Source organism: Excalfactoria chinensis, chromosome 9 (assembly GCF_039878825.1).
Source record: "Excalfactoria chinensis isolate bCotChi1 chromosome 9, bCotChi1.hap2, whole genome shotgun sequence".
NCBI lineage: Eukaryota > Metazoa > Chordata > Aves > Galliformes > Phasianidae > Excalfactoria > Excalfactoria chinensis.
This window is the reverse complement of record NC_092833.1, coordinates 7,855,776-7,927,864: the sequence shown is the minus strand read 5'-3', so window position 1 is coordinate 7,927,864 and position 72,089 is coordinate 7,855,776. Positions and strand designations below refer to the sequence as shown.

At 39.2% G+C, this 72,089-nt stretch overlaps 2 protein-coding genes across 3 annotated transcripts in view; both read left to right on the top strand.

The window, feature by feature from the left end:
• The window catches only part of PLSCR1 (phospholipid scramblase 1), an 11,269-nt gene extending 5,785 nt beyond the window's left edge, over positions 1-5,484 (top strand). For both annotated transcript variants that reach the window (XM_072344843.1, XM_072344844.1), the window contains exons 5-9: positions 1,018-1,060; positions 2,134-2,354; positions 2,808-2,969; positions 4,004-4,165; positions 5,073-5,484. In XM_072344843.1, coding sequence (XP_072200944.1) covers positions 1,018-1,060; positions 2,134-2,354; positions 2,808-2,969; positions 4,004-4,165; positions 5,073-5,132 — 648 coding nt within the window. In that variant the 3' untranslated portion in view covers positions 5,133-5,484. The remainder of the gene's footprint in view (positions 1-1,017; positions 1,061-2,133; positions 2,355-2,807; positions 2,970-4,003; positions 4,166-5,072) is intronic.
• Positions 5,485-22,864: 17,380 nt separating this feature from the next.
• Positions 22,865-70,390, top strand: PLOD2 (procollagen-lysine,2-oxoglutarate 5-dioxygenase 2). Its single transcript, XM_072344839.1, has 19 exons — positions 22,865-23,099; positions 37,474-37,565; positions 39,005-39,141; positions 44,156-44,319; positions 45,609-45,721; positions 47,389-47,452; positions 48,292-48,389; positions 49,827-49,928; positions 53,977-54,102; positions 55,708-55,829; positions 59,903-60,007; positions 61,360-61,485; positions 62,606-62,747; positions 65,332-65,445; positions 65,830-65,895; positions 66,849-66,953; positions 67,831-67,977; positions 68,192-68,317; positions 69,190-70,390. The coding sequence occupies exons 1-19, from the start codon at positions 22,997-22,999 to the stop codon at positions 69,343-69,345; spliced, it is 2,208 nt and encodes a 735-aa protein (XP_072200940.1). The 5' UTR covers positions 22,865-22,996; the 3' UTR covers positions 69,346-70,390.
• Positions 70,391-72,089: the final 1,699 nt, after the last annotated feature.

Genomic DNA, 72,089 nt, shown 5'->3' with positions numbered 1-72,089 from the left:
AGGTGGTCACCTGAGAAGCAGCCTGCATCTGGGAGAAAGCTAGAAAACACACCTGTCTTTATTGCAGCTGCATGAGTTGCTGCTTTTGGGCTGCTTTGTGAGGCCTCTTGTAATGTGAGTGATGCACATTTGAGTGTGGACGTGCCGGTTATGGCCAGAGCACTTTGGGCGATACCCTCTCCTGCCAAGTGTGATGCTAATGGACAGCGGGCACAGAGCAGCTGCATATCTTTCCCATTTCTGAAGCTACTGTTTGTTAGATGTAATGCAGTTTGTCAAGATGCATTACATATTTATGTATGCATGTACCTGTAGCACAGTGTATGGGCTTGCTTCGTTACCTGATGCTTTCTTAGTGCCTCTAGTCAAACTTAATGAACTTAGAAAATGTTCATAACAAAATGAAAATTGCTCCCATGTTGCAGTGTATATTACAGGAAACACCCTTTGTGAAAGTGTAGTGTATCTTATCACTGGGAGCAGATACAAAGGCCATATGCTGACGTTTATAGTTGTGCGTATTTCTCAGAAAATAAACCAATGCCAAACTTGGTGTTTCCTTCATTTCGCTCAGAGCCAAATGGTAGCTGAGCTTCTGCTTTAAAATTTTTGAACTTCCTCCTGGTGGTTCCTGCTCTTCTCTGTGCAGATTCCTGATGCAGGCATCTGGTGTGGGGATTTCAGACTCTGTAGTGTTACTGAGTCACACACACCAAGTCATGAAAGGAGCACAGGCAGGTTAGACCTGCATGCCTGTAACCAGACCAGTCTGGGTACAGCTTCCATTCTCTGCTCTGGTGCTTGTAACGCTGTTCTGCTGAACTGATAGATAGAGGGCAGGACAGGCAGACATGAGTCATGTGTGCAGCTTTGCTGGTAGAGATCAATCTCTAAACAACATATTAATCATTAACACTGCATTCTGAAATGAAAAAAACAATGCTTCTTGAAACTAAGTATCTCTTAGTTGCAACTTGCTAACTATTTATTCTGTTTCATTTTTTCAACCACAAACAGATTGACCAGATATTAATTCATCAGCAAATTGAACTTCTTGAGAGTAAGTGAAATGCTTTTATAGAAGAGAAATGTTTAAATCTAATAGTCCCAAGAACTGTAAAAATTTAGACCTTCTTTGACAAAGCTTCTTTAAAGTCCCTTAATGGATTGTCACTTCAGTGTTTCCTGCTTGTTATCATCTTAATTCCACAGAACTTATGGAGGAGAAAAGGGAACAAAAACAGGAGACTAGCAGAGGATTTTAAACTGCTTCTGTATACTGTAAGATAGACAGCAGTACTATTTATCTCAGTAGTCTTTGTAGCTGATTATAGATGAAGTCACAAATCTCCCATGTTATTCATGTGATTTCAGCTTTCCTCTTTTCCCTATTTAAATATCCTGTGTCTGTTCTCACTATATCTAATTCCTTAGACTAGATTGCTGCTCTGAACTCATTTCCAGGTGATCTTGTTCTTTTAGTGAATTGAAGTGCTTTCCTTCTGCTTCCCTTACTCCATTCACTGTAAGAATATGAAAGTCATGTTTTCAGTGTCTTTTGAACAGAATAAATAAAATGGAATGCCCAGCTTGGCTGATACCAAATGCTGTTACATCTGCTTTCCATAATATTTCAAGGGTATTTTTGTTGAAGAAACTAATCAAAATTACAGCCCTGGCTCTTGCCATCTTCCATTTGTTTAGATATGAATCTCAACCATGAGGCCTTTTTGTGGCTTTCTCATTCCAAACCTAATTGTGCCCTCTGGAGCAATTTTTTGCTTTACAACACCTTCTGCTTTTACCTAAGAAACTTTCTGCTGTGTGGGCTAGGAATGATGGTGCTTGATCTGGCAGCAGGCACCCATGGCTGGAGGGAGCGGAGCTGATGGACATCTCCATGCTCTTTCCATGTTGCCATGTTCACTGTGGCTTGTTCCTTTTGAACTTCTTTTGGGCTGCTCTACTTAAAGGCCCTTCCCTACTGCTCCTCCTGCCGGAGCTGCCTCTGATAGACTCCAGATGAGGCCTTTCCAAGCAGTAGGTTAGGGTTAGCTTGGTGTTTGTATTATCTGTTGTTCATGCAGATGCACCTCAGGAATTAACTGTTCTGTTACTTTTTTTTTTTTCCAGTTTTTATTGGATTGGAATCAAACAACAAATATGAAATCAAGAATTCAATGGGACAAAGGGTGTACTTTGCAGCAGAGGACACTGACTGCTGCACAAGGAACTGCTGTGGGCCAGCACGACCTTTCACCATGAAGATTATGGACAATCTGGGTCATGAGGTGATAAGGCTGGAGAGACCCCTCAGGTGTTCGTCATGTTTTTTCCCCTGCTGCTTACAGGAGGTGAGTCACTTCTCACCACGAGGGATCAGATCTTCTTCAATATTAATGAATCTGGGGTGATGTTTATGGACAGAGTCTCAAATCTGAGCCTTCTCAGAGCTCTTACTGACAGATGTGTAGTAGCTGCACCCTATAATGCCTTGACTTTGAGAATGCTTAGTCTTTCCTTCACTAGGCATTTCTTTCCACTGTAGACACATAGCTTATATATTCTGTAGCCTCAGGAGTATGCCATTGATTTCAATGGAGGTAGAAGTTGTGTATTGGTTTTGGAATGTGTGTGCAGCTTTCTGAAATTGTTTACCGAAAACCTAGTGCAGCTTCATTGGAAAGTTGGGTTGTTTAAGAAGAATAAGCTGTGTTTGGTATGCATGTTAGTGTGGATTTTTGTCTAATGAACACCTTAAAGCATAAGAAACTGCTTCACTTGGGGATTTTCTTTTCTCTATGAAGATAGAAGTTCAAGCACCTCCAGGAACACCAGTAGGTTATGTTGTCCAGAATTGGCATCCCTGCTTGCCTAAGTTTACTATTCAGGATGAAAAAAGAATGGACGTACTGAAAATTAGTGGCCCTTGTGTCGTCTGTAGTTGTTGTGAGGATGTTAATTTTGAGGTATGTAATGCTAAGAATTGTTTGTATATATCTTTTTTTCAAGCAGTATTTTGATAGTAGTCTGTTGGCTTCTCTTATTACAAGACAACTGTACTGTGGTATACACAAAATAATTAAAGCATAATCTTTTAATGCTAATATAGTCAATTAAGTTCTCTAAGTAGGCAGATCCTTCTGGAAAAGCCTGCCAAACTTTCAGAAATCACATCAGTAATCTGATTCCTTGGGATTGCATGCAAATCTCTTAATGGAAATTTGGTAGCAAAGTCTTTATTAATCCATGATGTTAGTCCCTAACAGGGAAAAAAGTTATTATCAGTTGTATTAGCTGTTTTAATAAAATGAGTTTCTACAACCACTTGTCCAGTCATTTAATAGGCATTCACTAAGCAAGTCAGTCATGATTTAGACCTAAAATATGCATTTGAATGACTGAAGAATTACAACTATTATTTAAAAACAATACTAATAAATGCATTAGCATTTTCATACAGATTAACTAATAGACAAACTAATTAAACTTTGTTTAAAATGATATTGTAAATTGCTGAAGCGAGTTTAGTCTGATTTTATTTTGGGGGATTACACTTTCACAGAACTATGAACACTGGGTGTAACTTTAGGAAACAACATTAAGAAAGGGCTAACCTCTCTTTTGGAACAGGAGAATGTAATTTGTTTAATTTTCCCCTGAGCTGTTCCTTATGCGTGGCAGGATACAGTAATTCACTCTGCTGGCTAAAAGACAACACTCCCAACAGTGTGTGTGTACATGCACACGTACATGTTTGCATGCAATAGCTGACTTCCAACACCATAGAAACATTGAATTCCCATCAGATTTAGCATTAAGTTGATGCCTGTGTTACTTCACTCTCACTTTCTGGTGGTCTGGTTTGTCTTTCAGTACTAATAGTCACATTCAGTGACTGCATTAATTTAATAACTGAATTTAAAGCTTTCTGATGGATCTATAATTAAAAGAATTTGTGGATTCTTGAATAATTTCTTTTTTAAATTTTATGTTGAAATAGGTGAAGACTTTGGATGAGGCTTCTAATATTGGGAGGATTTCTAAGCAGTGGTCTGGGTTTCTGAAAGAAGCATTTACAGATACTGATAACTTTGGAGTCTCATTTCCAATGGACCTTGATGTAAAAATGAAAGCTGTCATGCTCGGCGCTTGCTTCCTTATCGTAAGTCTGTAGCTTACTGATATTTGAATATGAACTGACTTCATCTCAGTGTTTCAATTGTGCTGATAAAGGTTTTGATTCTGGGCTCCTCAAAGTGCTTGAGAGCTTTTGGTGGATTTCTTGTTTGTAAAACTAACCCTGGAGGGAATATTTTGGATAATAAGCTTATTCTAGGCTACGTGGAGTGCTGACTACGTTATACACAATCAGATTAACAAGCCCCATAAAAGACAACTTTACAGACTCATAAGGAGAGGCAAGCATGTTTATGTGGATGGTGAGACCAGAGAAGTCAGCATTCTGACTCTGCCATGCTTGTATTTCCAATTACCTGTGCAATTCAGCATCAGGTACTGCTTCAGAAGTGCACTGTATCTGTTTTGGTAGGGCTCCAGAAGGGCAGGAAGGGCTTATTGCAGCATCTGAATTTGGAAAGTTCTCACCAGCTTTTACATCCCTGCATATGGACCAGGTTTTCCTTAGCCGTGTGTGTTCAGGTGCAAGGGTGTAGGTGAACAGTAGGGAGTATGAAGAAGCAAGGACTTCAGGCACAGAATATGGGGCTTCTCTTTGTAAAGATAATGACCTTTATGGTAGACTCCAGTTTGAGGTAGAATTGAGTCAGGTTGAAGGTAGTTAGGATGGAAATCCTAAGCAAAGGAAACATGCCTTCTGCTAATGATAAGGTTGAAGATCTCAGTCTTCTACCACTTTTTTTCTCTTTTTGTGGATGCCTAGTTTTCTCTACAAGCGACTCAGGGATTAGGTTGGAGAGAGGTACTCCCAGCTGCTTCTTGTCATTTAAGGTTTCTGGGGAGGAATTGCTTTGAATACCTGCAAAAGAACCACAAACCAAGATCTAGGTTTTGAAAGGATTGATTTTGTTTGCTTTTTGTTTCCTTCCTAGGACTTCATGTTTTTCGAGAGCATTGGTGACAGCCATCAGCGAACAGGAGTGTGGCAGTGAAATCTAGAACTTTGTATTTAGAAGGAAGAAAATAAACCACCCACTTGCCAGAGGATTACAGAGATCCAGTGAGAATGTGAGAGATGGACCTTTTGCACTTGTAATTATATTTCCTATAAACAAAAAGCTTTATTGTCTAGCTTCCAGTTCTGTAATCTAATGACACTGTTGTATTCAAATAAGCACCTTTTGTCTGTACAGATAAATACTGTAATGTATAGAAATATATAGCAGCCTTTTTTCCAATAGATTTGGAATTGTTGTATTCAAAACTTAATTCTTAAATAAGAGATCTATTTCTTTGTTCAATAATAATATAAGCAGTCAGCCTAATAAAGAGGTTCTGATCATTTCCTATGTATTCTTCTTCGGTAGTTTTTGCTTGGTGTTAGTATTCTGTTGTTTCCAACTTACCAAGTATATGTGTTCAAAACCAAGTAATCTAAACAAACTATCAAAACACACTGTAAAAATTGTATTAATCTAGTTATGAGTCTTCCATCATATGATTCATTTAGTTCCCTAATTTTGGCTCTTTTGAAACTTAAGGTTTTGTTTTTCACCAACAGAAGCTAGAGGAAACTGTTATAAAGAAGCAACCACAAGCATTTGTTCCTAGTACTTGCTGAAAAGCATCTTGTCATCAATTTTTTGTTAAGGGACCAATTTAAGAGTGAATGCAAATATAAGCAAGGTATTAGGAACCTTGGGCTAATGGGACATAACTAGGAGCCTATATTCATTCCTCCAGGTAACTCAAAATCTTGTGTTTCCAGTATTGCTGTGCTTACACATTCAGTGTAAGGTCTGAAAGCACCTTCAGTCCAACCTGCATGCAAAATTAGACAAAAACAATAACATCTGTCTCTTGCATCAAGCCATATAGGGAAAATATTTATTGTAAGAAAGAAGCCCTGGCTAAGCCTCGCAGATTTGCTTGAACTGGTATAATAACAGTAAAGAACTTCTACAATCTTGAGTCATTAAAGCACATGGAAACCACAGGGACTTTCCATCACCTGGCTAACTGGGTAGTTCTACTGCTGGTTCCACATATCTTTTGCCTTGCAAAATGCTTCAGTATAGTGCTCTGTGAGGCTGAAAATATTACTCAAGAAGTCATAGCTAAAGGAATAACTCTTTTGTTCACCAAACAGTATGCTACCACTGTCGTGATCTTTTACTGTTTCCAAATGATATTTAATTGCAGAATGCTTATTCCTTTATTTTTTCAAGAACTCCAGGAGACAGTTATGTTCACTTGTGCATTTCCAAAGTGGGTTGTGCTAAATGCAGAACAGATCATTCTTTAGGCAATCTGCCTTCATTTTGAAGAACCCACAGTAGTGTCCATATTTAATAAATAGGTTCTGGAAATTCCCACTTTCATCTATCAGACCGTAAGCAATACAATGATTCATCCCTTATCCATATTCCAAGCTTTGGAAAACATGAGAAGATTTTCAGCATGCTGTATGTTATTCAATTCCATCTAGGTTAGAGAAAACTGTTACATAAAACCTTTGCAAAGTGAGATTTGCAGATGGATTTCTCTTGTTCTGTTAATGACCTTTCCATCTGGATCATGCCTGTAAGTTTTTCATCTCCGCCTGTACAGGAGTTGGAGTCATTTAATGAAACCCCAGGGTCTATATGTCAGAGAAAAACATAATTCATATGATGTTTCTCAGTAAAATAATGAGTAGATAGTTTGGGTTTCTCAGAAAATGAAATTATGAGAAATAGGGGGAAAAAATCATCTACTTTTTCCAAAGTCTTAAAGCAAAATTGGTGTTTTGCTTCTTGACTGAAGAGAGAGGAGGGCTACTGTTTTAAAGTATAGGATGTTACTGCTTGTCTTCTAAAGATGTTTGAACTCAGGTGAGTTTTATAAAGGTGCTTTTGTAGACCCAAAGCCAATACATGCATGACTTACATACTTTGCCTTGGTTTTACTAGCGAGAAAAACTTTCCTCAATGCTGAAAAACTGAGGACAGGAACAGAGACTGAACAATAAAAGTTATTTAGGAAAGAGGAAATCAGTTGGTTTTCCTGTCGTTTCTGGAGAAACTTAGCTCATTTACTGTAGTGTGAGTATAACTTATTGTGAATGCTGGGGTTCATAAAGTCTTTGTTCAAGGGAATGTATTATTAAATTTCATGGCATAAATGTCTGACTACTAATGGGCATTGTGTGAATAAGAATGCTAATGCTATGTGACAGAAATACATAGGAATTGATAAATGTGAAAGGTGATTGGAAGATGCTGAGGAAGAAGTTGTGGAGCTGGTTGTCTCACAGGTAAGGGGAACTCTTGCAGCTTGGGCAAGGAAACAGAGGCCTACTGCACAGAGGGAAAATTAGACCATAAGAAGCCACTTCAATCAAAAATTAATCATGTAATGAGACCTGATGTTGGAATTAGTGAGACAGGAGGTAAGAAAGATTTAAAAACAAATACACATAAGCAACAAACAAAACAAAATCTGCTGCCCTTCTGGGGTGCAGCAATGAACCTAGCCAGCAGAGAGGTGTGTTGTCTTATATCCAGACTATGTAAGCTCTCTATACGTGCTTTCATGACAACATGCATATATATGCTGTACTGGGTGGGATCACTCTAGGATTTGGATGTGCTATTCCATACTATGCCTTTTTTACAGTCACCCTCCAAAACAGAGCAACAGTATAGAACTTAGCCCTTGGCCACAAAAAGTTGCTTCTGAACCTTCATGCCACTTGCAAATCTTCTGCTGACTGGATGGTCAACTGAATGTTGTTGCATTGTAGAGAAGTTACAAACAAATAGGTTGAGCACCTAAAGCTTCTGTCGGGTCATTTGGTATAAGGCATCTGGATACTTACTTTCCTCAGGATGTTTCCCATCCCTGTTTCTGTGATCATTTTGAAGAATCCTGACTGTCATCTGCAAGTTAAGAAAAGCACCTTACAGATTTTGTCCCAGAGAAACGTTACCCTCTGTTATACAAAGACATTCGACATGCTGCTTGGGGTAGGTTTTCTTCCATTGCTTTCCTGCTAGCACTGATAAAAGCAGACCCGTGTGCAGTAGGTGGCAGTGCCGGCATGGAAATGGCAGCTACAAACCTAAAGCCCGCACTGTTTGCTTCCCTCTGGTTTTCTCTGTGGAAGCATTGCAGATTACATTATCTCTGAAGTATGTATTCTCTGCATGTGTGTGGAAAGCTAGGTATTTCCCACCAAAGCTTCAAAATCTTCAGCTGCAAATGGAATGAGGTGCCACTAGGCAAATAAAAAGTGTATGTGAAAGAATGCGAGAACACACTGCCAAAGACTGTGTAGTGCCCTTAAAGATGCACTAGGCTTATAGTACATGCAAGAATTTGGGTCTGGGCTGTGATTTCTGACATAATTCACAGCTCTGCAAAAGGTTATTAATGTATCACGGCAGTGTGCATCAAAGGAATCAGGCTGGTTTTGTTGCTGGTGTAATGGCATTGACTTACCTTTGAGATGACTTTGGGCCTTATACGCAAGACGTGGCTATGACATGGGCTGAGCAGCCCCAGGGCTGTGAACACTTGAGAAAGTGAATGAGAAAGAGGCAAGCCAGGCAAAGGGCTGTCCCTGGGGCTCTAGTTGTCATTTTCTTTTTTGTTTATTTGTTGGTATTTAAGCTTGTTGCTTGTGTCTCTGCTGGTTTAACCTTTAGCTGACCTAGTTATTGAACCAGAGCAGCTGGAAGCAGATAAGGAAGTCGATATTCCTCCACTGATTGCTGTTTATTGAGAAGCAAACAGGCCCTGCTGAGGTGAGTGGCATGCAGGGGCAGCCCGTGCCTGATGGGAGGTACATGGCTGCAAGCAGCTGTAACATGGGGCTGCGCTGGCTTACAGTGTTATGCTGTGTGTGCCCCAGATGCCAGTCCAATGGTGTTTTATATCTGATACCTTAGTTACATCTTCCTGCTCTAAAGTACAGTCCCCTTTGTGCAACTGTTTAGTTCCATCTAAATGCTGGAACTTTGCGGCACAGCTGGCATTGGCACATCCTGGACTTGCATGAATGTGGCTTTGATAGAATGAGAGGGGATGACCTCAAGTTGCTCCAGGAAAGGTTCAGCTTGGTTATTAGGAAAAACTTCTCCAAAATAGTGGCCAGGCACTGGAGCAAGCTCCCCAAGGAAGATATCTAGTCACCAACCCCAGGAAGTATTCAAGAAGAGGGTAGATGCTCTGAGGGACATGGGTTGGTGGGCAGTATTGGTGATAGACTGACTGTTGAATTAGATGATCTTAGAGGTCTTTTCCAACCTTAATGATTCTATGAGTCAATGCTTTCTGTTTCATTGCAGCCCATCACATACCTGGGCTGTTGTGTGCAATACTGAGCTCAGTTCCACACCCTCTGCATTTTGTTAGTGACCTTTCCCAGACACTTGATCAGCTTGTGTGCTTTCTCCAGGCTTTGCTGAGGCTCTCCAGTCACGTAATATGAGACAGAGCAATGCCTGTCCCAGGGAGCTTGGGCAAAATGAATCCTAATTATACAGGTGCTGTGTATGTGTGCCAGAAACCTAGACCTTACCACCTGAATCCTGTTGTCTTTCATTCCTGCCGGCAGTCTTTCTTTTTAACTGATGCACAACAGTGACTTTAGGTTTTTGTTTGTTTGTTTGTTTCTTTTCTAAATTGCCATTGAGTATGGCTGTACAGTGGAGCAAAGTCTTTATTGTTTCAGCAAATTTCTCATTTTTCAGGGAGCAGAATGTGTGGCTCCTGGAAAATGCAGGCCATTCAATGGACTGAGGCTAAGGTTGCTGGCATTCTGAGTCTATATTCTGCTTTTTGCCAGGCTGGGTAGAAAAGAAATACAAGTAAAGTTGTTCAACACAGACAAGGGCTCACTGTGCCCTGTCCTCTTCTTCCACTGAACAAACTTTGGAAAGGCCATGAGAGGTGGTGAGCTAACATTAACATGCACCAAGCAATAAAGTCAGCCATTGAAATGAACAAGAAGTTACCTGTGTGCTGCAGCACGTATTTTCCTATGGTGGAGGAAAAAAAAAAAAAAAAAAAAAAAAAAAAAAAAAAAAAAAAAAAAAGCAAAGAAGTAAAGAGCAAGTAGCCAATATTTCCATGGTAGAGAACAGAGCAAGAGACAGGAAGGTAAAATCTCTGTTGAATAAATCAACTCGCTTTATGTTCGCTGTCTGTGCTCAATTTATGGCGTCAAGATACAGAAGCAGTTTATGCAAAAGTGCATGTTAAATTTATGAAAAATAAATTATGAAATTCACTGGTGGTTAGGTATGCTTTGAGGGAGATACTACCATGCAGTACGAAGTAAAACATGAACTAATCAGCACCTCTTAAGCTGCAAATATGAAATCTTTATAGCAAATAGTTTTTTTTCCTTGGGGTTAGCACTTCAGTAGTTAAGCAGTGAAATGCAGCAAATGCTTTCACTGTCAGATAAACTCAAACTGAATTTGCAAACAGAAATAAGCACTAGTTGAGTTTTTATCTTTTTAAAGAGGTAATGAGGTGTAAACATTAATGAGATATGTTTGACCTCAAAATCCTACTGAGCTCAGCAAAGTTAATGGCAATTAACTGTCCAGGCCAGAGGACACCTAGCCTCAGCTCAGACCCAGCCACACCAATATTTCTATTAGGCATAGTTGGGGATTTTAAGTTAAATATAAATTGAAGATTCGAATCTGACCCTTTAAAAAGTCAATATACCTGCTGTCCATGGAAAAGAAACAGAAGAATGATGCTAAAAGAAAGAGAGCTTAGAATTACACATTAATCAAACTGCAGCCTGGGACACTTAAGAGAGCGTGACGGGCGCTCTCCTTGGAGACATGCTTTGGTGCTACTTGATGACAGGTATGTAGAGAATTGTCACAGTTCCTGGAACTTCATGCTTTCCTTGAGGCAATTACATTCCTCTCCACCTGAGCTGCCCACGTGCCATTCATACCAATTAAAGTGCTTTCTCTTCAGCCAGGGGGAAGAACACGACATATCCATCCTGGTCAGGCCACAACAACTGATGCTGTGTATCCTTTTTGCTGCTGAGGTAAGACTGTACTGATACGGCATTTGCAGATAGCTTCCCACAAACTCCCTCAAAATGCCACTTAAAGCTGGTGACTGCTGACAGGCTGTCAACATGGCATCAACAGTTTGGTCTACTGAGGACCAAAATGTGTTAATATAGGTCATGTTCTTGGCTATGATATGAAGATAAGTAAGAGGAATCTAGTGAGTGTGACATTCAGGTCAAAACAGGTCATCAAATACCTCTTCTTGCATCAACATGTAAGAAATATGATTCCCCCTCAAAAGTACAAACAAAATAATAGTAATAATAAAAGCAGGAAAATAGAATTATGGATGTGCTACATTCCTTTTGACCCCACATTGTAGGTTTTTACTATTTCCAAGTGTAAGGGAATTCTCTAAATAATGACACTTGAATCAGTTATTTCAGCAGATGTTGTTAAAGAATGGCCTCTTTCTTGGAGATTCCTGTGCCTGTAGAGCAGTAACCAAGCTGAGTTACATTTGTCCTTTGCTAATAACTGGGCATTTAGCAGTGCAAAAGGGTACTTCGGTTTGAAGTGTATGTATGTGATTCCTGGATGAGATTTAGTGCAAAATTAGGAATTTATTCCATACATTTAAAATCACTTGAAGACACTCAAAAGAATCAACCATGTGAAAGCAATATTTGCATCCTCTGTTAGCACTAAGGCGGCACAAGATTTCCTATAGCACAGCTGCTAGGAGAAGACTTGGGGCACCTGAAGAGGGCAAAAGTGCTGAGCAGCATGACTGTAGCTGAACAGTGACGAGTGCTGTCTCTCAGTAACCTGTCTTGGACAGCCAACTCAAGCACAGTATACATGTAGGAGCAGACACTTGCTGATGCCTGTTTTCTGGATCTATGCTGATTGGCAAGTATTTTTCAGTGGATTAGGTGGAGGTCCCACCACAGAGAGTTGCTGCTCCCTTGCTGTCAACCACTTATCATCTAAATTAGGTGTTTTTACATGTTTACTTGCTGAAATATCAAAGCCTTTCTCTGCCCAGTCATGCTTTGGTTATGGAGCCCCAAACTGATGGGAATCACAGACTGAAGTCTGTGTGGAGTTTGAAGTGGATGGACAAACACAGAATCAACCCTCTTGCATGATGACAGACTGATAGATCATGACTGTTCTCTTCAACAATGCAAAGAAACAAAAAGGAAAGGAATGACCTAATTTAGTCATAGAGATGTATGGTGTGACAGGAGAGTTTTCCTAAAAATGCACATAAAATTTAAGTCCATCTTTCCTGTAAGTGCTTGGGCAGCAGCTGACTTCTGTGACTCACTTCAGAGAAATTCCTTGGGAAAAAGGTTAGCTTTCTCTGGGACAAAAAGAATGAGTAAATGATATAAATGGTGATTGTAAAGCAAATCCTGGCCTAGAATTCCCTGTTTGCACTGGATCAAAAGCAATCAGAGCCAAGAAAAATTGAAAAGATTTAGTAAATTCACTGTCAAAGGGTATATACTTTCTCAAGCAGAGCTCTGCCTTGGAGGTCAGCCTGGGAGTGATGATTCCTTTTAAAGGAGAGGGATTGCTGGCTGAAAATCACGAACATTTAACCAGTAGTTTTTTCCCCACTCCAATCAGACTAAAATGTGGAGTAATCTACAGTGGAGTTGTGGCCAAAATATCTTCCCCAATTGCCTGCACGGAGGAACAGCCAGAGTGGAAAAAGTGTGTGGATAGCCTACGTGCAGTTGTGTTCAAATGTACAGGGCTTGTTTATGGAAGCTTATATTCAGCTGCACCATCAGATGTCTCAATTATAGTCCTGGAGCATAGGGGGAACAAAACATTGGAATTATGTTGGAGAGCTATCTAATTCACCACACGCCTCCCCTCCTCCCCCATTACCCATCCCCTTTGTTGCGAAAAAAAAAAGTCTTTGCTTTCTTTTCCAACAGCATAAACATTGCAACATTTTTTCATTTAAATCCTAGAGAGTGAAGAAACATTTGTAATAACTCAACAGAGTAAATGCATTTTGACATGCAGCAAGCCTGGCTGCTAATGAACGGCAGAAGGAAGGTATGAAGAGCACGATTAAATGGCCTGTTCTTATTGAAACAGTGGGAGTCTTCATCCTCTGATCCCAATTTGGAAAGAAATATACAAGGTACCAAGAAGCGAAAGAGGCTGTAATAGAGATTTTGCCTAAAGCAGTAAATGATCATTCTTGGGTTTCTGTGATTTAGAGGAGATTTTCTTCTGCCTTTATCTTGTCTTTGTTTTCCTTTGGAAATTGCATCATAATGTTCTCTCTGGCTCTAGTGGCTGCTTCAAGCATGGTACAATTTTAGGATTATATTTTGGTTTGTGAGCAAGTGATTTCTACTCTTTGACTTGGAAAGCTGGAGTGGTTCTCTGGGGAGGTGAACCTTTGAACCGGGCAATGTGTATAGCCTGTGGCAATACTAATACTTCAAACCGTCTTTATATAGTGATTTTAGAAGCCCCCGTGGCTCAGTAAATATTTAACAATAGATTTATCATCATTCAGATGGTTAGTCCCCTGCTACCTAGGGTGCTGCTCAGTTTGCTTTTGCATACTGCCACTGCAATGCTGTGCTGGGTGTCTGATGCTCATCCTGTGACAAGCACACTCATACTGACCAAAGTGATGGCAATAATGAAATTAATAATCTACAGAGATACCTTAATGTTCCTGTCTGAAGGACGGAGTTCACTTAGCACTTTTTATTATATTGAAAAGCTTCCCAAAGGGCTAATAGAATCAATGTGCTTTTTAGTAGGGTGGGATTAAAACACTTCTTCAGTTGACAAACTAGAAACATGGATAGTAGTTCCTAGTTTCTTGCATGCACTACAGTTTCAAAATGGCTTTCATGGACACTATTTTGAGAAGCGGAAACCATGGCTTTTATGTTATCTGGCAGCCTGAAATCCTTCAGATGGCACTGAACGTGGAGGCCAGATCCAACAGCTCCATTGAGCTGTATTCCACTTAGGTACACAGACTCCATCTGGCAAGTACAAAACTCCAGCCAGAGGGGTATGATTAAGTGATATATAGCCTTGGGACCTGTTTCTTGAATCTCATGAACTAGCAGCTTCAAAAGGATCTTGAAAAGAGATGAAGGCCACATGACTGGAAATGTTGTATTCGTTTTTCAATGCATTTACCAAAGACCTGGAAATGAATGTTACTGTTTCTTAGCACCAGTCCAGGTTGGAGCAAGCTGGCAGACTTAGTGGCATTGACTCATCTCCACACAGAGCTGGCAGAGCAAAAGATAATTCATGACAAAAGGGGACTGAGCTAAAGACAGTCACGTGTCTCTGTCCTGAAATGCAGAGAATGGAATACGTACCGGCCCTCAGGGCTTTTGAAAGAGGCATTTTTCTTGAGACTAGGCTAATGCAGTGCTAGCACAGCCCTGGATACACAGGAATTTTGCAAGAAAATAGACGTTTGGTAGCAAAAGTGAAGAGGCAACATCTTGAAACTGGGAATAAATGCAACAGAAATGTTATAAAAATGTTTTCTGCAAGGGATGTTTGTATTTATAATTTGTATCAAATCTATCTGGATGGAAACAACTTAGTAGTTAATGCAAAGTTTTAGGGTTTTTCCAAGCAGTGCAGCAAGAACAGTATTATCCCCCACTGTCTTTTTCTTTTTTTCTTTTTTCCTTCCCTTCCTTAGTTCAGGTGTACAAATCCCACTCTGGGAGCTCAAATAGAAGAATTAAGACTGATACTTCCCACTATCTGTGAGGAGCATTGCTGCTGAGCCATCCTGAGTTTTGCTGGCCTTATTCCAACAAGGTTCTGCATTCTAGGAAGAGATGTAAGCATCATATGAGAGTCATGTTTATAAGTCTTTCCTTTGTGGAGGTGATAATTTGCTAGGAAGCTGCCTTCCAGAGTTGGATACAGGGGCTATAAGGTTTTCCTTACTTCCTTCTGGCTATCAGGCTACTCTTTAAAAAAGTGTGTACATCTCAAAGGCAACACTATGCGTAAGATTATATAAGAGTACTTGTATCTATTCATTTTCAGTGCTGTGATAACAGGATTGCTTTCACCTGGCAATATACTGGGAGTGTGTTGGAGATGTGTGCTCAGTGCTTACCAACTTTGCTTCCTCATTTAGGTATCCTGGGGCAGAATCTGTCTGCATACATAGCTTACCCAAGGACAGCATTAGTTTGAAGACTGAGTTCTGTGCTTCACTGTGAAAGTGATTTTGGCTGCAGTCTTCTGGACTGTACATATCCTTTGGATGGCCAGAGGAAGAAGGAACAGCAGAAGGGCAGTGACCCAGGCATGTCAGCATGTAATTCTCAGGTTGTGTCCAATTTTGGCCAGGTTCTTAATCCTGTTTGTGATTGTATGAACAGCCATTCACAAAACTGGATTGCTGCCGGGCTACTTGTGACTCCTGCTGGTGATCATGGTGGTCTTCCGTTCTGGAGGAAGTTGCTGTTTAGTTTCCTTTAAATAGGAAGGAATTTTAATTCCATCACATTCCTTAATGTAGAATCAATCTGTAGGTTGCCTTGTACATTGCAGGCCTGGGATTATCTGGAAGGGAAGCAGCCAGATCACCTCTGAAAATACCCTCCTGCAGCCCAGACTAAAGGAGCAGAATGTACTGCCAATAATCTGACAAGTCATCAGAATTATCACCTTTCTGAGCATCCAAATGAAAGCAGCACAAACTGTAGGCTGAGAAATTATTTCAGAGATTCAAAGTGGCTATTATTCTGGCACCCGCTGAATGATATGCTGAAATATAATTAAAAATATAAAAGTTTTGAAAAGGGCCCTCTTGAGGCTCCATTGGAAGTTCTTCACTTACTCCAGTCATTTCCTGAACAGGAGGTAGGTGAACACTGGACTGTGTATTGCTTGCCTTGAATGCAGAGCAGACTGTATCAACCAGAACCATGCTTCTGCTCACAGTGTGCCTCCCAGCCAAGCAGCCAGTCCCAAAGAAGGTATCTGTGCTTTTGCATGTTCACAGCACACCACGTGGAACCTAAAACTTTTGCATTATTTCAGCCACTCCTGTCCATTTTAGTGTTAAAAGCTTTACTTAGGCTTGCCCTGAAGTGGAGTTCAGTGCTTTTGTGCACTAGTATTGGTGCAACCCCTACTCTGTAGAAATGTTTTTCTACTACTGATTTGATCACACCTTCTCTTCAAATCCCCTTTTACCAAATAAAACTACATGTGTACATAATAAAAGGTGGAGAAGAAGATGACAGGAAGAAAAAATAATAAAATCCACAAAGATAGAATTTATCTCCTAAATGTTTCTAAGTGAAAAAGTATATTCTCCTACTACTGCAATCATGAAATTTTCTTGCTTTCTTATGTCAGGGTCCTCAATTTTCCTGGTAACAGTATTTAACCTTTCATGTAAAGATAGTATTTTTACTTTCCACAATGTGTTTTTATTGGCTGCCACCTCTTTTGCCCTGTAAAAGGTTTTCTTGTAAAGAGGCAAAGGAGTGAAGTGTGCTGCAAAGATATATGGTATTTTGACCCACCAGAGAAGCACTAAAATAAGATAAGTGGCTCTCAGCTTTTCCTCACCTTTCCTGTGGTCAGCCTGTCACACAATGCTTGCTGAAGGCTGGAAAGCTGAAGGCTTTCTGTAAAGGCACTCTAGCAGAGCGAAATCATTGCCAGCCCATCTCCTGTCTTTCTCAAATCCAGCACTGCATAAATTCTGCCAGGAGTTGTTCTGGGGCCATCTGGGATTCCTCATTTAGGTCACACAGGAAGTAGGAAATAAGTCTAAACTGATGCCAATTTTCTTTAAATTAACTTTAATTACTTATTAATATTACTCAGAAAGACCTACCTGTCAAAACTAGGTTTTGTCAGACAGCAGTTTCTATTTACCTTAAATAAGACAGCTGGAGAGAATGAGATCACTGTGGACAGGCAGAACAGCCATAAAACTCGCAGAGGGCAGGGTCAGGAAAAGAAAATCAGACCAAAACCCATTCTGGTAACAGAGAATATGAAATCTGATGTCTACCCTTAGGGGAATACTTGTGGGACAAGCTTCCCTGCTCCAGCGGTTTTCCCAAATTGCCACTCTAGGAGACTGGACCGGGGTTCTGAAAACTCAAAAGAAAAGAGAGCTTTAGGGTAACTCTTGGAAAACACATACTGACCTGCCCTCCTCTGTTGGCTGAACACATGGGACTCTCTTCAGTCTGTTTAATACCACAGACTTACTTCAGAGGAACATTTTTTACATTACGATGGTTTGTTGACAGAGACACAAACGCTCGCATAGACTCCCAGTTTCAGACAATTTCATAAGTGCATTTTTCCACCAGTTCCTATTCATCCCACAGTAAATGTTTAAAGCTTCTTTGCTTTAAGCCTGTTCTCTTGAATGTCAGTTCCTTTTCCATTATATTATTTTCTGCATCCCTAAACCTTAACAAATGCGAGCCTTTAAATTACTCATTATGATTAACTGTCCATTTCAACACCACTCATTTGAAGTCCTGCAAAGCGTCTTACAGTTTATGGGGTGATGGGAATGAAGTTTTTACAAGATCAGCCCTGGTCAGCAGGGTTTACAAGATGCACTCTGCAGGGCTTGATTTACAGCTTTTTGTGTCTACATTAATCATGTACAAATTAGTGCAATGAAAGCAAAAAAAGGGGATCAGATCTGGCCTCAGGCCAGATGCCTAAGACCTCCCTCAGTGCCGAAGGTCTGGCTTAAGGCCCGGTCAGCGGGATATTTTTCTCTTATGGTGCACACTGACTTCAGTAGTGCAGGACTGGGCCTCAAGGCTGGAGCAAGCACGTCATAAATACCGGAGGATGGACCGCAGACAAAAATCATGTCTTGCTGCTCAGTCTCAGCGAAGGAATGTAACTCTCCTTGTAATTTCAAAGCCACTCATTCGATCTTTTGAGTAATTATGGGTCGACAGCTGATTATACCCTGGAAATGTTTACTAGCACTATTAATCTTTTGCTCATTTGGGTTGTTTATGGCTATGATTATGAACGAGTGAATGCAACAAAGAAATTTCTGATTGGATGGTTTGGGAGAGACATGGTGAATATAGCCCAAGTGATTCACGCCATGCTCAGCAGTGCAAGGTGCTGGACATCCCCTGAAATGAGTAGCTCTGAGCAGTGTGGGGCCTCTCAGCCACCAACTGGATAGCATTCATAATAACAAGACTGGGGTGGCAGCTCAGTACTTATTGGAGATGAGGATAAATTAAAGGGAGGCAACCAAAAAGAAACTATTTTCAGACAGTGAGAGTAGAATTTCAGTAACATTTAGTCTGATTCTTTAAAAATAAAATGGCTACGGAAGATTTCTTATTAGGGTTGAACTACTTATAGGTCCTTGTTAAGGAATCACATGCATATACTGGGTCAGGCAATGTGATGCATGTTTAAATGCTATATTATTGCCAGATGGGCTTTTAAGCTCGCATTGATGTATTTGTTAAAAAAAGCAACAACACCCATGTATTTCTGTTTGTTTCATTCTAGCATAGCTCTATTATTTCATAGGCTTGTGGTTGAGTGATAACAGATGCAGTCATTTCAGTGAAATATACCTGCAGAACGTGATTTTCTATAAGTGAAAAGATATTTTTCAAATTTTACTTTGGAATATTATTATTTTAGAACTATTCTACAATGAATCCCTGCTATTTTCATATACTATCTCTAATTCATGTAAAATACTGATCCATTGAATTTATCATTCAAAAAGGTGAATCATTTATTTGGGAAAATAGGTATGAATTACTAAGCTAAAGTCAAAGGGAAACACTCGGGTTATCAAGTATTTATGATATAAAACCAATAACACCTTACATGCATAATGTTTCTGTTTTATTTGTGGAGTGTTGCTGCCAGTGAAGGAATTGCTGACAATTCATTCTGTCCCATGGTTTTCCAGAGACTAATCTTGTATTTATTTATTTATTTTTTCTTTTATTGATACCTAATGATCATCAGTAATATTGTAATATTAGGGAGAGGAGCTTAATGCTGCCTCATTGCAGCATCTGTTCAGAAAGTTTGCTAGTGGGGCTGCTGAATGAAGGAGGTTTGGACTCTTAGACGTGCAGAGTGAGATGAGTTCAAGGACAGGCAAAACCCAGCAGGAGCACATTCTGTGGTTTTCTGTTTTTCTTAGAGTATAATACAAAGTAGCTGGAAGATATGAAAAAGGTCTCTTAGAAGAAGATGCAAGTAATCTCTGGCCTGCTTGGCTTGTTTTACATGTTAGGTTTTACTGCTTGTCTGCAAAAATTGTTGTGGAAGATGAACCATGCCTGAGTGCAGGAGGGCTGGAGAACTGCTTTGGAGAGACGGGTCTTGCAGTCACTTCTTCAGGGAATGATGATGTTTCTGCCTGAAATGCTGGAGATGGGGAAAGCTCATTCACTCTTCTTTCCTTTGTCTCAGTTTGCAGTACGTAACAACTTTATTCATTTCATGGGATGGATGTAATGAACAAAGGGTAAATATTAAAAGAGAGCTGCTGATCCTTTGTAAATACTGCTAAGGCTTTGCCACCTTCATCACTGATTTCCTACACCTTTCACTTTTCCTCCTTGTTAACTGCACTATCCAGGTGACTGCTGATTAAACACATCTGAAGCAACAAAGCTCTGTCTGCTGCTGATTTACATGGGCTAAGTAAGATCCTTCCTCCCTTGCTGCAGTTTCATCTTTATAAAGCATAACTACAACTTTTATAATTCAGAAGGCAGCTTCCTGTCATGGAACCTGCTTTCTTCTGGCTGAAATGATGGGCTTGCAATGCAATGAACTACATCTGTTTCCATTCCACGTTGCAATACTTGTCCATATGTTGAAACATAACAGTGTTGGTGGTTTAGGCAAGATGGAAGTTGCCAGACCTGTGATGATTTCCTGCAGTTAGGAAACAGATGGGAGAAGGAGATGGGGATAGAAAGGAGTATCTGGACATCTGAGGAAAAAGGCACTGAAGGAATGGGGATTCCTAACAGCTCTGGGAGCTGTTGTCTCCTGCAGAGGTCTCCAAGGTTTTATTCTTAATGAAGGTTTGATAAGGTCAGAAATCAAAGGTGCAAATGATGACAATGTAAGACTATGTCTTGGGATACTTGTACACATTGTTTCTGCATGTAGCACAACTTGCATACTTGCATGGTACAGAAGACACCGCCTACATTATTCCTTAAAAGTCTTAATTCGAGGACAAGTTCCTACTTCAGAGATTTGAGAATGCTGTAACAGCACTAACCTCCAGCTGCCAGCTCAGGCCTTGAAGTCAGCATTTCTGGACAAAAGCAGCCCTTCTTCTGACCCTGTGTCTGTAGAGGCAGGACCAGACAGAGCTCCTGGGCATTCTGCAGCCTGCTGCGCTCAGTGCTGGCATTTCACAAGCATTTTCCTTTCCGTCAGGCAGAGCAAGGCCTCTGGGGATAGGAGATGGCTTCACCACATCTATTGCTTTGCATGCACTCCTTTCAGCTCTGTGTTCTCCTGGGGACAAAGCTTGAATTTTCTAAGAAAATTCTAAAATAAAATTAGTTTAAAAGAGACCAAGGCAAATGACAAGAAAAAGTAGAAATCTTTAGTCAAATTCTGGGCATGAACATGTATTTTTTTCTATTGCATTTCTCTCCACCTATTTTTTTTGTCATACATTAGAAATGTATCCTTGCCAGCTTCCTCCTTTACTTTAATTATTGCATACTTACATCCTTCTTTTATTAATACTTTTCATTCTTTTCTACTACTGTCTACGTGAACATTTGGTAACAAAAGGCTTCCTGGGATTTCTCTGATACCTCCTCCTCTTTTGCATACCATTGGTGTTCATGTCAGGGTGTTGTTCTAGGACCTGTGTACTGGTGTCTACTGAAGCTGTGCCTCTGCCAAGGTTGGGCTGCAGTTCCCTGGAGCACTGTGTGGACGTGATGCTCAGCTGATGGTTTTACCCTCAATCCTCAGGGCTGAGCTTTTCTGCTTCCTGTCCGTGGGAGCCATGACCTCAGCTCCATGCTATTCTGAAACGATGCCCAACAGTCTTTCTTTTTCCACTCTGGCTTTATTGAAGAAATCTGTTCTTTCTTTCATGGTTGATGATACTCTATGTATCTACCATGATTTAATTCCTTCCCCGTGGTTTCTTATTTGTCAGCCTTGTAATTACATGTTCTTTACATCTCTAAGTACGTGTTAACCAGACCTGAGATGGGTCTGATCTGTTAGGACCTCTTTCTAAGTTTCTTACCTGTTTTCTACCTTAAGACTATAGTTGTAACTGTTCTGTTTTTTTTTTTTTTTTTCCATCTTCCCCCAGTTTCTTATCTAACATCGTGACTTGATTCTTGAAATGAATGAAGAACTGCTTGCAGTGTGCCCAGATCATGGCATTATTTATTCCCAGCCAGTGCAGCACTCATACTGTGGAGCAGCGCTGCTCCTTGGAGGGCTAGCAGCCACACAGGGATGTGAACAGAGCACTGCTCATTGTCTGTACTCAGATGATGTTTGTTCTCTGTTGAGTGTCTGTGAGCCTGATGGAGGTGGCAGGAGAAAGTCTGCCATGAGTAATTGCCCAAGAAGCAAAGGGGCTTTTATTTTAAATCCTGTAACTATCAACTGCAGTTTCACTGACAGGTTCCTTCATTTTCCACATTTGCCTGTTTCTGCTGAGTGGGCATTCTCTGTCCTCAGAACTGCTGGGACCCAGGGGTGAACTTTCTGTGCTCTCTTTCCCTGCCACGTATTGCCTGATGCAGCTCTCCCAATTAGCTATGCAAGCATTCGGGCACGTAATGCTGGGCCTGATTTCTGCTTGGGATTCCAAACCAAAGGATGCCATAGTCAAGTTTTCCCTTCTTTCACCCTTGTTTTTCACTCTGTGGATCCAAAAATCACATCTGGTAGGCCCATAGAAGCATTTAAGATAAAAAATGAGGTGTCTACTTGACTACTATATAGGTGGATCTGAAATACATGAATCCTTCTTTCAGCACGACTTTTTTTGTTGTTGTTGTTTGGATGATGCCCTTGATCCTCCAATAATATTTCCAAGACGTAAACCCTCACTGATTTCAACAGGTCACCATCTGCTTTTAGGATTATATGTGATTTATTAGCGCTTATGTTATTATAATTTTTAATACACCTTGTATTGCAGCGGAAAGAAAAGTGTGGGAATAGTGGACCTCAGTGCATCTCCTTCATTCCCACCACGGTGCTGGCTGAAAATAACGGTACCCATGAAGAATGTATTTTGTTGGTTTTGTTTGGCGTTTGGATATGAAAACAAGGACGCTCCTTGTGCCGTGGTGCTCGCAGCGATGCCGTTCCCAAGCAGAGCGGGCGCGCAGTGCTGTCACCGCCGTCCCGGATGGCTTTAGTCGCAGTAACGCCTTCGGACGCGCTCTATCCCCGCACATCGCCGGGCCGGGGCGCGCCCTTTCCGCGCAGCGTTGCGCTCCCGCGGCTCCCGAGGGCGGAGCTTGGCGGCCCCGCCCCTCCCGCGGCGGCGGTGTGCGCCCGGGCGCGGAGGCCACGAGCGGCTCCTGTTGCGCCGCCGGGCGCCTTCGCCGCCCGGGTCCTCCCACCGCCGTATAAAGCCTGGGGCGGGCGGCAGCGCCCTTCGCTCTGCCCGCCGCGGAGGAGGAGCGGTAACCCGGGCGCGGCACCGGCTGCTCCTGGTGGCGCTTTTCCCCTTTCTCCCATCCCCGCCCTCGGGGCTGGCGGCGCGGGGAGCGGCGGCGGTGCGGAGGGGGAAGATGGCGTGGAACGGCGCCCGGCCCCCGCGGCTCCTCCTGCCGCTGCTGCTGGCCTTGGCTCTGCCGGCGGCGGCGGAGCGGCGCCCCGGGCCCGGCCTCGCAGGTGAGGTGCTGGGCGGTGGGAGGTGCGGAGCGCGGCGGGGATGCGCTGCCGGAATGCGCCGCCGGCTCCATTGTGCTTCCCTGCTGGGGTGCGCCCGCCGGGAGGGAACCGCGCCGGTCCGCGGTGCGCGCGTGGGAGCTGCCGCTTGTCCCCGGTTATTTCTGTGTTTCTTCTATTCCCCCGTCGCCTCGTGTTTTTCCTTGCCACTCGCAGCCCCGGGGAAGGGGTGCGGCCCCCGGTGCTCCCCAGGTTGTCGCCTGGAGGAGCTGAAAGCGTTTTAAATCGCTGGGGTGAGTCATGCGGCGGTAGACGCAGGATTCAACTTCGGAAAAAAAGTAAAAATAGATTCCCTAGTGGGAAGGGAGCGCCTCTGACTTTCTCCCTTCCCCCTCTTTCTTTTCCCCCTGCTCCCCTATAAAAGCGCTGATGGGCGAGGGGATTTTCCACGGCAGGGTAAAGCACGGTGTCATTCGCTCCTTGCCTGAACTTTGTCAGCTCGGGCTGAAGTTTCCCACTTCGTGAGAAAAGTGAGCTGGAGGCTGCCGTGCCTTTTGCTGGCCCTCGGAGGCCGCCAGCTTTCTGTTCCTTATGTTCTGTAGTCACGTCTGTAGGAAGGTAGAACACAATTGTATCTTCAGCATGTAAAATAAAAGAATGCATGCAAGAAATTCCCTCAGAGAGGTGTCCAAACATGTGTGTCAAGCTATATGCCAAAACCGATTTCTTATTCAGTACTGCTTTAGCATCTGTATTTTTGATTTCTGTTTTGGAAATAGAAAGGTATTCCATTCTTCTGAACTATTACCACATGAAATCAAAGTAGTTTTATTTCCTGGCTTGTTTACTCAAGTGTGTAATAAAGTTATTTTTATTACCTAGCTTGATTTTTGCTTTGGTGCATTGAAGGCAGCTCGTTTTTCTGAGACACGAGTTTATTCCAGTAAGTTCTGGATAGCTGATAACCAGTGTAAGAAAAGTTGGCATTGACGAACGCCAGGCTTCTCGCTGTGCTGCTCGCTCCCAGCTTTTTTCCTTTTGCTGCTTTCAGTCGCTCCGCAGAGTTACCTGCGGGCTGCATGTGGCTGTTGCTCATGCTCTGGGCAGTGTGAGCATTGCGGTCCCATGGCTGTGGAGTTGTGTCCTTCTGGGATGTGTTTTGGGCAAGACACAAAGCTTCTGTGGCAGTGGGGCTGTGAGGATGCCCCCGTGGCAGCTGATTACTGCAATCAACTGCATTTTTTTCCCCCCCTCTAAAATATCTACGCAAATAATGTATTTTTTAAGCTACTTGATGTAGGTGTGAGATCTTGTGCTGATATAAAGTAACAGTTGGCCTGGTAATGACTCTGGGTTTTAATGTCGGTGTTCAAAGGCATGACACTGTAGAGAGTGTGTACTTCAGTGGTAGATTCAGCACTGTTTGATACAGCAAACCAGAAATAGGCTGCTGTATCTAGATAAGTGATAAAAGTGATGCTATACAAATTGCAACACTGGAAAGCCCTGTTCTATTTTATATAGATGGTCAAACAAGAAAACCCTATTCTTCTTAATTTAAACAATAGTAGTCTGTATTGGAATGCAGCTAACTGCTGAGTGCAGGCTGCTCCTTGAGTAGCTTCTTGACCCCAGCGCTGCCTGCCGTGTTGCTTTATTTTGTACCAGTTTTAACCCTTAAACGTTATCCTCCAGTCTATATTGTATTGCTTGGTGAGGGATTGAGCATAGAGTGCCTTCCTTTGTAGAAATCCATACACCTACATGGGCTTAAACTTCTGTGGAGTAAAGATGCAAAAGTTTTGGTGTTAGACCAACAGCACTAGTATATTCCTGTTGTGCTGTAGTTACTGAGTACCAGTTGCTTGTCGTGTAATGCAGTGCAGGAAAAGATATTTGTTGCTATTTTCAGTGTTCCCATGAGAATGTTTTATCAATCAGCTCTCTGCGCAGGAAACTACCCTGCCTTCTTAGAGTCCATTCCTCAGTGCCTGTGGGCTTGGCCGCTTGGCTGTATGGCCACTTAGCCACCATGGGTTGTGGTAGCATTGAGCAGGCCTGCTGCATTGCTGCTGTCCGGGTGCTCCCAAAACATGTAGAGTGGGTGGAGGTCAGGGCTTGTCACTGGGAGTGGAGGTAATTTCCAGAGCCGACGTGGCCAGGATGTGTCCTGGATCTGCGGCAGTACCCGTGGCCAAGCTGCCGGCTGTGCTCCGCCTCAGTGAGCCTTCCCTGCTGGCCGCAAGCACTGCAAGAACTGATGGGTATTGGATGTGGCTGTGTAAGGGCCTGCTTGGAGGTGCAGTAGGTGCTGTTGTGATTGCTATTGACTTCTTTAGGCTCAGCCAAAATGGACACTGTGGTGACAGTGACTATAAGCCTTTCACTGAGGCAGTGCAGTAAAGGAGCAAGGGATTTTGATCATATATCCACCTCTGTGTACTTATTGAGAGAACTGGAAGGCTCAGCCCGTTTTCCCCTTGGAAATGGTGCAATGAAGAACTCAGTCTGCTCTCTTGAAGTTGAGAGGCTGTGCAATTTAGAGGGAAAACAAATAGAAGCTTTTTGGCCAGGTTTTTTCTTTCCTTACGTGGTGAAGGTAAGCCACAGTAGTGGATGTGATGTTGCTTTTCTCTGTGATAGGCAGTGCATTTGGCTCATAGAAAAATTGGACCAGAAAATGCATTTGTAATTAAAACAGCTGTGACAGTTCTTATCTGTATTTGATACTCTCAATTGTTGTCTGAGTCAGGGTGGTTTTGCACGGAATGTATTCCTGTCAAGGAACTAACACGATTTCTGAAAGGTTTCTTTGCACTGATTGCATATACTGGACAGTCATGGTTTGTGGACAGTCATGGTTTGTGTCCAGATTCCTGGCTTTGTTTTCTTTTTCTTTTCTTTCCATCATTATTGCTTACTTAAGGAGAATCGACTCCCTCTTCACAGGTTAGCGTTTTGTTTTGTCTGTTGAATTACCATTATTATGTTGCACAATCAAGAGGAACATCGTTCCATTTGTGTAAAGCCACTAATCTGTTTAAAATTTAAATTAGTTGCCACTCTGCTCCAGTGAATTCCCTTGACGTGGATGGTAGGTAGGATGACAATAAGGGCGTTTTTGTTTTCATTTGTCATGTCTGTTTTTATAGTTCTTGAGGGACCAGTTACAAGGAGAGCAACTTTGAAAGTGAGGAAGCTTTATTCCCTTGTAATTTCTACAGAGTGTAGTCCACTTCAACAGAAAGCACAACTTGACGGGAATGTGTCTGCATGTGTAGGAATATTGTAGCTCTATAGGATAAGTGACGTTTAATCGTTGAGGAATACGTGCTTGCAAGCACAGTCTGACACCGCTGTGGTGTTTAGACTTCTGGTTCTGCAACAGAACGACTTCTGGAGTATTTCCTTAGAACTCATTAAGTTTTCAAAGTAAGGTTTATACATTGCACGAATAGACTAAATATGTAAAATCTCTGGTTCACCCTCCAATTATTTATTTCAAGAAGCTGGGATTCCTGTTAAAATTTGCAGTAGTTGGGGAAGAATAAGCAGTCCATTAAAGAAACAGGGTATATCTTTGTTTTGATAATCAGGAGAGTGACATTTTCTTGATGTTCTCGTACTCTGGGTATGTGGATGTATTTTAATTGATATTTTGATGAAATGCTTGCAGATGTGACTGCAGACACTTAGGTATCTCCTGATCATTTACCTATTATTGGCAAATTACACAGTTAGCATATTAAATCATTTCAGTCTGTTTCTACTCAAACATGGTTTAAAGATGCTGTGGATTACTTTCTAATTTCTTCAAAATGCATAAATGTGTTTGTAATGAAGAACGAAGTAATTACGTATCTGTTTCCTTCATAATTCAAAGTTAAACAGTAGAATTCTTTATTAGCTTAAAACATCCGAATTTATAGGGCAGCTCTGAATAAAGCCCCGTGGTGGTGGTGATGGTTGTCCCACCAGCTCTTACAGGCTGCCATTTGAAAAGTATTTGAGGGTTTTTTCTGGTAAAAGTTGCAACTCTTTTGGTTCACTGCAGATTTTCTTGGAAAGAGACGCTGGGATATAGAAAATAGGTTTCTTTTTGATGGTAGTACTAATTCTTAAAATATAACTGCAAGTTACGCGGTTGTTGTTGTATTAAAAATCCTCACTAACTAGAAAACTAAAGGTTAAAAAAACCCAAACTTTATTTGGACTATCTTCATAAGCAGTTGACTAATTATGTTTTATATCGCTGTGAAACAACTGCACACACAATTAGCATGAGATTAGAACCAAGTCCATTAACCTAGTAACTGTAGTTGCTAGCTCCGCTGTTCTTTGTTAAAAAGTACCCTGAAATATGCAACTTAACTTACATGTCTCCAGGTTTTGTGTCAGAAGCTGGATGGGTCGTTAGTGCTCCCCTGTGGGCTGAAGGACAGACTTGCTTGGAGTAGGCACTTCCCTTCTCACCAAGTGTGGAGTTGCAGCCTGCCCTTCGTGCAGAAAAGGGCTCTTGGACAAGTGTGTTTTTTCTCTTCCCAAGGTTTGTTGGTCTTCATTTCTGTCCGTTTACTAGAACAGTCAAAGCTGGTCTGTGGAGATCTGGAGCTATGTGTTGCACAACCAGTGCCTGGAAGCAGGGTGGTATGCAGAGCTGCAGGGTGGTGGCCCCTGCTGACAACATGGGGACAGTTATGTCTCCTTCAGACAGCTCCAGTTTAGCTTCTTGATTGTTAAACAAAGATTACTTGAAGGAGAAATCTTTATTACAAATCTTAATAGCCAAGTTCCACTGATGGCTTGATTAGCTGCCTGAAAACAGGATTTAATGACGTTTGGTGCTGTATGTGACCGCCTGTTTAAACAGCTGGATATACTGAATAACAGCTTAAACAGCAGCGTGCTCTTCTCTAGACACTCATTTATGAGGGACAGCAAGGGCAAGGCTACTAAAAGGCAGAAGCTGAGTAAACTGTCTTGCACAGGCAGCTGGGGTTAGCTGTTCTGGTCCCAGCCTACAGCCCTGTGGCAGTGAACGGCTGAGCTATTTAATGGTTGCAAGCACCCATGGCCGTGCTACTGCCATGGCCCCATTCCTGCTGCTTGGAGACCTCTGAGGCTGAGCTGTCATCTGTGCACTAGTAAATGGCTGTAACTGGACCCTCTCCCACTCACTAGGATCTGGGCAGCTCTCCCTGGCGAGTTTGCTTCATGCATTACAGTGATGTCATGTATAAACGTTCATGTCTGGGGACTAAGGAGTACCTCTTATCTGTACTTTACTACAGAGTAACCAATTCAATAAACAGAGTCTCACCCAAGTCTACTGCAGATGGTGGAAAAAACTTGTGAATGCTGCTGTTTGTGCCTGGTTTTGCTCAGTAAATCTTGCATTGGAAGGAGCACAAGCCTGAGAATGGCCAGCACCGTAGTGATTGATGAGTGCACACACAGGCCCTAATGAGCCTGTGTTGACTGTCTTTGTGGTACTATGAAATTAAAAATAAATATTAAGAAATAAAAAAAAAACCAAAACCAAAAACCTGAGCCAAGCAACTTGCAAATGGTTTCTAAAAATGGTTCTGAAATAATATTGTGAATATCTGCTGGCCTTTATCTGGAAGTGTGTACACTTGTAACAGTCTATGAGTGGTAGTTCATTATTACTAGAGCTGGCTACATTCAACAATCGATTGTTTCCATGTAGATGTTTCACACACTGTTTAGAGGTGAGATTAGAACTGCTTAGTACAGGACAAGCATCAGGCTGCAACACAGTGAGCTTCTTGGTGGAGTTGCGGTGTATAGGGAGTAAAATAGCTGTTCATGTCTTTTGGGACTGCAAATTAAAGGGAGAGAATTTACTTGTATGAAGAATCCTTAGTATTTTTGTACCTTCCTTCACACTCTGAAATGCACTGTTCAACACTCCTTGCCTCTTTATGAATGGTTTTGAATTATGGATGATGTTTAACAGTAATTGGACTCTTGAATGGTAAGTTCTGAAGTTATAGAGAAAATCGATTTGCATTCATTTAGTAGGGGGGGAAAAGAGAGGTAAAATTTAAGTCCCTGTTCAGGGGCTTTGTGTCAGCAAGAACTAATTAGTATATTTTCTATATTACAAGAAAATTCAGAGTACATTCTGCTTATTTTAGTGCACTTCTGCAGATTCTTTGTTTCTTTGAAAGAGAAGAAGTGAAAGATTTAAACAGGCAATGATTATTATTGCTGTGACGAAACTTGCAGCTGCTCAAAAGTAAATTGAGGAATTACACCTTCTGTATTTGTTTTCCTGGGAGAACTGCTGAAAACTTCCTGCCCTTTCTAGTTCTGTTCTGTGGCTGGGAATGGTACTGGAGTTCCATTACTGATATCTGTTTCTCTGTGATTTTAGGAATGTTTACAAATAACCCTATGACACAAGTTCTACAATGACTATGCTTGTACCATTAAAAAGGCAGAATTATAGCTGCTTTAATTTAGTCAGTCTGGTTTAAAGTGAAGTTACGAGTCTGACAGTTAGCAAAGTAGAATCTGGTACTGTTTTCCAATTGACATCAATATTTGTTCTGTACTTTGTGTTTTTTGGTGAGATATGCAAGTGCGGAAATGCAGTGATTAACAAGAGGTTTGTAAAACAGAAAAGCAGAACTAACTTTCAGAGAAACTGTGGAAGGATCTGCTTCTACATCTGGCACTCAAATTTAATTTGCAGCATTGTCTCTTAGAAATCCCTCTCATATACAGGCATACATGAATAGCATGCAGCTCAAGTTTGGCAACCCATGACTGTACTTGCTATCTGTTAATTCTAATCTCATCTTTTATTATATATTTTATCACTTCCCTATTGTTCATGAGATTTTTCAGACATATTGCATCTTATCCACAACAACCCAGACACTCTATGAAATGTTGGAGGATCCAGACTTACAAGGTACTCGTGGCTGCAGCTAATGAGACTTTGATATGAGCCTGCACCTTTGGGGAGCTGTAAACTGTGGGATGAGTAGTGGCATTCAGGAAAGTGTTCTGTGTGGAACAGAAGTCAACTCTATGATATGTAGATCAGATTTAAAAACAAACGAAGCAAAAACCAAAAGCAACAACAGAACTTCCAAATACGAAATAGTATTCTCTCTGCACCAATCATCTCTTCCCCTCCTGGAGTGTGATTCAACAATTCTTTCTCAAGAGGAAAGACTGTACTTGCTAACTTAGTACATTTGTTCAGAATCTTAAGGGAAAATAAACTGTTATCATATGGCTCTTTTTGCCTCCTAATGCCAGCAGCTTTGTTTGTCCAGAGACTCTTCTGTCAGCCTACTGCTTTCTTTGACCATAAGTACATCTTATAAACTGACACTGGGTAGATGTGAAATACACAAACTTTAAACATATGCATTGTGTACTTAAGATCTTGTTTGATTGCTGCTGGATTACATTAACCAAGTATATGTATGTAGGTATAACTTATAATCATAGTTATATTGCATATAATGGGTTTCTGCTGTTTCCATCTGTCATCTTTTCAAAGTGTGTGGGTTTTCAAATGTTTGTTTGATTTAAGACTGATTCTAGGCCATGACTCTGGTGGAGAAACTAAATGTGAATATTGTTTTCAAGAAGACAAATACTCTCTTACTCTGTGATAAGTGGCAGCTCATCTTGCTCTAGGAATCTGAATTGTGGAAGTATTCTTTGGTATTCAGATTTTGTAGAGGACAACAGTTCTTTGAGCTTTGAACATATTGTGTGAGTCTGTATAAACACTGAAAAGGCATGGCTGTCGGAACCACCAATGCCTTCTATCTATGGAGCTTCAACATGTATCAGAAGCATATGGAAGAATTAGTGAAGTCATCAAAACTGCATGGGAAGAGAATTGGTTATCATGAATATATTGAAGCAGTGATGGTGTACAGTTTTGCATAGGCTGAGGATCCATTTCAGTTTTTACTTCCCTATTGTGGGCTTAAAGAAAATGCAGCACAAGCTTTAATAGCTCTTTCAGAGCTCAGGAATTCATTGGTAATTCACTGTTGTACATTGTTTAGCTTTTTTGGGTGCAAAATCAGAAGATAACCTAAGAATGATATTTCCTGAAAGACTTCATATTAGCCAGTTGTTTGGATTTCCATGTTCTTATTTTTTAGAATATATTGTATTTTACATTTTCTAGTGTATCTTCCAAAAATATAACTCATCTGCCAGAGGCACCACAAGAGGTTAGTTGCACAGTATGTAGTACTACATACCACTTCATTCTTCTGAAATTTCACATTTTATCATTGCATGTGAGAAAAACTTAGAATAGAATTCCAGTTGTGGATCATACCTTCACTGCATGCTGGCTGACCTGCCCTATGATTCTTTTTTGTTTTGGAACTCAGGCTTGTGGTATCATGCATATCAGGGCAAGGGTATTCAAGTGACATATTTCCCGAGCAGGACTGCTAACATGCTGGGATATACCCACCTGGAGCTGGGAACATCAGGCTCCTGTGCTGTGTCATGGCTGGGGATGGTGATTTGCAATTCCAATGAAATAAATATACTACCTGCGAATTTCCAAGTGGAATATTGCCATCCAATATTCAACTTAAGAATTTGATCATGTCTCTTTACCAGAATTTTATGCCAGAGAATAATATCATCAGTTTTTGGCAGCATGCATATTTACAAACAAACCTTTTAGGGGATGAAGTGCAGAAAGAGTAAAACTTCATCAAAAATCACTGGCAAACATCTTGAGATCTTACCAAAAGCTGCAATAGCTGCCATTGAATTGAACTGATGCATCAGCTTCCCAAAAACAAGGTCAAATATTCTGCTAATTTTATGTTCTTGTTGCTCTTTTAAAAAATGTTTTAATGGGGGAAAAAGAAAAACAACAAGAAAACCCCTTTTTTTTTTTTTTAATTACTATTTATTTATTTATTTATTTTTAAACATGCCTTAAGTATATTATCTATTTTGTATGCAGCCCAAGACAGTTGCTTTTCACTCTGTGTGGCTCAGACAAGCCAATAGGTTGGACATCCATGGAGTAGGTTGTCTGCCTTGGGAAAAACCGGAAGCTATAGTCTAAAACCAAACCAGCTTTACTCCCACTCCCCTTCTAAACAGTTAAACTGTGGAAAGAATACATAATAACCAAAGTTTAGTCAAGAGTCTGAAGTTGCTAGCAGAGGCTGTTTAGTGTCACTCTTGACAGCTACTTCTCAGTTAGCATACTTTTAAACATTCCTCGTTGCTATGTGTCTGAACTGTGACAGAGTAGGAATCCTGGCTGAAAATGCTTTTTCAGCTGTGTTGCATTTTAGTGCATCTCTCCATTGATGGAGAAACGTGCTCCAATATAGAGCAAAGGCAAGCAAGTCTGATTTTTATGGAAAACTGACTTCTGTTTATCTCCCACATCTATGGAGGTGTGGGAGACATAACAGACACAATGACAATAGCTTCATTATTGTGCTTGAATGCATTCATATGCCTTCTGCTTTCCCAATAAATACTCAGACTATGCCTTAAATTAAGGTCACACAGATAACTGCCAAGGCTACCTGGGATAGGACTGTAATAGCTCAGCTTTTCATTGACTCTGTATGTGTGTATGCATATAGTTTATTTACTTTTAAATCCTATCAGGTTTTCAGTTCTCAAACCTTTGCCATGGACTATAGCAATTTGTTCATTTGTTTGCTGGAAGCCTTTAGTGGATTATTTTGCAATAAGGCTGTGTTTTATAGGCACTCGGACATGGATCAAAAACCAGTCATCATTTACTACTATAAGCCACTAAGTTTATAGATAGGCAAAGGTTTTGATGGCATAATGCAGTATTATGCACATACGCCCTTTGATCTTACTGCACGCTCCTATTCCGGAGAAGTCCATGATAGTTGAATCCAAGAGATGAATGTCAGCTCCCTTGTGGCTGCAAGCAATATCCTCATTTTTGGCTGCTTTAAAGCTACTGTACTAGTGCCCGCAGCCCCTGGTAGAAATTATGTAGTAATCTCTGTCAGTGTTCATTCATGATAAATAGGAACCATGTGGGTGTACAAGGAGCAACTGCAGCACTTTGCGTGTTCCTCTGCCAAGGTATGAGCAGAGAGGTCACTGCAACTTAGCACAGTCCTGCCACAGCAGTGCTGGCTGAGACTTCCACACAAATCAGTGAAAACAAAGGCACTGTCTTACAGCTTTTATTTCTGGTAATATATATTGATGGGTCAGAATCCCTGATGGTGGCAGCCCAAAAGATTGAGTGAAGGAGTGAAATGTTTTGATAAACAGTCATTGAGTTTGCTAATATGTTGCACGAGCTCTTCATGCAGTGTTGTTTTTCACAACTTGAGTACTCAACCGTTTCCTAATTTGCACATAAAAATGAGTTCTGCCTGTCACTGGATATACTTCCCATGGCCAAACATGTGCTCTCAGGCTTGTTTTCAAAACAGAACAGCTGCTTTGTGAACGTAGCTATCTGAAAGCTGTCTGGAATAACTGTACTGTAATAACATCAGCACCCTCATATCTGGCATGAAGCTCTTCCGAGATTTTTTTTTCCCATGCTTTCCTGTTGAACCTCGGTGTAGGGTTTTCATTTCCTTTTAACACAGGCTGATTTCACTTGTGGCAGTGAGTGCCAGGCAGTAATCCTATGTGTCTGCCATGGTGGCTGTGGGCTGCGCAGCCCAGGCCTGAAAATGGGCAGGGTGCTGGCTGCCTGCTGTGTTTGTGGTTTCATCTGTGTTTGTATTTGGGGGATGCTGTTACTTCTGGAAAACACTTCTGAATGTGCCTTCATCCCTGCTGTGAGAGGGATAGTCAGTCTGAAGGAACTGGGTAGCTCAAGTGTGGATGTTAGACCACACCGCAGAGCTCCTTGTGGGTAGACTGCTGTGTGGAGGATAGAGTTTGCTCCCAACAGTAAAGCAGGAACTCTACTACTTCAGCCAGAAATCATCATGGTGTTTGGGTGAAGGATTTTGTGTCTCTCTCACTGGAAAACACCTGCCCACAGCCTTAACTTGGGGTCTGAGAAACTGGGGGCAGCTTTGTGCTGCAGCACATAGTGAGAGCCTGCACAGCCATGCTGTCAGGCCAGGTGCTGCTCCTGCCACCAGAATTGCTTGCTGTGGCATGGGCTGTGCTGGCATCTAAAGCAGGTGTAGACACACGTGCTGAAAGTGGAGTGGAGGCTTTGATGTAATCAATCCCTCAGAATCTGTGTTTCACTTGTATGCTTGTCTTATTGTGAATTCTTGAAAGCTGCTTTGGTTATACACTGTTGGACATAAACTATTAGAACACTGATCCTATTCATTGTACCTAAATGGGAATGAGGAATAGACTCAAAAGTGAATGATTTTAAAGGGTTAAAAAGGAGTAATAGTCAGAAGCATCCTCTTTGCTAACTTCCGCAGGAAGAAGCATGCATCTTTTCTGCCAGCAAAGCTGGTGCAAGTTATCACTTCTAAATCAAGTCAGAGGAGCCTGCAGGAATTAAATTAATGTTTTTGTAATATTCTGCTAGTGAGATGAAAAAGGAGCTACTTTCCTCATTGGGTTAGTAATCCCCTATATAATGTGCAAAGGTAACTGTCATTTAATGTACTTTTCTTCAGGCACGCTGCTAACAGGATAAAATCGTACTCAGTTTGCTCTTTTATTTAAAGCAGATGCATGCACACGTGCACATGCAACCAACCAAGAAAGCAAAATAAACAAAACTCCAAAGACTAAATATTCTGCGAAGAGCCTATTTAGAATCTGAGATTGTAAATGCTGTAGTTGCAGCATTCTTCTCCATTTGAAAACTGTTTAAATACCAGATGCACAAAATCCAGTGACACTGAAATAATACCTTTTAAAACTCTTCATCTGTAACTTTAAAAAACTGACCATTGGCAAGTATGCTGAAAGCATTTCCAAAGTAAATAGTACCTTTATAAAAATAGCTTCCTGTCTGTTCTGTGACTGTTTGCAAAACTGACTCAGGCAGCTTATTTAGACTTACTGGGTATGAGTGCAATACAGGTTCCTTTTGTTTTCGTGTGAATTTTGCAGTGAATCTTGAAATGTATGAACAAAGTACAGGTGGAATTACTGTGGGTTTCATTAAAGAAGAGTGACAGGATCCCATAAAGAATAGTAGATTGTTTTGTACTTACCAAAATGTATTGGTACATTTCTTTAAGACAGTCTTTATTAGACTTAGGAACTGTGAGGGAAAAAATAATATCAACCCGATGTGACCCACGTTTTATCATTTATACCGTGTTGTCAAGTACTGATTTTGAAATCCTTGCTTTGAGCATTCCTCAGGAAGCAGTAGGTGTGAAAAATGTCTGTCCCAAACCAAACTTTGCAGTTACCGTCAGTGCTTGACTATTCTCCTAGGAAACTGTCAGCAACGGATTCACTTGGCTTGGTGGTGCAGTCTAGTATGATCAGATTTTCCTTAATCTGTTCCATAGAGAAAAATCCTACCCTCTGTCTTCAGCTGTTTTAGCCATAATCTAAGATGTCATGTTCTTCATCCATTCTGTGGTGACTTCTGTAGAATTACTTTAAATTGCATGACCTTTAAAAGAACATATCATACTATTATTGCTGAACTTATGTCCATCTGTGAGTCAGTGTGTCTGTGAGTGCACTGCACTGGAATTCTCTGGGATGGCCTTCCTGCCCTTTTTAGGTGTATACTTGGGATTTTCAAAAGGCTGCTAGCACTCAAGCTGGAAAAATGTGGAGTAATACACCTTTCAAAACTGTCTCTTCATAATGTTTGGGTATCCATACCGAGTTGATTGAAGAGTTTCAAATACTCCCTGTTTCTTTGATGCATGTTGCACTGCAGGAGCATCAGTGTGGTATGGCTGAGTCAATAATTAATTTGGGTAGCACCAAGTAACAGCTGTTGAAAGCCTGTTCTAAACAAACAAGGTAGAGTTTTTCTTTGAGTAGGTACTGGCATGTGGGCCTGTCATTGTTTATGGTTTACATCTATTTGTTGGCTAAGAGTGAGGTTAAGAAACCATCTTGTGTTTGAAGATGTAGAGAAACCACATCTAGGTCATGGAAAACTGAGGCTGGTAATTAAAGCATTGTATATGATTGCCATATCCTTGCTGTTCTTCATGGTACTCTCATGGCTGCAGCTGAGAATGAACTGCCACATCACCTTCTGACCTGACCGGAGTTCTCATGGGAAGTGAGAAGTGAGTGAGCTGGTGACTCATACCAAATCCTTGTGTGTCAGTTTTGTGGGCATCAAACAAAAGTAAAATGGCGGGCTGTAACACACATGAATATGCTCAGGATGAACACTTCTGTGTCTACAGACTGCAAATTTTGCACTAGAGGAAAAGACCAAAGGGTTAATAAGAAAGTTTTTCACAGCAGCCACCTCTAGCAAATGTTACTGTGCTGGGCAGGATAAACCCAGAGGATGTTTTATAGAAGAGCGAGGCTACAACAGGCGCTGTGTCTGGAATAGCCATTAGAGGCAATTAATTTTACTTTCTGTATGGATTGATCTCCTGGGCTCTGTTTAGAGGGCAGCCATTGCTTGAACTGAGACCAAATGGAGGAACTGCAGTATGCTTTGGGATCCAGGCAGATCTGGTTAAGTACTCAATGTTGGATAAAGGTCTTAAATTTTTGATAGCTTTGAATTGTGTACCATGATTGTGGAGCATATTGCAAAGAGTACAGAATGTTGTTCAGTAGTTTAATCAAGAAAATATCAAGCTGTTTAGTGGGAATTCTTGGCCTTGCTCGAACTGCGTCAAAAGTGCTGGGATATAAAAAGGAAATTGGTTGCATGGTCTTTTGCTTGCATGCAGCAAGAAGGCAAAATTGGTATCATTTGCAGACACCCGATTCTGAATAAAACTAAAACCTGTGCTCTTTTGTCACTGTCCAAGGACTTAAAAGCAGCCAGCTCAGCTTGCTGGGCTCTGGTGTCTGCTGTTCACTGCTGGGTGAAGCTCTCTGCTACCAGTCACTCATGTGACAAGAGGTGACAGGATTAGCTCAGATGAAATTACTAGTAATAAATTATTTTTGTTTTAAAGATTCCTTCCTGTCCAGAGGTCATACTAACTTTGTTTTTCTCTCTTGAGCTAGCTGTTTACAGGGCAGATACTTCTCTGCTTCCTCTTCCTGAGTGTAATTTTAAATACTTCATCTTTGTAGAATTTCTTGTCTGGTGATGTCTCATGCCTGTAACATGACAGTGTACTTGCCTCGTCCCTTGGAATCAGATGTAGACAAATTGTGAAGTCCCTTCATATGGTGTGCTTTCGTTGTAACTATGGCCTGAAAACTTAATATCTCCTTTCTTTTTCTCTCACAGATAACCTCCTAGTTTTTACTGTAGCAACTAAAGAAACTGATGGCTTTCATCGCTTCATGCAAACTGCAAAGCACTTCAACTATACAGTGAAGGTACCGTATGTTCTCATGCCAAGTAATCATACTACACAGCCTTTAAGGTAGAAACAGTGCAGAAATAGCTGAAGGTGCATGGGCTAAGTTGCATGCCAGGATAACATAAATCATTTACAAAGGCCAGGCTGGCTCAGCCAGCCTCACATCTGGAGAGATACTCCTTTCACTGCCGTGGGAAGGTTTCAACAGAATAGTAGATACTGTGGTCAGGTCCCTCATTCATTTGTAGGTTCTGTCATGATTTATCATCTGGGCTGGCCTTGCAGTGCAACTTGTTTGGTTTGAGCAGCTGCACAACTGCTGCTGGAAACTGTGCTGGCAGCACAGGATGTGATGGGTGTTCCCATCCTGCTTAATCAAGGTGGGAGTCCTGCTTTGGGGAAGGAGGGAGGGTCACAACTGCAAGCCTCCTTCTGTCTCCCAAGACCCCATAACTCTATGAGAGTACAAAACATTTCTATTGATTTTCCTAGCCTTTTGTGTCTTGTTCCATGTCTCCATATGTCACATACTGAAGTTGGCCTCCATGTGACCTTGGGAAAAAGCGAAAGCCCTAACTATTTTGTAACTTTCCACACAATTTTTGTCTGCAAAAGAAAAATCCAGGAATTCAGATTGCATTATGAAATTCTTCTGCTTGCTTACTCACCACAGCATCTGAACTGTAATTAAGAAATGGTTTGGTCTCTGAAGTTTGACTTTTGCTGTTGAACTTGAAAACCTGAGAAAACCTTTCCTAAAGTTAATGTTGTTCTAAAGCATTTGAGAAGCCTGGGCTCTGCATACAGCTATTAGCTTTGCAAATTTGTCTAAAACAGCATGCAGTTCAGTTCTTAGAGGTTCTAGGAGTTCCAAAAGCCTTTTATCCTTCAAATGCTCAAAACCCACAAAAGTTTTAAGGTGCAATTGGCACTTGGCTATGGAAGAATGTTGTTTAGCTGATTTTAGCGGTCAGTCATAAATTGGGGAATCTATCCTTCATTTGTATGAAAGTGATCTGGAGGTATTTCAGGAATACTGGAGCTTGGAATTTGTATTAGTAAAATCCTGATACCCCAAGCTCTTTGATACTTCCTGTTCCTAAAATGATGAATTTGTCTTCTAAGCATCTCATTCAGAATGTTCTTCTAATACAAGTTTTGAAACAGTTATTCATTTTTTCCTTTTTCTGATGGAAATGTGTTTAAATAAACAGTGGTAGCAGGCAATTGCTTGATTCTTATTTGGTTAAGAAATTTGTCTCATGGTTTTGCAGTGATGTCATCGTGCTGAATGCTGCTTCAGACATGGAAAACTTATGATGCTGGAAATGCTGGCTTGCTGTGCTTTAATGTGTTGCTTCTGCTTTAACATCTGTTTTCAATAAGGGTCTGCTTTCAAAAGCCTCTTGTTTTTTGGTACCAAGAAAAAAAAAAAAGACTCTTTACTTTTTCCAGGTACTTGGGAAAGGTGAAGAGTGGAAAGGTGGTGAGTTGGTGAACTCCATTGGTGGAGGGCAGAAAGTTCGACTGCTGAAAGAAGGCATACAGAGCTATGCTGATCAAGAGGACTTGATCGTAATGTTTGTTGAATGGTGAGCGAACCTGGCTTGTTGTCGTTACATTTTGGCTTGGGTGGGTGCGCAGAAGTAGCTGATGTGACGTGCTGGAAGTTGCATGGCCCTCTGTTTGTTTGAGAATGTTTGCTCCCATTTTTTCATTCATAAAAATAGTAGATTGTGCTTGGAGCAATCACTGCTTTTTTAAAAGGATTTACAGATGTAAGAGTTGCTCATAGTTCTGCTGCCTCGAGGGGGTGAAAAAATGTTGTTGGAGCTGACAAGCTTTCAGACAATCAGGCAAGCATGCATCCATCCCTCATTCTGTTGCGGTAGTGTGGGATGTGGCTGAGGGCTGGGATCTGGGGGACTGGCAAAAGCAGCTCCAGAAATAATATGGCCAGAAGAGACCCGAGCGCGATCTCCTTCCATGAAGTAACAGTGACATGGAGTAAGCTGGAAAACAGGCTCTTGAGGAAAGCACTTAGTGAGAGAACTCCTTTTATGTGCTGGAGAGATGAAGTGAGGCACTGTGCCATACAGCCCCCCAGTGCCTGCTGTGTCTGCAGATGGAAGCATGGAGACAGGGCTGCTGCGGGTGCCAGATTACCACGAACAGCACAGCTATGCCTGAGCTTCCTTGTTGGAGGCCAGATAGCTTTCTCTCTGTTGCAGAAAGCAGGGAGCACAGGGGGTTTTTAACATGTTTACTTTTTTTTTTTTTCTTTTTCTCTTCCTGTGTGTGCTCAGAGCATGTTGAGAACAGCTAAGGGACCAGCTCATGGCAGCCACTACGGCCTCTTGCACCCATGCTAGGGTCACAGCACCTACAAGGAAGATGTGCAGCTATGTCCTGAATGGGGCTGAGAGGCCCTAGGTGCAGTCAGCCTAGGGGAGGCAGTTGAGAGCAGGCCTGGAACTTGTGCATGGTTCATGCTCTGTTACCAGCTCATCTTGGAATGTCGGCTACTGAATTTTACTAGAGCACTTTGTGCAAGCTTTGCATGGGAAATGGATTTTTACACTTCTTTAACTTTAAAAGTGACATACAGTTCCAAGCCACACATTCTTGTTTGTTTGTTTTTTTTCTTACTAACTTGATTAGCAGTTTTCTGTTCAATAGGTAGAAAAAGTAACTTTGTGAAGATCAGCATGTGCATGCTCGTGGTGTTCTAGTAATCATGGGAGACCTGAAAAGTATTTGAGAGTAATCTGGGGATTTGTTCTGATCTTTACTAGAGACTCAAATGAATCATCTATTTACTTAACACTCACTGCTTATATTGACTTCTTGCTTTCTAACTTCCTATCTCAGTACCTTAATATTTTTCCCTATATGGTAAAATACTTAAATTTCTTATCAGATTTGGGTATGGCTCACATTTCTGCAACATAATTTATTATCTCCAGGATGGGCTGCCTAAGGGGGGATGGATGAGAGAGCACGGTGGACTATGTGTGTTCAAGTACAGATGTTGTAATCTTTCTTGCAGTGAAAACTTGCAATTTCAAGCCTCCCAGGTTCTTGAAGGTTATAATCTCAAATACACGTTGATTTAAAGCTTTTGGGACAGGCTCCAAGTGGGAAAAAAAAATAAAATTTCTTTCTAATTCTAGCATTATGTTTTGATTATGATGAGCCTTTTCATTTCCAGGAATCCTTGTTACTTATTTAAACACTGAGAAATGTAGCATATCTATAGGAACTTCCTTTCTTTTTCAGGTATTTTTCTTTATATTCACTGTGAAGCATTTGGGATATTAATCTTGGTGGGTGGTGGAGAAGGAATCTCCCTGTTTATTTACTTTAACTAGGCAAATAAAGTATAATGAACAGTTTATGCAGCTTCTTGCTATTTTTTGAGTAGTGTTTTTTATGTGTCTCGCAACTCTGGAAATAGTTTCAACTTTTCTAGTGGTCAGCTTGTGTCTAGGTGCAATTGGAATACAATTTGAAGTAGGTTTGTTTTTGTGAGAGCTAGCTGCTGGTTTACTTTGGACCGTTTCAGACTGAACTGGCTAAAAGCCAGCACAGACTGGGCTGCAATGGTTGGTGCTGTGACTGTTCACCCAGAACTCCCACAGCAATCTGCTTGTGTTGTAGGAGATTGTTGAAGCCTCGATTGTTTTTTTAAAAACATTTGCCAGGAAATGAGGGATAACTGTTTTGAGATATGCAGAAAATGCAATTAAGGTGTGATTCTGGGGGAAATACTTTGTAAACAACGAAGTGTGTGGCCTAACAGTCCACTTAAATAATATGAAATATGGGACCTGAGTTGTTAGTTGCAAGTAAATCCCCCTTGTTTGTACTTGGAGCTCTTTAACTTGCAGCTTAAATAGTAACAGGTCTTTACTGTTATAAAGCTGTAGATGCAAAGTTGCACGTTCAGTTCTGGAAGATCTGTACCCCGTGATCACTTCCCAGCTGTGACAAGGCGCTGGGTGCACAGAGGGTGTGACTTGGGGCCAAAAAAGGAGGAAGGCTGGGTGGATTCCAACCCTGAACATCAACCATCTGGGAACTTCAGGAAATAGGACTGGAGTTGTGGAAACTTTATTTACCTCCTCCATCTTCTAGTTAATCAGAAGGATTTACAAAGAATAAATAAGAGTATCTGAGCTTTTCCAGCTTGTCAGAGTGGCCTGCCTCTTTCTGGATGTATCTCTATTTATTCTCCTCTGTCCAATTCTGAAGTCCTATTCAAATCTGAAAGACAATTCATGTGCGTAACTGTCAAAGATTGTCCTGGAACCCTTTTTGCAATGGTCTCAGTGCGGTAGACCTCAATTGGATCTTCCTTATGATAGGAATTCAGTGCTGGATACACTGAGTGCAGTCTGACATAGCAGAGAAGAGAGGCAAATAGGTAGGTTTGAGCTTGGGTCAAGAAGTTCTCCTTTTTTCTGAGACAAATGGAACTGAGTAAAACCACAGATGAGAGGACTAGCAATAAGGAGCAGGAGGCTGCTGGGCGTCCTGTTTAGGGAGGGGTATAGGGTAATCTTGCAGGTTACTTCTTGATGAAACAGAGGGTCACAAAAATCGATTGCAAATGTACATAAATGATAGACTTATGCTCCTGCATGATATTCCTTTGTATGTAAAGTTTACAATAATTGCTAATACAGTTTAGCAGTTCTGAGCTGAGCTCTGTGCTGCTGTGCTTTATATTATGAACTGTGCTGCGCTAAGTAGCATATCCCTTTCCCAAGCAGAGCCTGTGGCTAGCCCAGCATGTTGCTCAGCTTTGGCTCTTTTTCCAGAATGACACTCGTTGGGAAGCAATGTTCCAGGGGTGTTTGGTTCCTTCCTGCAGCTGCAAATCATTGCAGCAGCAGCACTAACCTGATCAAAGAGAAGAAGCACAGCCTGCCATAAGCTATTAAGTTAAAGCCTTAGACAAATCTCTGTTTTTGTCTGTCTTCAACTCGTCTCCTGTTTCTTGCTTGTTCTTCAGACCCATTCTGGCTTTGAATAGAACTACACCAGCTGAATGGGAAAGGGAGGGAAATACTGTTCTGTATATTTTGGGCAGAAGCAGGCAGTTTTTGCAAAACTGGGGAAGCTCCAAAATGTACAATACATTTTTCTTTTTCTTTCTTTTTTTTTTTTTTCTTTCATACATTCTTCTGCCAAAGTTACAGAAAAACAAAACAGCGAAGGTTAGCAGATCCCCATTTACTTTATATAGACTACATAACACACTTCCTTTCCAGGGCTCATGCTTTGCTCTGTGGTGGAGATCTGTTGCATTTGTAAGCCAGCTGTTGTTCACTTTTCTTAGTCCAATTGCATGAAATCCCCTTTGAAGAAAGGACATTTTAAATAATTCGGAACTGTAACAGAGGAGCACCAGAAGGCAGTAAGGGTTGGTTTTTTGGCTCTACTGCTGAGTAACACATTGCAGTGCAAAAAATTCTGTTTACTGCTGGTGGGATACTGCTGTCCTGGCTCAAATACTTAGCAAGAACAAAATCTTGATAAAGATGAGACCCTTGGAGCTGGTAGCTGTACCTTTCCTCTGCCCTATTTCAGGACTGCAGTCTTTAGGTACCTAAGGCAGATGCATGGGATAAGAACGTCCCCATAAACATAAAAGCTGAGACATTACCATTACATTCAGATATTTTGGTTCTGCAGCCAGAGATTAATCTGTTAGTGTGATCCCAATATTTCTGTGTCCTCACTTCATGCTATGTAAAATGAACCTTAAAGTGTTTTGTGCAGTTATACACAAAATATGTTGATCTAAAGTATGAACAAAGGAGCCTTATGCTCTAAATTATTTAATCACTTACATTCATTTTGTGGTTTTTCAGAGGATTTGATTTAGGATTTGTTCTACGGCAAGGAACAGCTGGGTTTGTGGTATTCCATCATGATGTGACCTTTATCAAAGCTGCACATTTTCTGTTTTTTGGCTACTGCTGACCTCCTGTTATGGATAACCTCTTGGTTTAGATATCAGCCTTTCCTATTTTTGGTCTCTGTGACTGAGAATCAGGAGTGAAATCTGATGAATACATAAAAATAGGTGACTTTTATAAGTAAATGTTATGAAGTTTAGAGTCTTCTGAAGTCTTTAGCACATCAAGAAAGTTATAGCAGAAATTTAAATATTGTGAAAATGTAGCACAGTTTAATGGTAGTTAAGAAAGAAATCATATATATTGAGAAATAAATGTACACACTTAACATGATGTCAGACAGAAGTCTTTTAAAGATATATACTTGTATGTTACTCAAAATACTTGAAAATCAGTTTCAGGTAGAAAAGTTCTGAAGGAAGAAGAAATGTAGAAGGCTGAGAAAAATAAATGGAAATGGAAGGGGAAACCATTGGTTAAATAGTATTGACTGAGGACTTATTTTCCCAGATGATGAGATTTTTACATGATGATACGGCAGGATTTAGTAAGTCACTTTTCAGAAAATAATGGATGTCTGTATGATCTTAAAAAAATCGAATAATCAAACTATTTGTTGCTTTGAACACAGAATCATTAACATCAAACCAAAGAGTGGACATCTTTTCTTCATTTTCAGCTATGACGTTATCTTTGCGGGAGGACCTGAAGAACTGCTGAAGAAATTTCAGGACACAAATCATAAAGTAGTGTTTGCAGCAGATGGACTAATTTGGCCAGATAAAAGGCTAGCTGACAAGTATCCTGTGGTCCGGAGTGGAAAACGATTTCTGAACTCTGGAGGTAAGTGAGATTTGTGAATATATTAAATCTTGAACTTGAACATGATGCTTTCATTGTGTTTTATGAATTTATACATGTAGGTATTCTTGAACTCCCCAAGAACTAATTGAAGATTGCATTTGCTGTTTACCACTCTCTGTTCCTTGAATGTTTGCTCTTTTGTTCTTGGGAATAGACTTCCTTCGAAGTCCCATGGTATTTTTGGCAATGCTGCTGTGTAAAGCATGTAAATCAAGTAAAGCCTGGGGTGTTAATGACTTACAATGAAATGCTGTGCAGGGATCACCCAGTTGCTGGTCTAGGGGTAGAAGCATAAGGTTGTACATGCTGTTTACAGGGAAAGATTGTAAGCTGGGCCACAGAATTCCCTGTTTCTAAGGGATCTCTGCACCTTGTGCTGGTGATGACTGCTTGTCCCGTCAGCATGGCTTGGATCATTTATTTCAAGAGAAGTGTGGGTCATTCCCATTAATCTCAATGCAGTGTTAATTCTGAAGTCTCCTTTAAATGCCAACTTTGTTAATAGTTTTGCAGGTGATTAATACATGCATGGATTGACTCTGACAGTGTTTATATGCTACAGAATGTAGTGCTTCATTCTACCTGGGTAAACAGTTCTAGGCACTCTGCAGATCTGAGTGTTCCCACATTTTTCTCTTTTTAACCAGCGTATCATCCCTATTTTCCTTTTCCTTTTTCTTATTCTTCTTCTTTTCCTTTCTCTTTTTCCTTGTCTGGGTTTTTTTTTGTTTTGTTTTGATTTGGCTTAAATGTAATGCATTTCAGGTTCAAATTGAATTCCACTTGTAGTTCTGGCAGGATTGATTTCAGGCTTCTCTGCCAGAAGGAAGTGATTTCTTCAGATATTCAAAAGTTGTCTGGACACAACCCTGGGTAATGTGCTCACAGGGACCCTGCTTGATCAGGGAGGTTGGACTAGATGATCTCCAGAGCTTCCTTCCTATCTCAGCCATCTGTGATTTAGTGATTGGTGAAAATGAAGCTCTTTTTTTCTACAGCGGGCTTCTTTCTTGGGAACAATAATAGCCTAGTCACATGCTGTGGAGTTTGCTGGACCATCTGAAACATATCTGTTTCCATCTTCAACATGTCTTTGCTATTTTTTACCTTAAAATAGCGTTACAATAAAAGTAACCTGTAATTGCAAACTCTTTAGAACAGAACTAATGCATATCACAGAAAACTAGATTTTTAAGCCAAACTGTATGAATTTCATACATTGGCACCAAACACATTGAATGAAATAACTTGTGTTTTTAATATTGCAGGATTTATTGGCTATGCTCCGTATATAAATCGTATTGTGCAGCAGTGGAATCTGCAGGATAATGACGATGACCAGCTGTTTTACACCAAAATCTACATCGACCCATTGGCGAGGGTAGGTGGTGGCTGGCTTTCTCATTTCTTTCTGCTTGAAATAACATGCTGCTCCTCATAAAACATCAGGAGATAAAAATAAAAGGCATGCTGTCTCCTTCTTTCCTGAATACCATGTTGACAGTGGTGTTTGTTCTCTGGAGGTTCCTACTGTCAGAGTGATGAACAGTCTTCGGAAGGGTCACGGTTTGAAATACAGTTACAGGCTGCCTGCAGATCTAGGCAGGCTGTGCTTCGTCGTTAGAAATAATAGCTCTGAGGTATGATTAGGCACATTCATCTCAATGAGGGTCCCATGTAGTCTGCAGTTTGACAGCCAGAGAATGTGGCATTTTTCCAGGATGTCACTGAACTACTTGCTGATCTAGAGTTTTTAGATTTTGGCTTGCTGCCATTTCAGGTCCTGCCTGCAGCTGCATCCAACTCCTCAGCTTTTTATGCAGATATGTTCCATAAGGCGGCATCATAAATTGTGGGGGGAGACCTCTCCAAGCCCTAGCTTAACAAAGCTCTGTGCTGATTAGAAGCATTAAAACATAGATCAGAGGCATGGGCTGGGTAATAGAAAAAGTGGGTTAAAAAAGCTAAACAGTATTTTGATGCAAGAAGGCTTCTCGAAGCTGATAATGCAGAATTTTGAGATTGACTTTGATCACTTGGGTGCTTACAGCAGATCTAAAGTCTTTGAATTCTATGTATTTTCTTTTAAGTTCTATCAAGTTATGCTTGTGATGTAGGGCATGTTTAGATACAAGTACAGAAATGTTTGTATTGTCTTGTGCAAGTTAAGTCAGATGCTAGATATGCAATTGAAAGGACAGTGTATGGAGACACTTGAGCTGACTCTGCACCAAACTCAGAAGTAATGTAATTAGCTGTCTGAACAGATTGTCTTCTAGATGAAAAGTGTGTACATCTACACAGTGCACCATTATACAATGGTTCAAAACACCCCTGTAGAACAGCCTATAAAGGTACTGGCTACTTACACTACTGTGGAGATTCTATATATGCTTTTTAAGTACTGATTCTCTGTATGGCAATACACAGAACTGTAAAATAAGCAAGGAAATCTTGGATGATTTGAAACAAAGTACTCATATCTAAATAGCAGGTTTTAAATCTATTTTAAAGGGTACGCCTTTTGATCATCTTAAAAACTTCTTGAACAAGGTACATTAAATGTGAACGTAGGTGAGCTTAATAATTTAGTACTAGGAATATGGTTTAAGTGAAGGTGTTTCTATTCTGATGTGATACTTAGATTTGGCTCTCTGATTTTTTGAAACACTGAAATGCAGTGATTTTGACTTAAGAACCTCTAGTGCGTTCTGCTGGTGTTCAAAGAACTATCAGTATTTCTAAGATAAGGCATAGATCTTTCTTTAGCTTACCCTGACAAACTGCAGTTTAATTGGAGAGTTATAACCTTTATTCTACAGGTTTAGATGTGGCTATTGCACATGTAAAATTGATTGCTATACAACTGCACAAGTATGGAATCTAAGAAAAGCTTAATGGTGTAAAATTAAGAATTCCATTTGAAAACTGAGTATGTCAGGTAGTTTGGCCTGATTAACTTGCTGTTACTGCAACAGATCTTGTAGGACTCTGGTAAAAGCTTTGGCTTTTTAGAATACCTCAATATCTTTGCTACTTTTATTTCAGGAACGCCTGAACATTACTTTGGACCACAAATGTGCTATTTTCCAGACTTTAAACGGAGCCGTTGGTAAGCATATGCTTTGTATGTTGTGTTTCATTAACCATGTTATTAACACTTTAATTGCATAACCATCGATACAGTTAAACATACTCTCTTCTGTTGTGATTAAACATTTGGGTGGATAAACCAGATTTCCGGTTCTGTCACAGGTCTTCTGGATTTAATATTAGTTGTTTTCCTCTACTGATTAAAAAAAAAAAAAAACAAAAAAAAAAAAAACCAAAACAAACAACAAAAAAATAACAACAAAACCCATGGAAGTTTGATTTTAAAATAACAAAAATAGTTTTAAATACATGAAGGTACCAATGTTTCCAAAATTAGGAACCATTTTTCCATCAGCCTCTCACAGACTAAATTACCATCTTCACTCCTGTAATTAAAGTTGCATTTTAGATGCTATGTGTAATAGTTTGCGAAATAATGAGTAATTTCCTGTCTTTAATTGTCTTGAATTAAAATTGAAAGCTACATTTTGTACAAGCTTCCTTCCTTACTTTTAACCTGCAATTATGTAGCGACTTTAAATTCAGGTCATATCCAAAATAACTGATTCATTTATAAATGTTTTTGAAAAGAGTAAGTTTTTAAGCGGATTTCATTCAACTTTTGAGGGCTTCTGCTGGCAAACTTGATAACCCTTGATGTTACTCTTTAATGTAACATCACTTGGTATAAAACATTCAGATTTGAGAGTCTGGTTAAAATCCAAAAAAAAAGGCTTCCGTGTAAATAATCATTAATGACAGCAACAATAGGATGTACAGTACCAGCAAGAACTTAGAGAACTCTGAAGTTTTATCTCTTTATAAACCTGTTGTGGTGTGATCCTTGTTAATTTGCAGATGAAGTTCATCTGAATTTTGAAGAAGGGAAAGTAAGAGCAAGGAATTCTGTGTATGAAACGTTACCGATCACCATTCTTGGAAATGGTCCAACTAAAGTGAGTGGCATTTTGTTCTTGGTTTTGTGCAAAGTCAGCAATTGTAGCTCATGCAAAAACAGTGGGATAGTAGCAGTCATAACTTTCAGACTAACTTCTGATTAGTATTAATAAAAATTGTAGGAGCATTAACTCTTTGTAGGAGTTCAGCCAGTGAAAAGGAAAGTACAGTATTTTACATCTAGGCAAGAAGTTTACAATTAAGCAGAACTTAATGTCTACATGTAATAATGTTATTTTTAAAACCAAGAGAAACTCTTATTGTATATCGCTTTGATCAATCTGGGACTAGATTCCTCTGTTTTAAACACAGAATAGTATTAAAAGGACAACAACATAATTGGATTGGAACAAGATTTCACTAGTTTGTAAATGAACTCATAGTAAAGTTATTTGTAGAATCAACCTCAAATAAAAGATTTGTGATTATGAGAATCTTCTCTTTCTTATGTAATCACTTCTATTTGCAGATTAGTAATTCTGTTGATCAGATATTCTTCTTTTAAATAGATACCGAATTATTCTGACATCAATGATTTGTTTTTTTTTTTTGTTTGTTTGTTTGTTTTTGTTTTGCCCTGTTTTTTTCCTAGACTTTATTGTACATCTTTGAAACTAAATGGAAGCAATTCTAATTGTAATCTGTCTATAACGTCTCTCGATATACATGAACAAAGCTTCTGAAATATGGTAAAATACAGGCTGCGAATTGGACCGGAGTGTGTTTTCTATTAGAATGGTGCTCTGTCCCTTCAGTCTGGAAAATGCCAGTGGAGAAGGAATTAGTAGCAGGCTGTCCCCCTGGTATATAAAAAAACCAACATTGCAAATAGTAGTAGAGATGTGTGGAGCTCTGTGCAAGTTTGCTGTTGAATCCAGGAGGACAGGGCAGCCCAGGCAGTCCATCAGCAGAAGTACACATTTCATTCAGCGCCAATTCTAAAAGCGCTAAGAAGGTAGATGCTGCTTCAGAAGCCTGCCAGTAGAATATGTTTTGATGGCATAGTTTGACATCATTTATCATGGGGAATATGTCTTTTACAATTTCTATATGCTTTTCATGTGGTTGGTCTCTGCATTTTGTTTGAAGTGTTGATTTTAGGATTTAGGAGAATTAACTAGAATCATTTTTGGCAGGAAAACATGCAGAGCAGCTTTCGGAGCTGGGTCTATAGTTTATTTCTTGTAAGTCTTGCATGCATTTAGTTGGTAGCTGGTCCGCTTACAGTTTTTTGTTTCAATGTAGAAATTAGAAGGGTATCACCTCTGGCTTGTAAATAAGCAAAGATAGGTATTTTTATGTTACTTTCTTTTTTAGATAAAAAGACATTCATTTGCCTTTAGGTTTAAGGAGTTATCAAGTCTGAATTCTGTAAAGAGTAAAAATCACAGACTATATGCACATCTCATTAACCTGAATTGTTCATTTCTTACCAGATTTACTTGAATTACTTGGGAAACTATATCCCCAATGCTTGGACACGGGAAACTGGATGCAGTATTTGTGATTTAGACATGCTGGATCTGTCAACAGAAACGGTAAGAAAACTGGTTAAATGAGCAAAATACTTTTGAAAGCATTTGATAGGTATATAGTGATTTCTAAATCAAAAGGTTTTTGGTATGCATCCTTATGTTTAGTAGGCACCTGAGGATATTTTGTCTCATATATGAAACTATAAGGAAGGAAGTTTAATTTACGGAAAATGCCAATACTTGTGGAAATAATTTCATGCATGCATTTTAATATAGGTTTCCCCAGTATTACTGAAACTAAAGCCTTCCCTAAAAGCCCTCAGTTCCTTTCCTCTGTTCATTGAAGATGAATGCATCACTTTTCAATCATGCAAGATTCAAGTGAATAACTTGTATTTTTGATAAGTATGAAAATACTTCAAACTTCAGAGGTTTACATAAAGATCTACAAAAGGAAATCAACCTAGAATGTTTAATAATCTCTGTTATAAATAGAGATGAACAGTTGACTATAATCTGCTTACACAGTTGCTGGTAACGTATAGTCAAAACTTCTTCGCCTTTTAAAGAATGGTGCGGATACCTGAATTTGCAAATGCATATATGTGGAATTTATTTGATGAAATTGAGGGCAGATGTTGGCAAAGTCCCTTGAATTTTCATAGGACAAACCTACCTGAATGCATCTGTGTGTGTGTGTGTGTGTGTGTGTGTGTGTGTCTGAGTTTCTGATATTTGTGAACATACTTTAACTCTGTGGCTCTATACGTGACATCTGCTGTCTTTGTACATTTTTCTCCTTGTAATAAGTAAATTTTAGGCAGAGTAAATACAAAGATTTTCAGTGTGGAAGTGTAAGGCTTGCACTTAAAAGAACGTTCAGATCATTCTTGAAAAGCTTTTTCTTACATCTGTTTTGTTTCTTGTCTGTAGTGAAGATATGAATGAGAGCAGAGCTTACAGGTCATGAGGGTTGAGGATTGCATGAAAGAAGTGGAGGTTTGTTTAGCAATGAAAATAGTGTGACAATTTCTGGCCAAATAAGAAGCTTATGGAGTGGGAAGTTATGGGAAGGCAAAAAGTTATTGCAGGAATTGTAATCATTTTCACATCCTTTTAATATACATAGTTGTTTAGACATACATCATTAATATGAAGGTAGAACATTGTTCTGATGTTCTGCTGAATTTTTTTGCACTCTCAGATATATATGAGGAAAAAAAATAAGTTTTATCTGAAGGTGTTGCCTAAGGAGTAGTTTAAACTTAAAGCCATTAATGGAGTGTAACTTGCACTGATTTACTGGATAGCTTTTTGTACTGTTTAAGTGCATCTACTTGGAATGGATCTTCCTTACTGTAGCTCATTCTTTGGACATCATACCTCACTCACTCTGCCAGCAGAAATAGTGAGACTTTTCCTTGGCCTCTGTGGAAGTGTTTACCTCTGGCATTTCTTAGTACAAGCAATATTTCATTTTCTGAACGCGCTTTCTGTTCTGGCCTGGCTGGTTGCTACTTAACAAGAAAACTTTAGAATAAAAAGCAATCGTATAATCAGAGACTGTTTGGGATTGGAAAAAACCTTAAAGATCACCCAGTTTTAATCTCCGTGCTCTGGGCAGGTTTGCCACCCACTAGATCAGGCTGCCTATAGTCTCTTCTAACTGGCACTGGGGCTGCAATTGCCCTTCTCATACCGCCTTATTTGATTTTATATATTGTTGTGCTCATATTTCCTGAAGATTTTTTCATTGTAGTTCTTTTCACAAGAAAGTCAGGATCAGATTTGTTAATGCCAAGTTGTTACAAGCTTTGAGTTCCTTCAGATGAACTCTGACATGGGTTCTTGACTTGATGAACTTAGCTGCTGCTGTTCATCTTGGGCTTGGTCTGACCCGCAGACTTTGACTTGACATCAGAGGAAGATGTCAAAACACATGGTTTTCAACCCATCACATGAGTTTCTTTTCATTATTTTTGGAATACTTCCCACTGTGCAGGCTAGGGTGGTATGTGCAAGGTGAAGGGGATAGAAGCATCACCATGGGCCCCTAACCCTCACCCTTAATGTTCCTAGGACTAATGCTTAAATCCTGAGGTTTGTTACTTGTGTAGAAAATTTTGCGTGTGAGCAGCAAGGATGACTTCACTGCTCCTTGTGCTCCATTGGCACCTCATATTTGAAAGTGCTCCTGGACTCTTTCACAGTATGGCTTAGAGTGCTGCCCTGCGTTTCTTCAAAAACTGTCACACACTTTCTTACTGCTAGTGAAAAAGTAAGCTTTAAAAGGTGGAATGTATGTCCTTAGTAAAAGAGTGAAAACCTGTCAGAGAAAATGGAACATCACCTAGAGCACTCTGGGTGTTCCTGAAGTGTTTTTTCCAGGGCATAATTGAGGAGAGCCAACAGTTCAGACTTGATTAAACACATATACTGTGGATTAAATTTGTTCATTTCGACATAAATTCGGATTATGCAGTCGCACCTCCTTGTAAGTATGGGGAATGATGCTGTAGATCAATTAACTCTGCTTTGAATAGATACGATGACAGTGCAGTTTGCTGGGATCTCAAACTCTAGTCCTTTAAGTGCTTTTGTTTTTGTCACACTGCTGAGTTTTAGTGTAGACATTGGAGCCAATCAATTCATGCTCCTGTAGTATTTTGGAGGAGTATTAGTATTACTTGTCCCTATAATCTTTGTAGATCCAAATGTAGCCTGCTTCTCTTTCCTCAGGAAAGCATAGGGAGATGGCTTTGAATTAGAAAAATATGCAGAACAAATTGTGATAGCAGCTCTATTATTGTTAGCATGTTTGTTCAGTAAACCCAGTGGCACAGGCTGCTTTCCTCATTGCTTGTAATCAGTGTTATCAGCATCAGTTAGTCCAACTCCAGTCACAGCGGTGTAGTTTCCAGCAAATACTGCAGCTGCTACTTTCAGGACATGTCGGTACACATACCTCCATCAGCTGTTCTGAAGTTATTGGGCTGACTGCATAAGTGTCTGCTGGGTTTGCAGATGAAGTCATAAATAAGAGGCATTCTGGGTAAACATTTGGTGTTGTAATGTTTCCTAGTCTACTTGCCAATGTGTTTCTGGACTTCCAATGCAGACAGTGACACTGTGAAAACTCAGCAGGCACTGATTGTTTATCCAGATGCTTTTCAAGCAAGTATGGGCTCACTCAAGGAAAACTAACTTGCAGTCTTCTATATGCATATAAGGTTTCCTTTTGAGCCCCTGGTAGGCTTAGATGGACTCTCTGTTGTGGAAGGGGGAAGAACCTTTGTTGAATCAGTGCTTTTGTGCAGGATTAAAGACCTTTAAATGTTGAATTTCTTTGTCTCAAATAATTCAATAATGTATTTTAGGAATACATGAGTTCTGTCTAGGTTTGTTTTAGCAGCCATGATCTCTGTATCAAACACGTGCAAACCAGGAATTTTAAAAGATATGAATTGATCTGAGATGGTGGCTTTCTTGGGTGTAATGGGAGATGCTCTGGTTAGTGCTTATTACAGGTCTTAATAAATTCAATTAGCAGGGGAGTAATGTAGAACTCATTCATGATAGCTATGGGGTATAGAGCATACAAAAGGACGTGCAAGACTTTTTACTGTCCTTGTTTTAATGACTGAAATACTTTGAATATTCTTTATTATTTAGCTACTTTTTAAAAACTAGTTCCCTGTGTTTTCCTGTAAATCTCTCGTGTATACAAGATATTAAAAAACAAAACAAAACAGCAACGATTTTGCTATGCATTTCTTAGTTGTATTTAGTTCTGTAGTTTTTGCTGTTAAGTATATTTAACAGAGAAAAAACTACCAGTCTTTTTACATTAGTTTTGGACTTTAATTTCTCAGTTTCTGTTATTGGAATTCAGAAGGTTTTCCAGTGATACTGGATCCATTATCTTTGCTTTGTCAGATAATGAACAAAAACATTGTTAGCAGCACATCAGAGCTAGTTGGCTTAGACCATTTGAAACCTGTGTGGACAAGTTTATTACAGCATGATATTAGTTGCTTTTTAATGAAACTAATCTTAGAAACAAGGCAAATCTTACTGTTTGAGTCAAAATATCATTTACCTTTATTTTTAGGAATATCCCAGAGTAAAAATTGGTGTTTTCATTGAACAACCCACTCCTTTCCTACCTAAATTTTTAGACAGACTGTTGACTCTGGATTACCCAAAGGAGGCTCTCAGTGTCTTCATTCATAATAATGTAAGTATAATGTTACTATTCTGCAAAGCTTTATTTTATAGAAGTCATGGTGTGATTAAAAATGCAAAAGTGGGAAAAAATACAGTAGTGAAATGAAGTTCAGTCAGCGCTCGCTGAAATCTATTGAAATAAACTATTTAGAAATTGAATTTTAGGCTGTATGCTTCTGGGAGAAGTATTAATTGATGTAATAACAATAGTTGTCACTGGATTTGCTTTTTGTTTCCTTGCTGATATCCCATTTGATGCTGTTGCTGGGTACCAGGGGAAAAACCATTGTGCCCAGATAGGTCTTGGATGGCAGTTTAGATTAGTTGCTTTTTGAAATATGTTTAATGGTTTCTGCTAATTTTCTAATGATCTGATGATGCCAGTACTTCACTAGTGATATCAGTATTACTATTTGCATGAGTGAGTTGACAAATATGTGCAAGTCTTGTGGACAAACATTGTTGCAAGTTGAATGTCAGGAAAAAAAGTAGAATGTCAGGAAAAAATGTCTTTTTAATTAGACAGACATCATTGTTAACAGAGCACAGCAGTCCTGAGTAACAGAAGTAGAGCTGAGCTTTTAAAGTTACTAATGCCTGTTGGTAAGGAGTTCTTAAAGGCATAAATATAACCTTCACATAGGAACTATAGACTATACTAGGTTTCATTCAGCCAGAAGTCAGAAGATATTCAAAATGAATTCAAGACTGAATAGCTTTTTAATTATAGGTGGGAAAGGGCCATCATCTTTAGTTACTATGAAGTTATGTGTTATAGCAAAGCCTAACAATGAGGGCAGTGGTCTGGAAATATTGTATACTACTTTGATCCCTTAAATTAGGGGTAAGGCAATGAGAAACTAAAGAAACAGCCACTGGGACTACTTCTCCGAGAGAGTGACTATGCAGCATTGTTGGTTGATTGAAAAAGTAAGATTTGGTTTTATCACATTAGGGCAAAATAATAGACAAATACCCCTGTGCTCTAATCTTAACATCTTCTGACACCATAACTGCTTCTAGAAATGATTCTAGCAAGCTGTTTTGCCTACTTTTTTAGCCAAGGCTGACAACATTCTAAATTTCCATATTGTAAAGCACTCCTGAGTGTGGTTTCATTCCAGCCACCTTGGTAGCACTGAATGCTTCCTTCCAACTGGCTGCTCTCTTCTTAGAGAGAATAGAGTAGGTGTTGTGGTCTGGAGCTGGGGCACTGCCAGTGTTCTCTGGCTGGACAACACAGGTGGCAACTCCCCTTTCTAAAGCCCTTTTGGAGTGACATAAAAATTACTCTGTGCCAGTGAGGTTGAGGAGGAGTTTGATGTTTGTAAAACAAGTATCATGATAAGATGCTGCATAAACAATTTGTGAATTGCATCATTGGTCTGGATGTATGGGTTTGATTTATATTGCTGATGTGTTGGGTTCTCTTGCTAAAACTTTGGACAGAAGCACTTGATTTTTTTTTTATGATAGATACACTGGATCATCTTCAAATACTGCTTGCCATCTGTTTGCTTAGGATAGAATACAGTTTGTTCTTGGACACTGTGTTTATGATTTCACAGCAATTTGTACTTTTCATTCACTGTAAACAATGTTAACATGATTACAGGAGGTTTACCATGAAAAGCACATCAAGAAATTCTGGGAAAAAGCCAAGAACATGATCAGAAATATAAAAATTGTTGGACCTGAAGAAAATCTGAGTCAAGCAGAAGCCCGGAACATGGGAATGTAATTTCTGATTTTTAAATCCTTAATAATGGTGCATCCACTAACGCTTTTGTTTTTTTTTATTTTCTTTAATGTGTTTTGTTTTCCATACTAAATACTAACAGTCTCACATCATATAGTACAGAAGTGAAAGCTTTTGTATAGAACAAGTCCTGGATACAAAATACTTACTGTTGAGTATTTTGTGGCTTCTGTTTAATGTAAAAGCTATTGGTTATTTGTAGGAAAATGTCTCCTGGTTGGATTTCTCTATTTCAGTAGTCTGCTGCCTTGACTTCTGATGAAGGTACAGACAAGAAAAGACTGATAAAATAAGAGATGCCAGTTTGTTTTTACATTATGCTCAGCATAAACACGAATATATATTAAAATATCTGACATTTTTTGTTATATTTAGAGCTTGAGAGTATAGCATAGCATCAACTGAAAGAAGGAACTTGTATTCTTGGTGTTCTTGGAATTTTGTTTAAACAAGGTTTTGTTGTTCTGAAGCCACTGGGAAACTGAAATTTGGCTGAGCTCCAGGCCTCTTCCATAACCTTTCTAGGAAATATTACCCATGTTCACGGCTGCAGAAGCAGCCATTCACATATTAAAAACCACATTATTTTTAGTAAACTCTAAACAAATAGTTACGCCATTCACAAATTGTTTGAAGTAGAAATAAATGCAATGTTCATGAGATGAGATCATTCAAAAATGAGTAATTTAGAAAGCTAGGTATGATCTATGTGTGAACAGTGTAGGTGTCACCAACTGTTGCTCCATTCCTTTTGGCTGGGATAGGACAAGGCCAGGTCATCTGCAGCTGCCTTTCACTTGTGCTCTACTTGGCCAGCCTTCAGATCATTATCAACTTCTCTGTAATGACTACATTTTTCCTCAGAAAATCTAGCTCAAAATTTAGATGACCAAGGCAATGACGGTTCCAATAAAGCAAATCATTAGCCCTCAACAGTTCGGATAGCTGAACTGATATCAATATAGACAAACAGAGTGCATAGCTTAAACAGGCAGAAGTGGAAGGAAGGGGATTATGGAAAGAAGAAAAATAAAGGAGAATATAAAGAAGAAACCTTAATTGCGCATTCAGTATTTTGTCTCTGCATGCACATTCCTTCAAAATGCTACTTTTAGTGGTTAATGCTGGTTGGATTTTGAGATGTACTTTGTCTCTCCTGTATCCTTTCTGAAAATTAGAGGATACTACATCAATGTCTCAGAGCTCCCATTTGGTATTGATAAATGATGAGTTGGATAGCCTGTGAGTAAGGTAAATACCTTGGATGTGGTTAAATGGAAGAGCAAGGATTAAATCTCTCAAATGTCAAGTACTGGAGACTTGTATTTTCCTGCTGCTTATGCTGAGCTGCTTCTTTTGAACTCTTAGGCAGTTTTGGGTTTCAGTTTCAGCATCCTGAACTTTCAGTGCTGCAAAAGAAATGCAACTTTCCCACCCATATCTGATTACAATAGCTTCCAGTTGTAGTAATTGTGGTGATGTTACCTAAGCCTGGAATGCAAAACCAAGGGTTAGTGCTTTCTCTATTCCATGACTACGTTTATTTGTTTTTAGTGATGGTGACAGGAGCTCTGCTGAGAGGAGCAATGGCTGTGGCTGGGATAGTGAGCAGTGCAAAATGCAATTCTAAATGGCGGCAATGTCTGTCCATGTCATCCAGGCACCTTTTCTGTCAGAGTTCTTTCTGATAGCCTGAATGTGCTCCTGCTGATTCACAGTCCATGTCTAGAGTTGTACTTCCAAACTGTGAGGGATATTTAAATGATAAATTGCTAATTCAAATTGTATCTAAACAAGGGAAAGATAATGCTAAAGAAACTGGATAGACGATGTGTTACCCCTACTTAAGAGGTAAGGAGATCTCAGGGGAAGTTATCATGTGCAGAACAGTGATTCTGATCCCTTTTAGATGAAGTCAGAGTTCTGGGTGGGCTGGTGTTTCTCAGTAAATTTGATCTTTTTTCTGATGACAAAATACTGTAAACTAATCTGCCAAGATTCACGCTTCCAACAAAATATCTTTGTGTTCTGTTAAATCTACTGAATAGCTGCCCTGAGATGACTTTCTTTTCAACATTTGGTCATAGTTTGTAGGCAGGAAGAATGTAAAGAAAGTCCATTACAGATTTTGGCTATTGAGTTTACCCTGATATTACTCTGCACGTGAGTATTGCTAGAAAGCAGTTTTCACTTGTTCCTTGCTGTGACCTCCTACATACTAAATAGTTTCAAATGTAATTTGTAGAGGTTAGCACACGTAATATATATTTTTGTATTTATACCTATAACATATTTAGTATTCTTGTTTATAGAAGTTGAATTTAGAGCTTTTACACTGATTTGTACTGTAGATACATTTCCAGACAATATATGGTAGTAACGCTTTTAATGACTTAGTGTATTTTCGAAGTACCAAGTACAACTACTTAGACTGAAACTTTTAATTTAGTTTTTTGTTGTTGTTTGTTTGTTTTAATTAAGATGTGAGTGAAAAGCAAAAGTTTTGTCAACAGTGAATGCACTGAAAGAGATCTTTATAAAACTCTGGTTATTAAAAAAAGGGCAGAAGCTGAAGGACCATACACTTCGAAATAATATGAACAATTGAACATCTTTTCAGTTATGTTTCCTTACAAGCAAATACAAATCTCTTCCATTTGTTTGTTCTCTTTGCTGATAATTAAAAACATCAATTCTGTTCATATATTTGTAGCAGTAGATGATATTGCAGATTCTGGGAAGGTGTGTCTGTGTTGTGGCTAAAATTGCAGACCACTGCAGAGCTGTCACTCAGATTTAGGTTCCTCATTAGTGGAATGGGGATAGGGATGCTGGATATTTCTGGAATGAATTTAACAACTAATGTCAAGTGCAATATGAATGGTTACTACTAACAATTGTAATTATGCTAATATAAAATACAGGTGAATTGCATTCAGTAGTTGTAAAGCTTTGAATGAAATTTGAAAATGCCATAAAGACTTAATTGCTGGGCTGTGTTATGGCAGGAATAAAACCTGCCAGTTTCAATTGGGGCAATTATGTGAGAAAGTGCTGATTAAGGAATTGCGGTCATACAGGCATGTATTCATAAGACAGAAAACTTTCAGCGAATATGTTAAGGCAAAGCCAGACAGTGAGCAAAGATTTAGACTCTGTATCTGTGTCCAAACACTGGCTTTTATAGCAAGGAGAATGTCACTTCTGTCACTCCAGTCCTTTAAAAATTTGAGTAAAGTCATTACATATTGAGTAACTGAGTTTGAAGAGAAAAGATTGCTGAAATTTGTGGAGTAAAGAAGCCCTATCTTCTACCATAATTTCCACAAAGCCTCAAATCCAAAGTCCTTTAAGTGTAAGATCATTTGATTATCAACAAGTTTGGGGTCTTTTGTTTGATAAACCATAGGGGAGATGTAGTAAGTGCTGACCTAAGTGCTAGGTGAGGCAGTGGAAGGGAAAGGAGACGCAAACTGGGAGCCATGCCAGTGGTCACTGAAGTCAGGATGTAACCTGTCACATCCACCATTTGTCACTTCCCCTGAAGTGACAGAGTCCTTTTCCACTGCAGAAAAGCAATTGGAAATTATCAAATCAAGCAAAACTTGAACTAAAGCTATGTTTGTAGACATTTTAAAGCATGAAAGTAAAACAATGTGAAGACTTAATACCATGATGGAAAGTTCAGTGAGTAACAGTGGGGAGAATGGACAAAATCAATAATCCCATTTGCATGACAGAAAGCTGCAGCTTTAGTGTGATTTGTGGAGTCATTCTACTTTCTCAGAAGTCCAATTGATCTTCTGCCATTCTGTTGGTGTAGGGAGGCTGAATTCATTCTACTCTGCTGTTGTCTAGTGAGTGTATTCTGCCAAATACACAGACATGCGCTCCATCTGTTTTACATTATGGTATCATTCCTTGACTGTTGTAGTATATATATTAAAGGGCTGCTTATGAAATGTACAGCTAGGTTATTTGTGCATTTGGCATTTGTGAACCTCTTCTGGAAACATGTGAGGTAACCATTCCTTTTTTTTTTCCTTTTTAGGGACCTCTGTCGCCAGGATGAAGCATGTGAATACTACTTCAGCATAGATGCAGATGTTGTACTGACAAACCCAAAGACTTTAAAGATACTGATAGAACAGAACAGGTGTAGTATATCTCCTGATTCTACAGAAATTCTTTGATCTTGAAACGATTCCCTGGAGCTCTTCCAGAGAAAATAAAATCCTGTCTGTTCTTGCAGATTCGGATTCTCTTTGTTTACCTGTGCTATTTGATTGCCATGGCTCATAGCAGGCTTGAAGCCTTCAATTTTTTGTTCCTTTCAAGCATCAATTGCTGATAAGAATTTTAGACACTTCAAAGTTGCTATGGCAAAAATGGTATGGTGTAAACAGGTCTTATGAAATGAATCAAGGTCTCAGTAACTAGTGATTTCAAAGTTTTACACACAACTAAAAAAAATCAAAGAAAAAAAATTAGGAACCACAGAACACAAAGCTGTTACTGCTACTAGTAATGTCACCTTTTTGTCAGAATCATAAACGTGATACAGTAGGAGACAAGTTTTTTTGGAGATGAAACACGTAATGACCTGTTTCGACTAACTGAGATGTGATACCTGAAGTTGTACTATGCCATGACTTTGCAGCAGCCTTTGGCAGGGTGCAGATGATGTAAATTTTAGTTGTCATGCAGTGTGCAGCAGTGTGGTGAGCTGATATCCCACCTGGGGCATCCTGATCCTGTCTCACTAAGCTCCAGTGCTGTGGGGAATCACAGCTTTTCTATGGGCTGTGACCATGTGTCTGGATATCTAATCTGGGCACTTCAGTCTTGCCAATCAGTAATTCCCCTTGCTAGCGGTGTTTGCCTCTTGGCAACAAATTAATATCTCAGCTGTCTCACAGAAAGGTGGAAGGTAGAATGGATGGATTATTGTTGAAGGTGTTGCTGCCAGTCCTTTGTGTTACAGCACTTGTAATATTTACTGCTGTAGGAAGAGAGGGTAAAAGACAAGTGCATTAGGTGGAAGAAACAAAAACCTTGCAAAATATACCTACTAGTAGATACCCCCCCCCTCCTTGCCCCCAGAACAAAGAGCTTTTTTGTTCTTTGTATTCTTCTGGACTACCCTGTTTTGGGTAGCTAATTTTTAAGCTAAAGTAACTTTTGTACCTGAAGTTTCACCATTTTTATTTTAGTATTCTTTGTCTCTTTTTATACTACCATGCTAAGGGTAGTATTTCTTAGCTGACAGAAATACAAGCCGCCTCTGCTTTATAGGAATCGTTGCTTCTGTTATGGTGTTGTTATTTCTGGGCTGTAGGGGCTTGAATCCTTTTTCTTTTTTTGCAGCTCCAATTCAGAATAGCTGCTCCAGGGTCTGATAGTCACTGGTGTTTTGATTACGCTCTACTCAAGTCAGAAAAACTGGTATTTTTTGGTATATTTTCATGTCACAGTTCATATCTTTTTACTCAATATGTTACTTCACAGAAAGATAATTGCTCCGCTTGTAACTCGCCATGGAAAGCTTTGGTCCAATTTCTGGGGTGCTTTAAGCCCAGATGGGTACTATGCTCGCTCAGAAGATTACATTGATATTGTCCAAGGGAACAGAGTGTAAGTAACTTTAAGCTGATTTTTAAAGTCAAAGGATTCGTGTATGGTTATTAACAACATTTTTCCTACATTTTCATACAGTCTTATGTTATTTCTGAAGAGTCTTAAGCACTATTCAACTTCTAGTGTTCCATTGAAGCGATGTGTGTAATGTGACAAGCTATCACTTATGGACATAGTGATGATTAGTATGTATCTGAGTGTCTGGATACTCTACTCTGCAATACACAATACAGAAAATGGCTAAGCAGAGAAATAGGGAAAAAAACAAAACTGTACCCCAGGAACTTTAGTCAAAATACATGATTCTTGTGTTCATCAAATACTTCTTCTTTTTGAGGCAAATATTTAATCAGTGCAAAACGGAATGACTGTCACTTCTTTGTTCTTATGTTTCTTGTATGCTTTCTCAGGTATATTCTATATATTCTCTTGACAAGAGCTTTCATTATATAGCTTTTAGATTTGTCCTTCCCTAAGTTTTTCTTTCCCATGAGTGATATGTTTTCCTTGTCTTGAAAGAACAAAAAGGTCTAATACAGACTGACTGCTTGAAAAGGACTGGATTGTTCTCAACAGCACTGAAGGAGATGTGCTCATGGCACAGGAGGCTTGGCTCTGGGAGGGAGGGGATCTGCAAAGCATGCATTGTAGCAGCACTGCTTTGTTGTTGATATTGGCCCAACTCACATAAATATATGGCCTGCTGTGGTCAGTGGGTGTTTGTGTGAGGAGGTCAGAACAGCTGTTTAAGCTCATTTGAAAATCTGTTTTAAAATTATTTTATCCATCTGGCAATGTAGAATAATATTATAATATAAAAGATTTTGTCTTAAATCTGGAATCAAGAGGTACATTTTGAAGTTAAAACTCACTTTAGGAAATTTGACCTTTTTATTTTTTATGACAATATTTTGTAAACATTGAATTACTGCCTATGCCTGCATTTGAGATTTGATTTCTTGCTGTCCAGCTGTAGTTTTTCAGATGTCTTGGGAACATTTCAACTTTGTTGCCTTGAAACTTGCTTTGTCTTGACAGCAAATACAGAGATGCTGACTTAGTAGAATGGAGAACAAAGTAGTTTTTGTGGCTTTAAATTATTTATTTTCTATTACAGAGGAGTATGGAATATACCTTATATGGCTAATATATACTTGATTAAGGGCCAAACTCTCAGATCAGAGATGAAAGAGAATAACTACTTCATGCGTGATAAGCTGGATCCTGATATGGCTCTCTGCAGGAATGCCAGGGAAATGGTAAGGTGTATCTATAACTGTTTGCTTTTTACATGCACGCAGGCTACTTTGTGTCTTGCTACACTTGATTGCTTTGCTTGATTGGTCTTGAATTTTATATTTTACTTCTAATTCCAAGTACTGGCCAATTTTTGTGACATGGAGCCTTTTAGATTTATTTCTTCACGTTGTTGAGTAGAAGTTTTTCCAGTGTTGGTACACTGGTTACATTGTGGTTGTTATTTAAATGTACTGAAATGTCCTGTTGAGGTTAAGATTTCTTCCTTGTTGGAGCAACCTCTACAGGATGAAAGAAGACTTGTCTTCTCTGCTATGTGTGGTTTGAAATTTATCACTGCATGCAGAATATCTTTGTGCACTTTAATAGAGTAAAAAACTTCTAGCAGATTAAGTTGGAGCATTCTGCAGTGTAATGTATAAGCTTTAAAATAATAATGGACAGTGATGGTACAAAAAGCCTGAGTGATATATGAAATGGTAGCAAGCTTCTTGGAGTACAGGGGTTACTCCTTAATTCTTCCCGGTTAGATTAAAACTGTATTAGGAATTTGTTACTTTGAGCTGTAAGTATTGAGAGGAAGTTTATTTGTACTGTAAAAATATGAATATGTAAATCCACATTTCTACTGATATTTACACTAGTTTCAGCACAGAAACAAATAAGAGCTAAACCAGACCTATTTCCAGACACTATAGCATTGAAAAATAATTTTGCTGATTTGAACAAGAAAAGTTGGCAAGTATTAACTTTTTTTTTTATTCCCTCATAACAAGGCATGGTTTCTTTTGTTTGTACTGATTCCTCAGAATGTTCCCATCCAATTCTCTTGTATTCAAACCTTCTCAGCATCAGTTATTGCAAGCCTGTGCTTCCCATGCTCTCGTTCAACTAATCTGACTGTGGCTCATCAGAAAACAGCTTTCTCTCTCTCTTTTTTTTTTTCTTCCCCTCTCTTTCTCAGTCTGTGCTGTAAGATGGTTCCCTACGTGCTTGTTTTTGTGTTGCAGCAGATAAGAAGGGGCTGGTGGAAACAGCTTTGAGATGTACATTGTGAGCTTTGCTTGGAGATGCATGTTGTATGTGAAGGCGTATCAGCTTTTGTCAAAGGCTGCTATTTCCCTATTGTAACTGTGGAAATCTGGTAGTTCTTGGACAGAGAAACTATGTATCAGAAAACTGATGTGATGATTCTCCTTCATTTTAGACTTTACAAAGGGAAAAAGACTCCCCTTCTTCGGAAACATTCCATATGCTCAGACCCCCAAAGGTGTTGCTTTATTTTTTGTTTTAAATCATTAGTTCTTATTACCTATGGTGTTATTTTACCACAGGAAGATCCTTTTCCTCTGTCCTTATTCCTCACAAAATATCACTCCATCTTTCTCTTCAGTCTCGTTGGGTTCAAATTAGTACCAGAGACAGTTTCTTTATGACCAGCTCTGAGTGACATAGGCTGCTTGTTTCCCTGGGGAGGTTTCTTGTTGCTGAGGTCAAGGTGTGCTAAAGCTGTGTTCCAGCGGATAAAATTGATTCAGCAGTCCTAGTAAAACTCAAATGGCAAGCTGGTCAGCCAGGGCCCCTTGATAAACATAGGGCTTTTGTGAAATTGGTGTCATTTAGACTGTTTTTCCTGAGCCAGACCCTCCTTATCCTCCCTGCTGCAGCTACTTTATGATTTGATAGGTGCCCAAAACAAGGCACGTGTGTAACAATCATTATCATTCTAACAACTTGACTCTCTTTCAGACAAAAGTATAGATTAAAAATAAGATAATATCCAAGGGGGAATGCCTTCCTGCCACAAATCTTGATCTCAAATGCTTCTGAAATAACATTTGAATTTGAGAAACTGTGAATAAAATAAGTACTGAAGTTCTTAAAAATAAAGAAATAAAAATATAACACTGAGAAACCACAAAACCACCCTGTTTTCTGCCATCAGTTCTAATCAAATGAGTTTTGTTAATATCTTAATAGTTTGATAATGAAACTGTCTTACCACCCTTAATATCTTGCACATATTTTTCCAGTATTTGCTAAGGGGAACATACTTCAAAATGCTCACTTATTTTGCACCTTGATCTGAAAATTCTTATATGCTGTATTTGCCAAAACCTTTTCATTTCAGGCAATTCACCAGACGAATCGTGTAGTGAATACTCTGAAATATGCTTCTTGTTCTGCTTTCTATTACTTTTTCTGTTAGCTTGTTTTTTCAGTATTTAAGCAGAAACTATACTTTTCTTCTTCAGTTTGAGAGTAGATACTCCCAGTGTGTCTGCTTAGGTTTTCTGGAAAACAAGCCATCACTTCACTTCTTTTTTCTCTTTTCTTTGTTATTGCATTTTGAATATATGTTTTGGTTTAATTTGTTTAAAGAATATTTTCAATCAATGCTTATAAACAAGAAATCATGAACCTTAATTTGTGACTACTGTGAACCATTTGAAAAGTTAAGATACCTAATGAACAACACTTGTATAATATTTTTGTATGGATGTGATATTTTATTAAAGAATAGCAGGCATAAAGACTTAAAAACATGGATAGTTTTGCTAATGATGTTTCCTCTGTTTGGTGTAGGGTGTTTTTATGTACATTACGAACAGACATGAATTTGGAAGGCTTATCTCCACAGCCAATTATAATACCTCCCACTACAACAATGACCTCTGGCAGATATTTGAGAATCCTGTGGTATGTACCTTACTATTGTTAAAACAGTTTTTTGTTAAAAAACAAAACCAAAATACAACCTTCTTTCATTAACTACTTGGGACTTAAGGACTTCACATTAAAAATATTTAAATAAATAGTGCACAACTTACATCTACTGCAATAAATGGTGTTCTCTGCCACCCACTTAATATCAATTAATCAATTACTGATTACAACAGCAATGAGGAATGGCCTTGCTGTAACAGTTTTTACCACTTAGGTATGATGAGGTTCAGTTCTTCTGTGATAATATGAAATGGTTTAATTGTTTCTTGCCCTTTCTGGAGGGCAAGAGAACAGAATAAAATGATTTTCTTCTTTCACTTGAATGAATTCTGAATATTTTAAAATCATTCTTTTCAGGACTGGAAGGAAACATATATAAATCCCAACTATTCAAAGATCTTCACTGATAATATAGTTGAACAGGTGGGTATAAATACTCTTTGAAAGAGGCAAGTAATAGTAGTCTAATTTGTGAGACTGATGTAAGAAACTGGCATACAGTGATTGTTTCCATGCTAATGCTATTTTGATTTGTGGCTGAACAGTTTGAGGTTTTGGACTTCTAATGAATTTCTGTCACTGTGAAAACTGAGAAGTCCAAAAAGTAATGGTTATATTGCTCAGGATAATGGAATTGTCCAAGTAATTGCTTTCTTCGGAGTAAAATTGCTGTTAATTCATTAGGACAAGCTAGTAAAACTAGCAGAAAACTTAATTTTTGTTAAGAGATTGCTGTTCAAAGGAAAGGCAAGCTCTTAAATATGCTTTTCTTGCAGGTTTCTTTTTCCGCTTTGATTTCTGTAAGGTCTGTAGCTATGAAGACTTTTGCTGGATACTTAAGTCTTTTTCTGGCTGGCTGATTGCTTTCACGTACTTGTCTGTAAATAGCACTTCCCAGATAATTCTTCTACCATTCTTAGACACTTATTTCTATGTCAATTATCCACAGTCATTTAATGAACTTTATTTAATAAAGAAGCCAGGATAAATTGCTTTTGTGTTTAAAAGGATGTTAAGTTTGAAAGTATTTTTCTTAATGCTTCTTATGTGAATGACTAGAGTTATCATGCAGTGCACAGAATATTTGGGTACACTGACAGAACTGATAATGCTGGGTTATGGCTTACAAGATAGCTCTTAGTTTTTGCTTCATTCTGTGAGAGTGCACTTGTGGACCAAGTCAAAACTTAATTATTTAAATGCGCCTGAATTATGACAGAAAAGAGAATTGCTATTTTTGTGTGTGTGTGTGTGTTGTTTTTTTTTAGTGACAGGAAAGTGAAAGTCCTTGGAATGAGATGTTTAGCAATTGAAAATAAAATTCGCTGTTCTGACAACTTCACTAAAAGTTAATTGTAGATTTGATCTTTTCATAGCCGTGTCCAGATGTTTTTTGGTTTCCCATATTTTCTGACACTGCTTGTGATGAATTGGTGGAAGAAATGGAACATTTTGGACAATGGTCTGGTGGAAAACACCAAGTAAGTGTCAGCAATTATAAACATGTCCTTATTAAAAGAGAGTACATTTATAACAAGCCGCAGCATGCTGTAATAAACTAAGTGTCCAAGAAATGCTAATAACCTAAGACATCTGCTGTGTAGAATAAAATGCTAAGTTTTGTCTACCATGCAGCTTGATGTTCAGTAGATTTAGAAACACCTTCAGTTAATCTTGACCTAGAAAATTCACACACTAACAGCAACAGCTGCTGTAGTAGTTATCCAGATTATCCAACAGTGGCTGGTCTTTGATAATTCTTCAGATTTTACCTCTAAAGTCTTAATTTATCAGACTTGTCCCTTGAAGCACTTATCCACAGGCATTACGAATTACTGTGTTCATATTTGCACCAAGCTTGAAGTATTAACGACTGCTTAAATCAAAGTTTTGAGAACAGGAACGTTCGTCGTTTTCACAAATATTTGGAAGGAGATGAATTACAGTCAGGGTTTTATTGCATGTTGGAGCCTCCAAAGAAACTTCTTTTTTAAAATCATACTTTTAAGATGAAAGTATGTTAACATATTTATTTTCATGACAAGTTGATGCCTGTACTCTAACTTCTATTGCGTTCACTTCTCAGTAATTGAAAACAGTAACTTAGTGAAACCTTTATTTACAGGCAGCACATCCAAATATTGACTCGCCTTCTAAGAACTGTCCAGTTCTTGCCCATTGATATCTCAGCTATTTATATCACAGTAGTTGGCTGTGAGATTATTGTCTATCAAGCTCAGATATGCCCATTAAATCATTACTCTGCAGTTTTATGATTCTGCAGATTCTACATATTTGCAGAAGTGCCAGAAGCATTCCATGCTCATATTTCAAAGCTATTTATGGTGTTTTCGTTAGGACAGCCGTATTTCTGGTGGCTATGAAAATGTCCCAACTGATGATATCCATATGAAGCAAATTGGACTGGATAACGAATGGCTGCACTTCATAAGAGAATTCATTGCACCAGTAACATTGAAAGTATTTGCTGGTTATTATACCAAGGTACGTGTTTAAAAGTTGCAGATAATCTCCAAATGAAATAAATAATTCCAAGCGTTTGATTGAACTGTTTGCTTTGTTGGGTGAGTTTACAAGTGATGTAGCAATATTACAGCTGAGTGTTGTGTTAAGAACACAACTGAGTTTTAAATAAGCAAAGAAAACCCACAGTGACACTGAAGTTCACATTGAAATCTGACTGTATATTTTGTTTCAGGGATATGCTTTATTGAATTTTGTTGTAAAATATAGCCCTGACAGACAACGATCGCTCAGACCTCATCATGACTCCTCTACATTCACAATCAACATTGCACTCAACAAAGTAGGAGAGGATTTTCAGGTAAGTTGGCAAGTCATTTATTGAGCTAAAGTACGCCATCCTTTATGTGTCTACATTTTATTTATTTATTTATTTTTTTCAAACAAGAACCCAAAACAAAGACAGTGTTGAGGGGGAAATATGTGCAGCACAAATTATGACATATTATTGACTGGTGGTTTAGAGTACTAAACTTTCTCAGTTGCAGGATCAAGACCTGCTGATGCATTCAGGTTGAATTAGTCAAAATGGCTTCAGATGGTGCCAGGAAGAAGTTTTTCTTAAACTTCAGAGATGTTCTTTTTTAACATTTTTGAAATGCTTCATCTTTTTGCAGTAGAAAGCAATTGTTTCAATTATTTTAAATATTACCAGGTTGAATAACCTTCTTTTGACGGTGGTTTTTTTTTTTTTTTTTTTTTTTTTTTTTTTTTTTTTTTTTTTAAGTATGTTTCCCATATTTCTTCCTTTAGGAAGCACTGCTTCAGTTTGAAACCAACAGTTGGAATAATTTATTTAAAATTTAAGCGCTGCCTTGTGTGAAGGTGGACAATGATTTGCTCCACTCTTTATTGCTTACACAACTGTTATTGACGAACTGTTTTTCAGAGATGCTGGTAGAAAGAGTTGAGGGAATGTTAAAGAAAATCAGAAGGAAACCTTTTTTTTATTGCTAAATCTTGCATGTTACTTATTGTTCTGAAGGTGATGTCATTTTAACAATATTGCTGCAGTGTTTTCTTTTTTTTTTCTTTCCTCTATCTTAAAAAGGGCACATCTTAAAAAAGTCTATTATTAATAATTGTGGATAAATATAAAGAACCTAGTCATATAAAAACACAAGGTAAATGAGTGTAGTGATGTTTTTTTTTCTGTTTTTCTTTTTGCTACAGGGAGGTGGATGTAAATTTCTTAGGTACAACTGCTCCATTGAATCACCAAGGAAAGGATGGAGTTTTATGCACCCAGGAAGACTTACACATTTACATGAAGGACTTCCTATCTTGAATGGCACAAGATACATTGCAGTATCATTTATTGACCCTTAATTTTATTGTTTTGCCCTCTTCAGCGTCAGTGTTTGGTTCCTTACATAAACATTTATTTATAGTTTTCTTCTGGAAGATGGCGATACATGAAGTTACTGTTCCCAGACAGCAAGGCTACTTTGGGCTAAAAGAATGAAAAAAGAAACTGTTTTTAAATTGCTGAAGATTTGTCAACATGTGCTCTGAGCCTTGAGTTACAAAGTAACGTGTCCTGCTTATATTTCCATTCTGCTGTCTTAAAGAGTAAGATAGGAGGAGGGAAAATGGAAAAATATTTTATGATTAATTCATTCTTTGTTGGGAAAAAAACATCCTGGATGCAAAATTATTTGGAAAAATGATTGTGGTTTCCATTCCATAAGTGACACACCTGAAGTTATGTGGTATGTGTATTTGGTACCAACCAATTAAAAAACACAACATAAAAACAGTATAGAGTGAATGTCATATGCAGTCATTGGGAGTTAAGCAATAATTCAATCAGCTGGTATATACTGAAGGGAAAACATCTCGGTAACATGTTGTCTTAATTCATTTTCATTGTTAGAGGAAAAAAAGAAACTATGAAGAAGGAGTAACAATTTAGCCAAGAAAAAAGTTTTCATCATTTGTTTTAAGAACTCATCCTCTTGGAAATTTATTTTTCTTCACCAAGTGACCTTCCTTTTAAATGAGTTATTTTTCTAAATATGTAATTGCACCCAATTGATGCTGGAAATTTGTTGTTTATTTTCACAGTGAGTGCTGGTAAATTCTAATAGAGGGATATTTTGTAAAGACACTTTTCTATTATTTAAAATTACTTGAATTTTCTACCAGGAAAATGAAATTGTGGAAGCCTCTTTTAAACCGAAGGGTCTTAACTTGCCATTTGTTTTAAAGGAATCAGTTTAAAATAATCCTACTGTATCTACTGTTTGTAATTTAAAGAAACTTGAAGCAAACGATCTCAAACAGTACCAAAATGCACAACGTGTTGGAAAAACTTGTGAAAAATAAAAAGGTAATTTTAAATTAAATCTAACAGCTTTTTACTTGGCTGTATTAAGTTGTTCTTGTGCGTTACCATTTTCTTACAGTAATTATATTCATTGATAAATAATTTCAAAGGAAATGTAGATATATTTGGATTGCTAGGAGCATCTTGAAGTGTTGTCAGGCTTCAGCCCATTTGATGTGTTATCATTAAATTGCGTCTCTTGGCTGTCACAAATGCACCAAAGTCAGACAGGTATATCGGATCACTACCAAAGTTGTGTTGAACTTTCAGAAGAACCCCAGCAGAGTGGATGTTTCTCATCTTTTTTTCTTTCTTTAAGTAGAGAAGTTTCTGATGATCTGAACAGATCGCTTTTACGAGCTAATATTTTATGATGCTTCGTATCAGGTTTCCTAAACAGAAGTTCCGTTTGGAGTTGATAGAGGAGTGAGACTATTCCGCTACACCAAAGTAGCCAGTCTGCTTTTTTCCCTGTTTCATTGCTCTTAGGGGAGTAGGTTGTAATGTGACTTGAAGTTGCACTGAAACAAATGCAGCAAAATGTAGTGATTTCTATAGAAAGCTCAAGTGAGCTTGTTAAGAATGGTTTCTCTTGGGAAATAATTTGCTTTCTTTTCTCTTACAGTGTCAACCCTTCTCCATTTCAGGCTCGCATTTGGAGATCAATAAATGTATTCCCAACTCTGTTTCCATACACAAAACACCTCCGTCTTAGTGAGTGTCTGTGGACGTTTATGTAGCCTGTGCTTAGACTAATGTTGCAGAGCAGAAAGTCTTCACGACTTCAGAATGAAAGCAGCTTTTGTTAATTGCCTCTTTCTGAGCATTTGCCTGCAGTCCGTTAGGCTGACTCAGAACAGGGGAATATTTTTACCACTGGAACAGTTAAAAGGCAGTTCAGTGTTATGAGGAGCTGTCTTGAAAAACAAGCGATAAAAGAACAACCGATCCTTTAATGAAAAATATGGGAAGTTTTTAAAGAGTGAGACCTTTTTTTCCTGAGTCCTTTTGTTTATTATTTTTACTCCTCAGTTGTATTAGATACTGCTTATTTTTTTCTTATCTTTTTTTTCCTCTCAACGTAAGTATTAGGACTTGCTTATTGCTACATCTATTTGCATCTACTAATCAACTGTCACTATGTTTAATACACACTGGTTGGATGGGAAATGTTTACCATGCTCACGTTCCTATTTTATTTTTTTTCTTTTAAAAGAAGTTCTTGCCAAGGTTATCAGCTTTCTTTCAGGTGGACGACAGTGTATACGGAGCTGCCTGAATTTACTTCATAGTAATAACAAACGTCAGAAAAAGATCTTAACTATTCATCCAAATTAGTTCTGGAAGCTTTGCTGCACTGTCAGAATGTCACTATGCTACCTCAAGCAATCAGAATTAGGAAATAATTTTTCATTTTCATTAGTTTTAAAAGCACTTTACAAAATTCGAGTTTCTTAATAGTTCGTTTTGGGACGTTTGTATGTGCATTAGAAGGAAAGCAGCAGCTTGAATCCCAGCAGTGTATGAGACCTTGGGAGTGCAGGGACATGAAGGTGCTTTGCAACAGAAGAGATATTTGTGAAGTATCTGGCTTTTCTTGCTTTCACCTAGGTTTAATTTCTTTTGCTGCTAAGTACCTGAATCTGAGATTGTGTTGGGGATAAAAAGCAGGAGATCATGATATAGACATGAGGATTTCTCAGCCTTGAGCTGATAATAATACAGCTTGTCTTTTATTTTATAT

Excerpts from the sequence above, each read along its gene's own strand:
- PLOD2 (XM_072344839.1), top strand. The coding sequence starts at position 22,997 with ATGGCGTGGAACGGCGCCCGGCCCCCGCGGCTCCTCCTGCCGCTGCTG. Across the intron at positions 44,320-45,608 it reads ACGATTTCTGAACTCTGGAG|GATTTATTGGCTATGCTCCG; the intron begins GTAAGTGAGATT and ends TTAATATTGCAG. Across the intron at positions 45,722-47,388 it reads ACATCGACCCATTGGCGAGG|GAACGCCTGAACATTACTTT; the intron begins GTAGGTGGTGGC and ends CTTTTATTTCAG.